The 72089-nt window shown below is 37.3% G+C and overlaps 2 protein-coding genes and 1 pseudogene across 2 annotated transcripts; 1 reads left to right on the top strand and 2 right to left on the bottom strand.

Moving 5' to 3' along the window:
• Positions 1 to 25687: 25687 nt before the first annotated feature.
• On the bottom strand, positions 25688 to 41057 carry PLRG1 (pleiotropic regulator 1). The gene is made up of 15 exons (XM_032248618.1): positions 40917 to 41057; positions 39474 to 39580; positions 38366 to 38508; positions 37666 to 37719; positions 36796 to 36886; positions 36523 to 36610; positions 35143 to 35244; positions 32896 to 32988; positions 31492 to 31641; positions 31302 to 31403; positions 30745 to 30847; positions 29906 to 30014; positions 28635 to 28774; positions 27938 to 28131; positions 25688 to 27403 (listed from the first exon to the last, which is right to left on the bottom strand). Exons 1-15 carry the CDS (start codon positions 40923 to 40925, stop codon positions 27344 to 27346), a joined length of 1545 nt encoding a protein of 514 aa, XP_032104509.1. The 5' UTR covers positions 40926 to 41057; the 3' UTR covers positions 25688 to 27343.
• On the bottom strand, positions 34629 to 34729 carry LOC116530572 (annotated as a pseudogene).
• A 14382-nt stretch (positions 41058 to 55439) lies between the features above and the next one.
• FGB (fibrinogen beta chain) lies at positions 55440 to 63749 on the top strand. The gene is made up of 8 exons (XM_032248617.1): positions 55440 to 55587; positions 58201 to 58392; positions 58868 to 59051; positions 59970 to 60197; positions 60753 to 60866; positions 61539 to 61664; positions 62176 to 62461; positions 63080 to 63749. The coding sequence occupies exons 1-8, from the start codon at positions 55474 to 55476 to the stop codon at positions 63309 to 63311; spliced, it is 1476 nt and encodes a 491-aa protein (XP_032104508.1). The 5' UTR covers positions 55440 to 55473; the 3' UTR covers positions 63312 to 63749.
• The last annotated feature ends 8340 nt before the right edge of the window (positions 63750 to 72089 follow it).

The raw sequence follows: 72089 nt of genomic DNA, 5'->3' as shown, positions 1-72089 counted from the left end.
CTTCTTACACTCCTTAAGGAACTGTGCCATCTAAAAAAATTAAGTTTTCAAGATAAAGGGACCTACTCTGGCCACACTGAAGATTATGACCAGCCAAGTGGCAAATGCTAGAAGAAATTCATGTCTTTCTTTTCCTTTCACTTTGCCCATGTTCCACATGTATCAGTTCCACTTAGCTAAGATGTCTGCTCTTTTTGACTTGCTGAAATATCACAATGCAATTCTGGTGGGTACAGAAATTCTAGGATGGTGTCTATTATTAATTAAATACCACCATCTGCGGTGCAGCCAAACTTTGAGATTTTCATGACTACTGAGCCCTGGACAAAGCACAGGTATTTCTTGCCCAGTAGAGTTGAAAGCCAAAAGAAGCAAACAAGAAGGAGGAAACAAACAAGTAGGAGATTGCAAAGACAGAGAGGCAAAGATGGCTTAGCTCCCGGTGGTCAGTGATGCTCTATCCAGAGAAGGGGCTTTGGGACCTGGAGCCTACACGTCCTGATGGGTTTTCAATTCTGATCACAAGATGTTCATCTGAAATGCTAATTTTCCTTGTTCAGCCATTTGCCATCTGGATGAAATTCCCAGCACAGCTTCTCCACAACCTCAGGATAAAGTGGCAAGCTCTCAACTGCCTTGAGTGGTATACCATGTAACTAACCACTTTTCTTTGTTTTTTCACAGGCAAAATATAGTAATCTTATTTATTTATTTATTTGGAGACAAAGTCTCGCTCTGTTGTTCAGGCTGGAGTGCAATGGCATGATCTTGGCTCACTGCAACCTCTGCCTCCCGGGTTCAAGTGATTCTCCTGCCCCAGCCTCTGGAGTAGCTGGGACCACAGGTACGCATCATCAAGCCCTGCTATTTTGTTGTTGTTGTTATTGTATTTTTAGTAGAGAAGGGGTTTCACTGTGTTAGCCAGGATGATCTCAATCTCCTGACCTTGTGATGCGACCGCCTCGGCCTCCCAAAGTGCTGGGATTACAGGTGTGAGCCACCAGGCCCAGACAGTAGGCTTTCTAATATTAACTTCAGCATAAATATTGAAACTCACATAACTAGAATATTGAAAAAAACTTCCAAACAATCTTTGAATTTAGCACCTAGAGAATCCCAGGCCCCAGAACAACTCTAAAACTCAAATGACTAACCAACTTGCCATTCTTTGCCTTCTCTAATTTCCATACTTCTTTTGTGTGTGTGTGCTGTTAATTAGTCATCTCCCACATTCTTGATCACGTGTAAACAGTAGACCAGGCATGGTGGAGATAGCAGCTAATTAACATCATTCAGATGGAAGGGTTTTCATGTCCTGCCTGCTCTTGGGAAATTAATCCCTGGAAGATTTTCCTTGTGTGGAGATATTGGACAATCCTATGTCCATCCTGTGGACAATAGGAGATATTGTCCAGAGTCTGTAACATGGATTTGATCATTCCAACTGCCTACTTTTAGCAGTGTGTGACAACACATGGTAGGATGGCTTGCCCTGGCCTCAACATACGCACGACCATGGTTTAACATGACTTCACTGGAGTACACAAAGTTTTCTGGTTTACCTGCAGAAAATTCAGCCTTTAAAAAAAAATTGGGAAATGCTTTGGTCATGCACAGCATTCCAGTCATGCATCGAGCACACAGCAATGGTTGTTTAGTAGGTAGCCCCATGTTGGGCACAGCTCTGTCCCTGAAACTACAGGAAAGGCACTTCATTCTCACACATTGGATTCTTTCTGCACTTTCATTCTCACATGTAACAAATCTCCTGCAGGCAGACAGTTTGCAAAGACCATATGGATAAACAGACATTTCGTCTTATTTTTTAGTTTTTTTTTTTTTTACAAAACTGCTATGTAGATTTAAGAATTATCTAACTCAGTATTGTCAAGGGAATTGAGCAAAATTTTCAGATAATTATATTTGGCCCCATTTCACATGAAAATACCCTTTATGACTTAGAATACATGCTTGGTGTATATATTTTAATGTATTACTTGCATTTTGACTTTTAAATAAAATATGTTGAACTTGAACTATCCTCCCTGAATCTTTGATGTAACTAAGAATATCACTGATTCTTTTATTTTCCAATGCCTCCCGGGCTTACTTAGGTATTTGAAGCTGTTTCTTGCTACATAAAACGTCCCAGACTGATTTTTTGGGCTGTCTTTTAATATTGTAGCATACCTTGTTTCTTGGAGCCACTCTTGGTGGTTTCATTGTGTTGATTTCTGGTAGCCTTGCTCCTGAATATTTTCTAGATTAAGCTTTGCATGGCTATGGTAGGTGATTATTTTATACTTACTAGCACTCATCAGGACATTTATACATATCCACATTTATGGCTATCTTGATAGTTCATAACTTTACCCCTAATAAGTAGAAAAATCTACTTCCTTTTTTGCAGAACAAAACTTGGAGATGTGAGTTCTGGTGGTTTACAGGCTCACTTATTTGTGGCCCTGTGTGACATCTTCTCAATGAGCAGGATTTAAATCTTGTATTTACAAACTTAAAAAGAGCTACAGGTCATACACTTCAAAAGGTAGGCCTGCAAATGACAAGGATGCAATACATTGCATTTATACCTGCAATCACAAATGAATTAATGGCAATTCAACTCTCTTTAGGAGCCAGTGAGTAATACAAATGTGTGAATGAGCCGAGGTTAAGAGAGCAGGGAGTAAATGAAACCAGAAGTGCGTGCCCCTCCTAGTAATACAGATACCTTTAGAATTCGTGCTGGCTCAGGCAAACACATCTGCAAGTCAAATATGGCCTCTAGAGCACTATGATTTTAATTTAGGTTATCTCCATCACTGGTTTGCTTGTTTTATTCATTTAAGGGCAATGTAACATAATTTGCCCTTATATGGGCAAGAGCGATTGAAGAGCTTTTTCTTTTTGAATGTTCTGATAGAATTTTATCATGGAAGTCATCTTCCTTTGAAAGTGTGAAAGAGTTTATAGTTAACACAATATGGTGGAAATGCCTAGATAATTGTTTTAGTTCTTTCACAGTTTGGGGGATGTTCATGACACCCACGGAGGAAGGAATATGGCAGGTGATTCTGAAGAAGGGCCCCAGAGTCAGATTGCAGAAGTTCACATCCTTTCTCCTCTAGTTCCCAGCTGGACAATCCTGGTCACTCCTCCCCTTCCTAAGACTGGGGATTTCCTCATCTGTAAAGTAGAGCTGGAGGTCAGGCACAGTAGCTCACACCTGGAATCCCAGCACTTGGCGAGGCCAAGCTGGGAGGACCACATGAGGTAAGGAGCGTGAGACCAACGTGGTCAGCAAAGTGAAACCCTGTTGCTACAAAAATATATATATATTTTCAGTTAGCTAGGCATGGGTGTGCACACCTGTAGTCCCAGCTACTCAGGAGGCTGAGGTGGGAGGATCACTGAAGCCCAGGAGTGCTGTGACTGCCGTAAGCCATAATCATGCAACTACACTCCAGCCTAGGTGAGAGAGTGAGACTCCATCTCAAAAAAAAAAAAAAAAAGCATATGATGGGAACAGTGCCTAGTTAACAGAATTGGTCTGAGGATTACATGAGACAAAGAAAAATCTCACAACAGTGCATGGCAAATAATAAAAGCTCAACTTATGATGGTTATCACCATTATCATAATTATAGCATTATATTTGTCCTTGCAACTAATGTATTTTCTTTATTTCCAGTGATTCTAGTAGTTTCTAGTAGCCTCTGGTGTTGCTGCCCAATTAATCAATGGCATTTCTTGTTCCCGGGAGGAAGGTGGGTAAAACCTAGGACAAAGACATCAATTAAAGTGCTAAATTAATTTCCATCCATCTATAACATAAATAACAAACTAGAAAGCAAGGCATTCATTTGCAGGAGGCTGGCTTTGTTAAGAGAGACAAAGATTTGTGTTTCCGAAGGGCTAGAAAGTGGAGCACTGGAGGCTTTGGGTGCATGCTGTAAGTCACAAGGAGAGGAAGAATGCACAGGTGTGTAAACAGTTTTCCTCTACACCGAGGAAAGACGGCAGCCCTCCCTGGGCTGGGGGGAGGATGGAAAAGAAAGGAGAGAGCAAAGGCATTTAGACACCAATAAAATGGCGACTCACTGCCCCTCCCCATCCCATACTTCGTCACCAGCATCTCGCCCCCAGAAAGAGGCAATATTGAACCCTCGAGTTTGTCTGCACAGAAAAAATCGAGTTTCAACCCCCAAGTTTGTTTCAAAGTATGGGAAACACATGTCCCAATTCCCCTAAGAAGCTCTAGCAGAGCAGTCTCAGAGTGGACGGTGTGATACCATAAACCACAGTAGAGAAAAATAGCTGCTCCTCAGATTTCAGACACAGGAAGAACATGCGTGGATGTCTAGGTGTCTGTGTATGAAGGAGAGGACCACAGAAATATTTTCTTAAGTTTAAATCCTGACCTGACTGTATTTCAAAACAGAAGCGATTGAGTTTTGTTGAATTGGCAAGGTGGTTTTTCTGCTACTAGGAAGAAATAGGGGCTTGCAATTGATTTGCATAAAAATAAAGAAAGTTACCAATCTGAGTCTAATGAATGTTTAAAACTCTTCCCCTTTTTTATGATTTATTAATTGACTTCCAGGAAGGTGTTTTTTGCTCGTTTCCCTTTTCTCTGGATTGCTGGCTGCTGACTGTAGTTATTAAGGAAACAAGATTATGACCCTGAAACTTTTAGCCACTCCACCAATTCTGTGCAGCTGTTTTTTCTCTGCCATGATCTGCTCTCTGCGTTTTGCAGCCACATGAAAAGAGCAATGTTTTAAACCTTCACTGGTGCTATGGATCAATTCTGGCTTGGATTCTCATTTGAAATTGATTCCCCATGGGCAGGAATGTGGGTACTATATCACTTCCTGAGCATGTCAGTAAACATCCTCTCTGTCAGCATTGCTGTTCAATCATGTCCTGCCCGGCACCCTTAGGGTACATGAGATCACAGAGCCCTTACATTTAGCCATTTCCTAAGAAGCCACACTTTTTTACACTCAGTCAAATTCTCAGAGATCTCTTGGTTTTGCTTCTATTCTCACTTCCCAAGCTGACACATACTTTCTCAAATTAAGACTTCTGGAGACTTATCTGTAAAAATGTTTTTTAAGAAATAATTTTCATTTTATGGAAGAAGAAATATCAACTTAGAACTGCTTTGTGGAAGCTTACAATAAATTTATACAAATGTAGGCTTAACTATGAGAGTCCTAGAGTTAAAACACTGTGATGTGAAAAGTTTCTTTGATGAATGATATGTGGATTCAGCTGAGTTTTCCACTACAGCATTCATGGAAGTCCCTCCCTCAAGCAAAATACACAGTGCCATCAAGAATGACAGCATCCTGGCTGGGTGGGATGGCTCGTGCCTGTAATCACTTAGAGTTGCGGAGGCAGGAAGATTGTTTGAGCCCTGGAGTTCAAGACCATCCACCTAGGAGACATAGTGAAACTCTATCTCTACCAAAAAAATATATAAAAATTAGCTGGGTGTGCTAGCACATGGCTGTAGTCCAGCTAGTCAGGAGGCTGAGGTCAGAACATTGAGGTCATGAGGTCATTGTCACCTGAGCTCAGGACACTGAGGCTGCTGTGAGCTGTGATTGTGCCATTGGCACTTCAGCCTAAGGAACAGAGGGAGACCCTGCCTCCAAAAAAAAAAAAAAAGTGTAAGAGTATCCATTTTTGACGGGCACATACTGGCTCCTTGGCATCCATAGCCATGTGGGAGTTAAGGCTCCAATTGGGGGATCTGTGCTGCAGTGGCCTGACCTGGATATTTCACAGACGAGTCCTGATGTAATCACCCAGTGTGTTCGTTCTGCCCACTGCACAGACAAAATCAATTCACCAAGATCATGGCATTGCAGTAAAGACGGAGTTTAATCCATGAGAGGCTGGCCAAGAGGGAAACAGAGTTATTACTTAAATTAATCTCCCTGAAAACTTGGAGTTAAGGTTTTTCAAGGATAGTTTGGTGAACAGGGGGCTAGGGAATAGGCGCTGCTGATTGATTGAGGAAAGAATCATAGATGTGTGGAAAATGATATCATGCGTTGAGTCTGCCTCTGGGTGGGGCTACAGGACCGGTTGAGTCATGAGGGTCTGGGTGGAGACAGCCAGTCATCAGGAATGCAGGAAAAAAATCTGAAAAAAAATCTCAAAAGGTCAGTCTTAGGGTCTACAAATAATGATCTTATCTACAGGAGGAATTGGAGAAGTTACAAACATTGGGACCTCTGAAACAATGGTTAGCTATTGTTTAATTATGCCCATGTCTTTGCGGAATTCAGGCCCTTTTGTCATGATCCTAATCTTGTGGCTTTTCTTTAGTTTGACAGAGGCAGTTTAGTTTTGGGAAGGGTTATTATCATCCTTACCTTAAGGTTAAACTATAAATTAAATTCCTTCCAAAGTTAGCTTGGCCCTATGCCCAGAGATGACTGAGGAAATCTATGAAGTTAGAAGCAAGATGGAATCAACTATGTCAGATTTCTCTTGCTGTCATAATTTTGCAAAGGCGGTTTCACTGATGTCTAATATGCAGGTCCTCTCAGGGTGTCAGTCCAGATGGATTCAGAATATAGGATCACTGCAGCCCAGTTCTACTTCATCTTCTCCTCCAAGGCACTGAGTTATTTCATGTGCATAGTGCATTGAAACAGCTTACTGAAGTAGTGTATAAGCAGAAAGAAAAGCAGAAGACAAAGAAATCCAGAAGAAAATCCTGGTTCTATCTTTTGAAATTCGTGTTCATTCCCAAACATGAATACCAGCATTTGCTCAGAAACCAAAAACAGAATAAAAAATAATAATGTCTAAGGCTTTCAGACTATTCCATATCGACTTATCTTGAGGTAGAATTTATTAGTGACCTGCTGCTCCTACTCACGCCATAAACTTACAGATTTAAATTTGCAGAAAACTTCAATTGCATGAATGTGCCAAAGTTCCTGATCTCTCCCCTTTTTGCCCTCTGCAACTCTTAATTACATTCATAATGTTAACTTACCAGTTTTCAAAATACTTTTTCAATTGGATAGGACTATATTAAAAAAAAAAACTAATATGTAAATATGGTGAGAAAAATTTAAGGATGAAGGTAAAATTCACAGAGGCAATTTCAATGCCCCTCATACAACTAAACTCTTTCTACCTGAAATTTCTCCATCCAAATCTGATCTGTGGGTGCTCTCCAGAACAGCCTCTGGAGCAGCATTTAACTTCCTGGAATGATGGAAATGTTCTAAAACTGACCTGTTCAATATAGCAACCATTAGCCACATGTGGCTATTAACCACTTGAAATGTGGCTAGTGTGAGTGAAGAACTGATTTTTTATTTAATTTTAGGGAATTAAAATTTCAATCTTTTAATTTAAATAGCCATGTGTGATATAATAAGAAATATGTATTTTGGTCTTCTTTCTACATTTCTTGGCACACAGCTCTTAAAACCCTTGCAACCTCTGAAGTAATCATGTATTTCTATATACTAGAGGTATATGGAACCAGGTGGCTGGGGGCTCTGGACAGCATCTGAATGGTGGGATGGATTCACAGGCTGTCCAGAGAATCCAATCACATGATTAGAATCCAATCACATTATTAGAAAGCTGGAACTTTGAGTTCCAATTCCCCTACCTCTGGAAGGGACAAGGGCCTGGAGGTTGAGTTGATCCCAGTGCTCAACAATTTGATTAATTATGCCTACAAGACGAAGAAGCCTCCACAAAAACCAAAAGGATGAGGTTTGAAGAGCTTCTGGGTTGGTGAATGCGTGGAGGTGCTGTGAGAGAGAGTGGCCCAGAGAGGTCATGGAAGCTCGTCACCCCTTCCCCCATACCTGGCCCAATGCATCTCTTCCCTCTGGCTGTAGCTAAATTGTATTCTTTGTAATAAACTGGCAATCTTGTATGTAAACTGTTTTCCTAAATCCTGTGAACTGCCCTTGCCAGAGAGGACCTGTTATTGTTAGCTAAGTCAGACAGAAGTTATGGGCAACCTGGGGCTCACTACTTGTGATTGGCATCTGAAGTGGGGGATCATCTGGAGTCCTTAATCTGTGGGATCAGATGCTATTTCCAGGTAGATGGTGTCAGAGTTGAGTTAAATTGTAGGACATCCAGCTGGTATCCTCAGAGAACTCGAGAGTTGCTTCATAGGAAAAAGCTCTACACATTTTGGTGACCAGAGTGTTGTTAGAGTATTGAAGAGAAAACACTGGTTTTCCTCCTAAAACCATGAGTCTAGTAGCTGCTCTATTTGACAGCACTACTCCAGAGAATTTTGCTCTTAAGGTTACAAAGAGCAAAGCTCCAAGGGGGTGGGAGGGAAGAGGCCCCAGCACCAGGTCTAGGCATAAGGTAGGCCACTACATTTGACCTTGCTGGTGACTCTGGAGCTTATGAGAATCCCCGAAGCTAACACTGGGAGAATGAAAATGGGCTAAGACGCCCTTTATGAGTCTTCCAGGCTCATGAGAATTCTGCTCTATTCATTGTGTAATTGTAGTTTCTCCCTTCCTCCAGACATTTTTCTCATTTGGAGAAGTGTTGGTTGCTAGGAGACTGAATTGCCTTTTCAAGGAGAGTACTTCAGAGAGAAACAATTCACATGATTTTCTTCTTCTATAAAATAATTTTTTTTAAATATTCGCAATGCATAGTGAAAAAGTCAAGCTTGTACACTTCTTTGTATATTTGTTTTAGCAATCATAGAACCTTTCAATTACTTTTCCCACTGCTTCACAATGCAAGAAAGAAAACAAAAACTGCCCTTTCTATAGTATCTCTTAAGAGAAAATAACATTCCCAGGCTTGTTTCCAGAAATGGTGAGGTGATATCTATTCTGCTTACCTCACAAGGGAACTGTGAGTGAGAAGCAAAAATAATGACATTTATAATGGAAATGGAAATTGCAAAGCACCATCCACCAGAAATAAATTAGCATTGCACCCAACAGCTCATAGTTTTATCCAATCACTTACTCTTACCATGGTTTTCATAAACTTACAAAATCATACAGTCTGAACACATCATTTAATAAATGAAAGAACCACAACTTGGAGAAATGAATAGGTCTCTTAGGTTTCTAACTTCCAGACAAAGATTCCATTATATTGCAGTGACTTCTCAGGGAATGTGAACAAAACTCCTTTAAATATTCGGCTAGCTCTTGTAATCACTGTCAACAACATTTAAACCTTGGATAGAGAGTAGTCAGCATGAAATGACATTTCCTGTCTAACTCACCTAATATGATGCCTGGCACACAGTAGGTGCCCATTAAAGAGTAGTTGTTAATAATGATGATAATATCCTAGCTAACAAGGATCTTTCTTCTCAAATTTCTTGGCCCCTGCTTTAAAAATCCAGATGTAGGAATTTTTTTATTGACCAATGGCAAAATTCTGTCATGTTTGAGAAATCTGCCTATGTTAATTGACAGTCTGAAGCAAAAGAGCTTCCTTTCTTTGTATATCCAAGCAGAAGAAGGGCCACCAAAAGGGGAGTAGGAACAGTTTATTTTACAAAGAAAGATTTTGCCAGGTGTGGTGGCTCATATCTGCAATCCTAAAACTTTGGGAGGTTAGGGCAGGAGGATCATTTGAGCCTAGGAATCCAAGACCAGCCTGGGTAACATACTGAGACTGTCTCTACAAAAAACAAACAAAACTCTATAAAACTATCTGGGCATGCAGGCACATACGTGTAGCCCCAGCTACGTGGGAGGCTGAGGTGGGAGGACTGCTTGAGCCTGGGAGTTTGAGGCTGCAGTGAGCCGTGTTCATGCCATGCACCCTAGCCTGGGAGCCTGGGCAACAGACAAAGACTCTATCTCAAGAAAAAAAAGAAGGAAAGAATTTATAATGAAAGAGTGATATGGCTGGAAGAACCTATTTGATAATTACTATAGATGCTATATTTTTCAGATTATCCATGGCTTTTGTGGAGCCCATACACCTTAGAAAGTGTTCAGCACAGGAGAGCATCCCAGGGGTCCTCTTCTATTAGATGAGGGAGTATTTTAAAAGTACTTAGATGTAGGCAAGCTCCTCGGGGTGGCAACTAGCTTACAAATAGCACCCCACAAGCACACAGAGCCGGTTTCATACTGGCCCAATATCTCCAGACCTGCCGCGGGTCTCAACCCTGGCTGGGCATTAGAACTACCCGGTGAGCTGGAAAAGCTATTGATGTCCGAGCCACTACCCAGGTCAATCGGTCTCTGTTTCTGGGAGGTAAGGGAGGTCTAGACAGATTTTAAAACTCCCTGGATGAATCTAACATGAATCCAGATTTAAGAATAAAGTCCTTAAGGCATTCTGATTTCAGGTTTCTTTGATCTAAACCAAGCACTTGTAGGTCCACAGCACTACCTAAAAGAACTGTGAGATCAAAAGTTTCTCTGCCCATCTAAGAAGAGATTGATAACATCAGACCCTCACTGAATCACCTGCGCTCCTATTTCTGCTCCTCTCTCCCTCCCTTTTTCTCCTTGCCTTACTCTTTCTCTTTGTCCCTTGCTTTCTTCTCTCCCTTGCTCTCATCTCTCTCCTTTTCTGTCTGTCTCCTTACTCTCTCAGTCCTGCTTTGAGAAATCTTCCCCCTCAATATCTCCTTTGATCCCTTTCATTTTCTTCCTTTCTGATAGTTTATCTCAGAAATCCACCTTTCTTACCTTTTTTATTTTTCACTTACTGCTCCATTTTTGTTTCATTTGTGAGACAAACGAAAAGATTATGTGTAACGTGAGGGAGGAGCAGGAGGGCTGCAGGGCAATGACCCAGACATACACATAAAAACGTTGAAAAGAAAAAAGTTCAAAAAGAATCAATGCCACCAACTTTCAAAGCACTTGAAAGCAGCCACAAGTCACATTCCAAATCTCTCTATCCTCCTCTAATTAGACTTTCCTTTCCTTAATCAACAGCATTCAAGAAAATGAAAAACAAAACAAAACAAAAAAACAATAATACAATTTTGTTTTTAATGTAGTTTAATGCTCTTCTCTTTTAATTAAGGGTATGACAACACCGCTGTGCTGGTCTTGGCTGCTTTCAGTATTCAGCTCTGCAGCTCAGTGGCTGAATGCCTGCACCATTGTGGCAGTGGAGAGCTACAGATTGAGAAATTTAAGATCTTGAGGAAAAACTGTTTGGAGGTCATCAAGATTGAGAGTAAAACAATTAGTAATAATAAGTTCTACAGCATGAATTTCTATTTGACATCTCTTGCTCTCTGGAATCTCTTGAGGATCTCCTGCATAGGCCATTTTAGTGAGGTGCTCATAAATCTGTTTAGCTTTATTGAAGATAAAGTGCAGACTAAAACACATTGGTCTCTGTGTCCGTACTCCCATCCCAAGTTCTCCACATATTTGATAGTTCACTCAGCAAGTGTTTGTGCTTATCTCTGCCTCCACTGTCCTCAGTCTCCTGTGCTGGAATTATTCTCCACTTGTTACATTTGCTCCAAGAACAGCCATCTGAGACTGAGGCGAGACTGAGGCTCACATTCTGCACTCATTTTTGCCATCCCTGTCTATTTCTCCCACTACCTCATTTAACCCTGGGAGGAGGGGCTTATGACTTACTCAATGAAAACCTAATTCCTTGAGATTGTTGTAAATATATACAGAAAAGACTTTAGGATGCCAGGATTTATTTATTTATTTATTTATTGGTAAAAGAAAAGGGGAGAGAGTCAGGCTGCTTCAGATTCCCTGGGCTTTTGCCAACTGACCTGGGAACCCAAACACAAGAATGGGAATGTTTCTGGAAAATGCTTTCTGAATTCCAAACAACCAACTTACAGCAAATATAGGGCATAAAGTCAGCATACAACTATTCAGTCAAGAATTGCTGTTCTGGGAGTTGTGAATTGAGGACTGCCTAAGGTGATGGGAATCCAAGTGTGCTGTTTGAATAAATAAAAGACAATTTTGCCTTGTAAAGCCTTCTTAGCCTGTGGGATGCTTAAGTGGTGCTGGCTAAGAATATTTGGAGAATCAACACTGACAGCCTTGGGGATGAGAGAAGTCAAAAGAGAACAACCATACCAGGGAAATGGATGGGTTCCAGCATTTTCCACCTCCCTGGTGTGGGCACTTGCTGCTGCTGTCACCCTGTCCCAGACTTTCCTGTTGCCACCAAAAACTAATTAATAACCTGACTCCTTTCAGGAAACCAAAGATAAAGGAAAATAAATAAAGCAGGATTCAATGAGCTATGAATACAATGTTTAAAAATAATAATCTTGCAAACTAGTTAAAAATAGGTGGAGCAAAGAAAAAATAAGCAAACGTAATAAAAAAGCAAAAGTAAGGCCGGGCGCGGTGGCTCACGCCTGTAATCCCAGCACTTTGGGAGGCTGAGGCGGGTGGATCACGAGGTCAGGAGATCAAGACCAGCCTGGGCAACACGATGAAACCCCGTCTCTACTAAAATACAAAACATTAACTGGGCGTGGTGGCGGACACCTGTAGTCCCAGCTAGTCAGGAGGTTGAGTTAGGAGAATTGCTTGAACTCAGGAGGCAGATGTTGCAGTGAGCGGAGACTGTGCCACTGCACTCCAGCCTGGGCGAAAGAGCGAGATTCCATCTCATTAAAAAAAAAAAAAAAAGCAAAAGTAATATTAAAACAGCTAAAATACTAATTGAAAGAATAAGATTTTAAGTAATTCAGAGTACATTTAAATAAAAATACCATAAAGAATAACTAGTATAGTGAAATAAATGAATATTTACTAAATACTTAATTCTTTTTTTTTTTGAGACAAAGTCTCACTCTATCGTCCAGACTGGAGTGCAGTGGTGTGACCTTGGCTCACTGCAACCTCTGCCTCCCAGGTTCACCCAGTCTCTTGCCTCAGCCTCTTGAGCAGCTGGAACTACAGGCATGCGCCACCATACCCGAGTAAGCTTTTTTTTTTTTTTTTTTTTGGATTTGTAGTAGAGATAGGGTTTTACCTGTGCCCAGACAAATACCTAGTATTTTAAAAGGAAAAATATTCTATATAAATTCAAACTCTGTTAATGAGTATTGTGCCAGAAACAGGCTATCATTATAAATATCAGCTACTAAATGCTTAAAGCTTTTATTTGTTCACCAGCATGCATCAAGGAAACATTAGTCAGCCTGTTGAATTATGAAAATTTTCTCCCTATAATTAAATTATTATAGTACTAATTTAAATAAGTGTATACTTTTTATACCTGTATGTCCTTAAACACATGTTCACTTATATCTAGCTGAACACTAAATGACTGTATTGTAAACAATGCATGAATTCTAAATCCCATAGACCAATGCACATGACAATTTCATTTTGCTTTTCAAGATAGCAAAAAGACTGAGAATAAATCTCATTCACCCATATGAATTTTCTATGCAGGCATTATTCCCTGGTTATCTCAAGCTGAATGGTTAATGCTATTTAATTTTAATAGCCTGCTCAATTTTAAATCCTACTTGCAGAATGTGTACTCTGTTTATTCTATTTCATGCTTGACTTGTCTATATATCTGGGGAAAATTTTTATTTTGATTTGCATTCAGAATTTTTAAAAAATTGCAACTGGAAACCACTAATATCTGAAAGTACAACCAAATAAATCTTCTCTCATTCATAGCACCCAGGAAAGCCAAGATTGGCATGAATGAATATGTTTTCCAAGCCTTGGCTTTTCTTGGGATCAAGAAGATTTTGCCTTGTATTTTTGCACATACAGAAATAAGAACAAAAAGCACAAATATATATTCTATTTTTGCACTAAGTTTTAGGCTTCTTATACAACTTAGAAATATTTATCTATCCATCTGTCTATTGTCAGACTCCAGTGCCACTAAAGGAGCTACACTGAGCAGAACGTCAACTATGTTTTTAATGGCCATTAAACGAAGTCTCAAAAGTGAAGATATCTAATCAGGTCCAATTCCTGGAACAATGTAGAAAAGATGGACCTAAGAAACTAAAATTGAAGTGTCTTTTTCATGGATTTAGTGCAAATTCCCTATAAGAAATTGATAAATTTCACTACGGACTGGTTGCTAGGATACCTCTCAAAATCTATTAAAGTTAGCTCTTTTCTTTAAAGGTCTGGGCAGGGTTTCCATTATTTCAAAATGACTTTGAAAATCATGATGGGTGTTCCATCTAAGTGAATGAAACAGGTAAATGAATGACCCTTAAAAAAAAACGATTACCAAGATTCTAAAAAGTAATGAGGCGCTCTCATAATGATATATTTAAAAGTTAGCTTTGTCAAAGAGGTTCAGATTTTCAGATCTGAAAGGAAGAAATAAGAATCAAATGTGAAATGGACAATGTAAAGTTCCTTGGGGGTAGTTAAAGGCCTACTGTTGCAAAAAGCAAGGGACAGAGTTTACATTTACAGAGGGTGTGTTGTTTGCCACTTACCATCTTAAAAGTCTTTTTTCTCTGGAACTGAAAGTAGCATGGATGCTTCAAACATTTCACATTTTGAATTTCTGTCAATTGGTGAAAATTTGGTAAGCACTCAGGAGTGTTCATATCCGTTTCTGTTACAAGAAAGCAGACTGGGGTAAAAAAAGATGAATGAGTTCTAGAAAGGAAGCTAGGAGCATGACGCCTGAACTAAGGACACAGAGTGAATTCTTTGATATTTTGATATTCACATCTCTGGAACTTCATCACATATGGCTGTTTTCCTTATCTCTTTTAATAAACTATGGATAAGAATTCTGAAATCAAGAGTGATTTGTATCACCAAAAATGAGAACTTTGATGTCAATATTACCCAAAGTGATCTACAAATTTAATGTATTCCCTATCAAAATCCCAATGTTTTTGCTTAAGCAGAAAAAAAATCCATCCTAAGATTTGTATGAAATCTCAAGGGACCCAGAATAGCCAAAACAATCTTTAAAAAAACAACTTCGGAGATTTCACACTTCCTGATGGCCAAATGTATTACAAAGGTATAGTAATCAAAATAGTGTGGTACTGGCATAAAGGGACATATAGACCAGGGAACAGAATAGGAAGCATAGAAATAAGTTATCCATATGTGGTCAAATAATTTTCAACAAGGCTGCCAAGACCTGTAAATGGGGAAATGACAGTCTCAACAAATGGTGTTGGGAAAACCAGATATCCATATGCAAAAGAATAAAGTTGGACCCTTAAGTTACACCAATACAAAAATTAAATGGATTAAAAACTTAAATGGGTACAAAATGGATTAAAAACATAAATTGAAGAGCTAAAACTATAAAACCCTTAGAAGACGACATAGGAGAAAAGCTTCATGACCCTGGATTTGACCATGATTTCTTGCATCTGACACCAAAAGCACAGGCAACAAAAGTACAAATAGGCAGATATAACCACATACAAATTAACCATCGTGCATCAAAGACACAATAAACGGAATGAAATGGCAACCAATGAAATGGAAGAAAATATTTGCAAATCACATATCTGATAAGAGTTTCATATCCAGAATAGATAAGAACTCTTACAACTTAGCAATTTAAAAAAACCAAACAACATTATTTAAAAACGGACAAAGGACTTGAATAGAGATTTCTCCAAAGAAGACATACAAACAGACAATAAGCACTTACAAATATGCTCAGCACTACTAAACACTAGGGAGATGCAAATTAAAACCATGAGATACAGCCTCATACCCATAAGGATGGCTACTATCAAAGGGAAAGCAACAACAGCAACGAAAACCAAAAAAAAGGAGGTGCAACACGTGGGAGTTGCTACCCGGGCAGAGTCCAGGTTGGAGTTGGAACCAGTCCAGATTGGAGTTGGAACCGTGGAGATGCTGAAGGAAACCCGTCTTCCCTAGCATTCCGTAATGCACCTGTCTGCATGGAATGCAGTTGAAGGTTGTGCGGTGCCGGTCCCATGGGGCACTTCTGCCCGAGGTCCTCCAGTCTCAGTGGCCACTGCTAGCCAGCTCCCTCTGGCTTTTTAGGGACCCCCGTGTCACCCCTAAAGAAGGCTTCTGCTCTGCTGGAGCCCAGATGGAAGCTGGAGTGGCTGACTTCACTTGGGTGGGGGAGAGAGGTATCATCCTGGCTTCTGATTCAGCAGCTCGTGAATTGTGGGACATGGATGAGAATGAGCCACTTATCGTCAGCAAGTTCTGCAAGTATGAGCATGGTGACATTGTGTCTACCCTCAGCATTCTCAGCTGTCAGCAGCAGCAAAGACTTCAGCATCAAGGGTTGGGACCTTGCTCGGTAGGTGGCACTGAATTCATACCAAGCTCATGCTGGGCAGGTCACCTGTGCTGCTGCCTCTCCCCACAAGGACTCTGCTTCTTTCCTGCAGTGAGGACAGTAGGATTTTATTCTGGGATACTCTGTGCCCCAAGCCTGCATCACAGGTGGGCTTGGGACAGGAGGAAGAGGATGAGAGAACTGAAGGCAACGGGAAGGGAGGTCGGAGGGGGAGGACAGGGTGGGGTTACCTACCAGGCTCTGGAAAGATCAAGGACATTGACAAAAAGAGAACAGATGTACCATCACAGAAAAGATGAGGGTAAAAAAATACAACAAACAAATAAAACAACAGGTTACAAGACTGGACATGAGGAGATACTAACCCCTTAAGGAAAAGAAGTCTCATTAGAGGGTTAGAAACATTAAAAAACTTTTTTCACTTTATCCTATGAGGAGAATATTTCTGAAATTTCTGCTTACGTTTATATAAAATTGGGCTGAGGATTTTTTTAAACTTAAAGTTGGTAGCAGCCTTTGATTGGGATATTTTCACCTGTATATGTCTTTCTACCTTTAATAAAATAGTGTGTATGTTTTATTTCAGAAGATATCAAAGACCACATCTTGATTGGGCCACACAATCAAATCAGAAGAATGTTCCAGTTTATTGAATTTGTCTCATTATTTAAGATGAAGAAAATTAACCAAGGAGAACTTAGAGCTCCATCCACCAGCTGGATCTTTGATGAAGGGAAGTGAAGTGAGGATTCTGCACAGGTGTGTAGTAGCTGGTGGAGTAAGCACCCTGCAGGTGCAAGTCATTACCACAGACGGGCAGGGATGCTGCAAAGGCATTCCCCCATTGTGTTGGGAGAATTCCCAGACACCCCTCCAGCTCTCTCTAAGATGGAAAAATGGGGAACTATGTAGTGCATGCACCATCCAGGAAGAATCCTAAGTCACATTTACCCTGAAAAGCATGCTTCTGTCCATCAATATCTTCTACCCTATGGCTGAGGCTTGGGGGCAGGTAGGGAACCGTATGGCTGGTGATATTTATATTTTTCTTTATTTACCAAGAATCTTGTAAATGGAACTCTTTCTTTTTTATATGTCAGTGTTAATAAGTGTAGACCTCAGAGATTTAAAATGAACTATCTGCAAATCTGTGACGTTACACTAGAATAATTTATCATCCCCTCAAATCCAAGTCTCACTTAAAAGGTGATAAACAGAAAGTACTTAAAGGAATACCTTACATTTTTCATCCATAATTCAAGTGAAATGATAGTGTAATACTAACACATTAGCTGTCCTTTATACATGTTAATCAATAATGCAGCTTTATTATCAAAAATTGATGTAAGTCTCAGTAGTGAACAATTTTAAAATAGTCTAAATGTGAAAGGCTTCAGCATTCTAATTATTCACAGACAGGCACGTTAATGTATTCCACAACTAAATGACAATATATACATTCAAGTTTAAGTTTATAGTCAAATATAAGGTTACAATTATGTCAAGTCTTAGAAAAATTATTTTTATTTTATAGGACTTCTAACCTATGTATCTCACACTTCTGTTACTAGATAAAATACATTTTGCTGGCTAGAATAGACTTATATAGACTTATACTTAGAAAATTCCATTTAGAGTTACATAATTTAATAAAGTTTGATTAAATGAAATAGCAAAATCTGTGATGTTACAAAGTGACAAAATGTAAAACTAAAACTATGGCACATCTGAAAATCAGGAATGATTTGTTTTGCCCACATTATAATTCCTGTATACCAGAATAATAATGTATGTTATGTCATAATTTTTCATAAATGATTTTTCAAAATTATTAACAATTTTAAATAAATATGTGCATATATATATACATATATGCATATATATGTGTGTGTGTATATATATATATATATATATATATGTTTTGTATATAGTTCCACAACTTTCCCAACTGAAATAACTAAAAGAAATAAAAACAGAAAAAAACCTGCCTCTGTGCTGGAAGGAGGGAAAGATAACATGTCAATAAGTGTTTGTCGAATGAGTGAATGAATCATGCAAAGATCTAATACCTTATTAAAATACTACAGGAGATAAGCTTCCATAGCTAGGACCCAGAAATAAAGGAACCAGAGTTACTTTCATTGTATCCGGGGATTATCCCTAAGCTGTTTCTCTCAGCATTTTGAGCCCATGTTGCTAATAGTTGGACATCAAATTTTTCAAACACCAGCAGAGGACAAGGAGCAGCTGACATTCTGACCCCAGTGAAAGTGGACTCTGGTACTTTCATTCAGTCACAGCCTACCTCAGGCTGTCTTGTTTCTTATTCCTCACTAATAGTCCCAGTCGTATGAGCACTTGAGATTATTTTCACTCCATCCTACTTCCCTGTAGCTCCTATGGCCTCCCACCCTCTCACGGACATTCATCATTATTTTGCTCTTGCAACATTCCCTCTCTTGGCCACACTCCAATGTAAACGATTTACTGTAATACATCTCCACCTTCACACCTCATACAAATGAAATGAAAAATCCTACAAGTAATTCCCAAGGAAAACAGTATCTTCATTCACTTCTAATGCCACCAAAGGTATTGGAAGCAATATTATTAATTGCGATTGTCGTTGCAAATAGCTTCGAAGAGGATAGTAGACAGCCAAGAATTTTTATTCAAATAGCTGTTTTCATTCATAAAACAATCTACTAAATGATAATGTCATACTTTTTGGCAACATCAGTACTCATGGGCTCCCCTTTTAAGAATATTCTCTTACATTTGACCTACTCAGTACAGGACAATACTTCTTAAAAAGTTTGATGATTATTTTTCTTTTGTATTTTTTTTTTTTTTTTGAGACGGAGTTTCGCTCTTGTTACCCAGGGTGGAGTGCAATGGCGCGATCTCGGCTCACCGCAACCTCTGCCTCCCGGGTTCAGGCAATTCTCCTGCCTCAACCTCCTGAGTAGCTGGGATTACAGGCACGCACCACCATGCCCAGCTAATTTTTTGTATTTTTGGTAGAGACGGAGTTTCACCGTGTTGACCAGGATGGTCTCGATCTCTTGACCTTGTGATCCACCCGCCTCGGCCTCCCAAAGTGCTGGGATTACAGGTGTGAGCCACCGCGCCCGGCCTCTTTTGTATTTTTTAATCAACAGAAACTGTACTGATTTTTATTTGCTTAAACAAAGGTATTTTTCCATATTAAAAATCATTTTACCATAGTGTTAGAAGACACCATACTGGAGGTACTTGTAGTGAGACAACATTCTGCATATTAACCCTGTGTTTTTCTCTCCTCCACTTCCTGACCCTTTCCCTCATCAGTCAGAGGCAATCATGTTGCCTGGGAGAGAATTAAGATTGTTAGAGCAGGAATTTAAGGAGAAAGAAACTATCCAAATATTATTTTTGAAGTAGAAACTAGGGTTTTAAGATTCAAAAGAGAAGCTCCAAGGAGAACAGAGCAGAGAGTTTATAACCTTTTCAAAAGGAAAGAGTCAGCCAAGAGTCAGCGCCACCCCTTGGAAACATCAAGAAGCCCAGCCAACACCTACAATCCATCCCTTGCCATTCCTGTGAGCTCATGATCATGACCCTGGCAGAAAAGCTACAAGTTTCTTCTCATGACTTTCCTATTAATGCCTTGCTCACGTTGTTGCCTATACATTGACCATTGCTCACTCAACAGAAGCAAACTTCTCACCATCCTTCACCCTCTATCCTGCCCTGAAACGTTGATGAGCTGAATTGCCATAGATATGTATCCACTTCTGGGGGCATTCAAATGCAAGTCCCCTCTATCTGTAAGAAACAATGTGGCTGCCTATAAAATAGAAAAGTCAAAGTAATGGTAGCTTAAGGAAGATAGAAGTTTATTTCTCTATGATGTAATAGATGTCTAAAGGTGAGCAGTCTAGAGCTGGAATAGCAGCATTGAGTTCATAATGACCCTCTGCATCCCTGCTGCCTTATCCTAACACTGCCTTCCATTTTCAGGGTCACCTCTTGTCCCAAGATGGTGGGACAAGCTGTCACATTTATGTGCTCCAGCTGTCACATTTGCTTTCCTGACAGGAGAATGGGTGAATGCCCACATTTCCCAGCTGAGCCAACAACTTTAAGCAAACTTTCTGAAACTCCCACACAACATTTCTGATTAAATCTCACCGGCTAGGACTTGCCCTCAAGGCCACACATAACTGAATAAAAGTCTGAGAAATACAGCATTTTAGGTGAATACATCCCCTGCACCTTCCCCACTGACCCCTGCCAAAATAATAATTATAAATAAAGTGAAAGAGGAGAATGCTTATTGGAAATTAACTCACCCTACCATATGTCTCTCTCCTCAAAAAAAAAAAAAAAATAGAGCTGGGTCTTTGAAAGAGAGTTGCTGTGGAATTGAATTCACAGGTACATATCTGGGGGAGGACTAGATAATGGGGAAAAGTCATCCTTGTTTCATAAGAAATATATAGGTACATAACCAAGTAATTAAGGTTCCATTAAGATTTATAAATGGCAATTAACAAAGTCAAATATTTCAAGTGTGTTATATATAATACAATTATCTATGTTATATAGAAAGATAAAGATGTATATGATTATATAAAATATAAATTATATTAAAAATAAACATGTAGTAAAATATATGCAAATATATGTATATAAATTTTGTGGGGGAAAAATAGTCTGTGGGAAGATATGGAAACACATTTGTAAGGGAAGCCTGAAATAACACAGATGCCTCTTCCAAGGCTGTGTGGTCCTCTTCTCCGTGAGTGCCCAACACGAGATTCACCAGAAACTGGATAATGTCTAGAGACACCTTGATTTGCACCTAAAACAAAAAGAGCCATTTTACCAAAGCCCTTGGGAGAGACGGGTGTCCTAGAGTCTAGAACTGCTTAAGCAGCTTAAGCTAGAAAGTAGAGCAAAGAACCTTAAAAGACTTAACCATATGCTGGTTTCCACCATAAAAGACAACCAGCATCAACCAAACATGATGGCAATTAATATATCGGACGAAATAATAGCTAATATTCCTAGAGTGTTTACTATTTGCCAGGCCCTGTAATGACCACTTTACTCAATAGGCACAACAACTCAGCGGGGCTAGACTATTATCATCCCTGTTCCACCAGTGAGAAAACTGAGAAACAGAAAAATGAAGCCACTTGTAGATGAGGACATTGCACAATGAATCAGTGTCAGGGCCAAGAATAAAACCAGGGTCAGTTGCTCCGCTCTGAAGTATACCGTCGTCTCTTCCAGACATCTGATCAGAATAAAAGATTACATGATATCATAGAATCATCAGGATGGTGCTGAAGATGAACAAACTGAAATGTCTGAAAGTTTTTAAGAAATTCAAAGGCTGTATGAATTACAAAGTATGATGCTAGAGATGCCAACCAAATATTGCTTTTCTGAGGGGTGGGCCATTTTTTTATTTCATTTTCAGAAATTTCCAGTTGATACTTTTTATCACTACAAATGATAGCTATAAAGGAAGGCTACATGAAATGCATGTCAGTCCTTGTCTTTAATAAATTCAGTTTACGATCAAACCACAAGACAAAATAAGTTTATCCCCAGGGGATCTCTCAACTCAGTGCAGATTATAGAAGTTGCAGTTTTGTATCCAAACAGGTGAAATGTTTTTACCACTGACCTTCAGATCATCCTCACTTACCTGAATTTCTGAATTTCAGACAGAAATTAAGCAAGGATGTGATGTATACTCTATTTACTTATTTATATATTTCAAAGCTAAATTTTTCAGAAATGCAAACACTATCTTTGTTTGTTTGTTGAGACAGGGTCTCACCTGTTGTGGACTGCATTGGAGTGCAGTGGTTCAATCATGGCTCACTGAACCCTCAACCTCCTGGGCTCGAGTGATCCTCCCACTTTAGCCTCCCAAGTAGCTGGGACTACAGGCTTGTGCTACCATGCTTAGCTAATTAAAAAAAAAAAAAAAAAAAAATGTAGAGGCTGGGTCTTACTATATTGCCCAGTCTGGTCTTGAACTTCTGGGCCCAGCCAATCCTCCTGCCTTGCCCTCCCAAATTGCTGGGATTACAGGCAAGAGCCATCATGCCGAACTGACACTATCTTTAAAGCATAAGCTACATATACATATTAAAAAGAGCAGTACAAGGTACAGTTTGTTCAAATAAGAACATTTTCCAAAGGTCTACTTCTTGAAAAACTGAACAGTACAAATGCTGTGAGAATGTAACTCGCACTTTCTAAATTCAGCTTAATCATATTAATGTATCTTCCAAATCTATGAGTTCACTGTTAAATGTTAATTACATTTTAAATTCATAAATGTATAAATTAACCTTGTTAAAATTACTTTCAAAACCCCATTAATAATTCATTCAATAATTTACTTTTGTTATAAAAGTTTAAAAATTCAAATCAGATCACTGAAGGTGATTCTTCCAATTTCACAATTATTAAAATTTCTGACTTCAAATATCTAACAAAATAAGTGAGTACCAACCAACACATTGGTGAATAAGATAGCTCTGTTATTTTGCAGCTTACATTGTATTGGGTGAAACAGACAATAAAAATAATAAAACATATTAAAGAGCAACAAGTGAAAAAAATAGAGTAGAAATAGGGGATAGCTAGGGACTACTATGTGATTTAGCTGGGAGGGTCACAATTTTAAATCAAGCAGAAAGCACACCCATTCCCCCTATTCTAAGGTAGAGCAGTCCAGTAAACTTCCGTTTTTACAAAATTAAACTATGATTTATGACTCTTAAGTATTAATATTTCTTCCTTTTTTTTTTTTTTTTTTTTGTTGTTGTTGTTGTTTTTGAGACAGATTCTCGCTCTGTCTCCAGGTGCCGGGCTGGAGTGCAGTGGCGCGATCTCGGCTCACTGCAACCTCTGCCTCCCGGGTTCAAGCAATTCTCCTGCCTCAGCCTCCCAAGTAGCTGGGACTACAGGTGTGCACCACCAGGCCCAGCTAATTTTTGTATTTTTCAGTAGAGACAGGGTTTCACCATGTTGGCCAGGATGGTCTCAATCTCTTGACCTCAATCTCTTGATCCACCTGCCTCGGCCTCCCAAAGTGCTGGGATTACAGGCGTGAGCCACCGCGCCCGGCCAAGTATCAATGTTTCTATTTGATATGCTAAAATAATTAGGTAACAAATTATTCTCATGTAGAATTTCTGGTTTTCAGCTTTCTAAATTCTCCTAAAGAAGTTGCAGGAGAAACTTCCCCTGACCAAGTTAAGAAGGAAGAGTCATATTTAATCAAAATATTGCTATCTATTGCTATGCTAATAAGTTTATTAACCAAGAATGAATTTATACTAATTATATGGAGAATCGCTGGAACCCAGGAAGCAGAGGTTGCAGTGAGTCAAGATTGTGCCACTGCACTCCAGCCTGGGCAATAAGCAAGGCTGTCTCAAAAAAAAGAAAGAATATATATGTATATATATATATTTTTATTACATAATTTCCTATATATATATATATATATACACACACACACTGTTTTTTTATACATATAGAAACCCTTCTTCAGCATCTATGAGGGTGATAAGATTTTATTTATTTATTTAGAGAAGGAGTCTCACTTTGTTGCCCAGACTGGAGTGCAGTGTCGTGATCTCGGCTCACTGCAGCCTTGGCCTCCCAGGTCCAAGCAATTCTTCTGCCTCAGCCTCTCAGGTAGCTGAGAGGCATGAGCCACCACATCCAGCTAAATTTTTTTTTTTTTTTTTTTTTTTGGTATTTTTAATACAGACAGGGTTTCCCTACGTTGGCCAGGTGGGTCTCAAATTCTTGACCTCAGGTGATCCACCGCCTTGGCCTCCGAAAGTGCTAGGAATATAGGCGTGAGCCACCGGGCCTGGCCAAAGACGCTCATACTTTCTACCTTATCTAAATCAATATAGCTAATTAACTTATTTCCTAATTGTAAACCATCCTTGTATTCTTAAACTTCACTTGGGTATGTGGCTTGATTCTTCTATTAAACTTTACTAATAACTTTTGCATCCGTAAGTGAGATGAAACCATGATTTATTTGCTCTTTATTAGATTTGGGTCTTTGTTTTATTAACATTTAAAAACACACAAAAGATTTCCTTCTTTATTATCTAGGTCCTAGAACATTTTCAAGTCATTGGAATTATTTCAGGATTCTATTCTGAAGCTCTTTGGGTTTGGTGATGAATGTGTTAGTGGTGGTACGGTTGGTTGTCTTTGACAGCTTCATTTTCTTTATGGCAATTAATCTGTTTATGTTTTCTGTATCTTTTTGAAATAGCCATAGGCTATTTTTTCTTTATAACTAATCATTTTGTTTGGCTTTTAAAATATAATGGCATGGAATTGGACACAGCTCTTTTAACTATTATTTACTTCCTTCCTCCCTTTGTTTCTATTATTTATACTTTTGTTTAATTGGTTCATCTAGTTTTACCTATTTTTGTACCAAAAAATCAGTTTTTAGATTTACTATTTTTGCTTATTTCACTAACTCCTTGCTAATTCCTTTATTCAAAAGAAAAATGTTTTATATATATACAAATATATATATATATATGTATATATATATATTTGCAGTTGGTTGAGAAAATCTAAAGTGAGGAAATAGAAATCCAGAGTTTGATTATAAAAGTAAAGAAATGCTTATGTTCCTAGAGGGAAACATTAGAGTTTTTATAAAGAGGCAGTATTACAACCTATTCGTATGTTGATGACACTCATTTAGGAGAGAGGGAAGGAATTCATGGTACAGAGAGAATGGGTTTAATCATGGGAGCGAGGTCCTTGAGTGGGCAAGAGTATATGGCAACAACTGCATAGAAGGCATTGTTCTGAGGCAGATTGCTCATCCTTTGTAACATCAGGAAAAAGGCATTAACTATGAAAATGTGTATTTGGTCATCATTGATAGTCCACTTGAGATATGTGGTTACAGACCCAAGAATGAGTCCAGTCAGTGGAGTTGCTTTTCTTTGGTAACATTTTATAGCTTGACTACTACACTCAAGCTATAATGGAATGGGCAGTGGAAGAGATCTAGGCTTAACAGTGGTTAGGGCTTAACAGTGGTTAGGGGGTCTGTCAAGTAGGTAAAAGGGCACATGCATGAAATTCTGCATCTTTCATAGGGTTCATGAACACATTACAGTAGATGAAATCAATGCATCTAGGGCATTAAGGGCAGTGTGGAGCAGGGAAACACTTTTTAAAATGCCTTTCAGAATTTGATACATATACCTAACTTGAATACAACAGCTGAAGCTTTGCTAGACAGGTTGTAGGGGCTTTCTCATCTCCTTGTACTATTAATTTCCTCTTGGCCTTTGGGGATGGAACATCATCCACCTCTGATTTTTCTTGTTGGAAGGCATTTTAGAATCTCTCAGAAATGCAAGTGTAGTGTTCTTTTTTCTTTATTTAAGTTTACAAAATACATGCTTATAGAAAATTAAAACATAGAAATATGTAAAACCAACCATGAAAGTTCTTTCATAATTATGCTTCCTAACAGAGCCACTGTTAGTAATGTAGTGTTACTTATTGTATTTTAGAGCATCAAGTTGTTCACAAAAATGCTTGCACTTTTTTTTTTTTAACCTAAAAGTTTGGAAATCTTGCCCTAATAATCCAGACATCCCTCACTCTCTTAATGAATACTTAGAAACAAATTACATCAAGGTACCATTTATTAAACCAGTCCCTTATTGGCAGGCCATTTAGGCTAGTTTTAAGTATGAAAGAACAAAGGCGCAATGAATTTGCTTGTGTACACTTGTCAGATTATTCCTATTAGGCAGTTTCCTAGAAATGAACTTAGGCCAAAAGGTTCAGTTTCAATAAATCCTGGAAAACTACATTCCTAAGGGCTGTGACAATTATACTCCCACCTATAGCATGCAAGATGGGTAATGTAATTAGAAATGCTCGTTCAAAATCATGGTATAACTTTTTAATTTGGAAAATTAAAACAATTCTTCTTATAACTGTGTTTTCTAATTATAGAAGGTGACGTCTGACAAATCTTCACTAAAGGGGAATCAGGATCCCAGGGAAGGATTGATAAAACTTGTATTTACCAAAAGGAGGAATCAGTATTAGAAACTTTAGAACTTCTTTATAAAATCTTCACAAGATTGTAGCTCTTGCTTTCATTTTAAATAGCTGCACTGGTATATCCAGAGTTATTTTCCCCAAGTTTCAATACCAGTACTGGTATCCTACTAGTTGTGGAATAAAATCCATACTTGTATGAGCTTTCCCCACCACAAACCAGCTTTACTCCCCATTATTCAACAGTAGCAAATTCTTTGTACCGGAACACACTGAACACTTTCTTTGTGTCTGGTTTCATCACTTTATGACTCATCTTAGAATATTCTTTTCCATCTTCGTCCCCTTCATTTCAAAGTCATCTCCAATGCCACTTACTCTATGAAGTCTTCACAATCCTTCCTGAGAAAAATGGTCTTATCCCTTGTGTTCCCCCAGCATTTCACCTGCACCTCCAATACAGAATATCTATAAACTACCAAACTGAAAGTCTTAGAGGATAGACACATCTTACTTGTCTATTTCCTGAACGCTATCTAGTGCAGAACTTTGTAGGACATATACTCAAAAACTGTTTTTGGAATAAACATACATAAGACTTCAAATATTTTAATCTCAAATTATTAGTCACAGATATTAGTTTTTAAAGGATTTTAAAAAAACTACTGCCCCCCCATGTCCTGTTATAATAATCAGTTTTCATACATTTTTTTAAAAAGGGGGTATTCTAATAAGACTGTCAAAATATTATATCTAGAATAGTTATGTTCAATAAATCTACATTTGCTTGATATCCGCATCTTCCTAGTATCACAAATTGTTTTAGAAATAAAAACACGGGGGTAGGGGACAGGGGACAGTTTATTGTAAAGTATGAAGCAGCAATGATTGAAGCAAGTGAATTTCTGCTTTATACTCCCAGCCAGAGCACAAAATGACTGGATATCCTCATCAATGCCATGTTTTAAAAAAAAGAAAAGAAAGAAAGAAAATTCCACATTCATTAAAATCTCTTTCTCTTGATAATTTCTGGTTTCCAGCTGACTGGATGAGTTTCTTCTGTCTAAAAATAGAAACGTAAGTTAAAATAAATTATTATTAGTTTGCTTCATGTGTAATAGGCTTCCTTTCTAACAAAAATAGGTATCTAACATTATTCATTGGCATTACACACTTAGCAGTTTTTTGACAATTTTGGGAAAAGTTGATAAACTTCTGGCATTATCCAAGTCTAATAACAGATGGATGGATTCATTATCATTAGTTTGTAGTTTTTCATCTAAAATAACATTTCCATTTGGATATTCTAACACCAAAGTTTATGATTCTCAAATTAATTTGCATAGCAATCTATTTATTTGCTATTCTTGGAGCAATATTTCCCAGCAACTACAACAAAGAAAGCTGGGGTAAAATTAAAGCCATCCATGAATTCACTGGCATCAGTGAACAATATAGAAATCGATAAATAGACATTATTCAAGAAGACAAATATCTTAAATATTATGAAATTATTTTTCCTTCTGATAATTAAACGAGAATACCTGCCAAATTGGTACAGCTGTTTTACTTAACGAATGTGAAACAGAGAACTTACGGCTGTGTCATCCTCTCTGTATACTTTAATGGTTTTATCAGCTTCAGCTGTTAGCAATCGACTTTCAGATTGATCAAAAGCACAAGCAAATATTCCTGATTCACTGTCCAAAGACCCAGGTTGCACAGCTGCATGAACTCTCTGAAAATTGTAGCCAGTTCTCCAGTCCCAAAGATGCATGGTGCCATTGTCAGCTTAAAGGGAAAAAAATCTAGTTACACCTGGTATCCCTTCAGCAGTACAGCTTGACAAACATTTATTAGGCAATATTAGCCCAGCACCAAGGCAATACTACAGTTACAGAAATACATACGACACAGGCACTCAGCCTTCTCTTAATGTTAGTTTGTCTCCTTTCATTTGCGCTGGGTTCAGAATTTATAGATCTTACAGACCTTAAAAAGCACCGCAAAGTCTGACATCCAATTTCAGAATACCAAACAAAATTTTAGGCAATTCCCAGTATACATCCCTGAGATTCATTAGGTGGGAACTCAAAGAGAACTAAATTATGACATATACTACATGTATTATGAATATGCATGAACACACATAGTAACATGCAAATATACCCTAATCAGGCGAGTGCTGCTATAATACTTAAGTGTCACAGCTTAGAAGCATTACAAATGTTTATTCATCATTAAAAGAAAAAAATAAGAAACCAAACATATTTATTGTAAAAATCTTATTTTACCTCCAGATACAAGTACTCCATCAGAATTTACTGTCAACGTGTTAATAATAGCATTATGACCAGAAAGATTTTGAATGAAACTTCCATCAGGGAATTTCCACTGCTTTATGTTATCTGGAGAACCAGATGCAAATGTGTAACTGAAATAATATTAAAAAGGATTAATGACAAAGTAAACCAAGTTAAATAAAGTGGGGTAACAGAACACAAGATACTATGTATGGCATACTCTATGATATGTAAAAAGCATGAGATAAAAACAGTGGAATGAAATTTCATTTGAATACATTTCAAATGTCCATGATTAAAATATGACACAGAAACACTGTAATAAAGCTTATTATAGTTATATTTTGCATGTGCACTCAATTATTTATGTATTCAGCAAAATACTGTCATATCAAAATGTAAAAATATTAAAACATTCGTTCAAAGTTAAATCAGGTTTTCAAATTTTTAACAGTATATTTTAAGTCCTAGATGAATGTTTTATTCTCCTTTCATTTCCTTAATGCTCTGCAGTAAGCTAGAACAACAAATGTGCAAATGCCCTATTTCACACGAAGGGCAATGCGAATGCAACTCTTATGGAGGGAGGGAGAGTAAGAGAGGAACAGCGAGAAAGGGAGAGAAGGAAAGGAATAGAGGGCAAGAGGAAGAGAGAAAGGGAGTGAGGAGAGGAGAAACGGGAGGAAGAAAGACAAGCAAAAGAAGGAAGAAGAGAGGAGAAAAGGGTATGGAGAGTGGAAAACAGGGAGAAGGAAGGGGAAGAAGGGATATGAATATAACCAGGAAAGTGTCAGGGTGATCTGATACAACAAACAATAGTAGTGATATTATGTTCCACCTCCTGGGATACTCTGACTATACTGTTCAGATTTCTTATTTCTCTTTCTACATATATTAACTTCCTCCTTAAGAATTAAACCATTCAATGAATGTCTCAGTGTCCAATGTCATTTATGTCCAAAACATTAAGCCCAGTCACTAATATCTTTTATTTTCACAAGCGGCATTTAATCATGATTTATTTACATTGTCTCATTTGACATTATTTATGTGTTATCAAGTAGAAGGCTTTCCTCATGTTTTATAGGACATAAAGCAAAACAGTGCGTAAGGAAAATAAAAGAAACACATGTTCCTACGTGGCACAGGCCTAGAAATGACGGCAGCTAAATGACTGCCAAAAAGCAGTGCTGACACGAGCATCTCAGCATTATACTAAGAACTGAAGAAAAAAGAGAAGCTAATTAGGAAAATACACTTACTGTCTTGGATGTAAAACGACAGCCCTAACTGATTTTTTGTGATTTGTTAATGTCACTCTTGTTTTTCCAGCCACCAGATCCCATAATCGAATTGTAGTATCATGGCTTCCTGTAATGGAAATACATATATCCCTCAAAACATAGACCAGAAAAAATAATGCAAAATTAAATAAAACACAAAGCATTCTTCCAAAACACGTATGTTCTAAATGAAAGTCTTATCACTTGGAAATTAGTCTTGGCTAATTTCTTCATAGTTCCAAATGTTTAGGTTGATTTTAATTCTTTAAAAAATTACAACAATTGCTTCGCTGTCAACTGAACAGCTAGAACAAATGCAAATAACAAATAAAACAAATATATGATTTTATACCCTCGTGAAAGGGAAAAACTCCAATGACTTTTTAAGTTAATAAAATACAGGCACAGGAATTATTTTCTAGTATTAAAGATCCAACTTTATTTAGAGCAAAACAAGATTCAAATCAGTTCTAAAGGTTCTAAAGGTTACTAGTCTCAAGGTATTTTGTCTTCAACTTCAATTTCCTAGAAAAATAATTTTGACACTGTAAAATAGTAAACTGCTCGTAACACAGTATTCTAGTCAGACATTACAGGATACTATGTATGGCATACTCTATGATATGTAAAAAGCATGAGATAAAAGCAGTGAAATGAAATTTCATTTGAATACATTTCAAATGTCCATGATTAAAATATGACACAGAAACACTGTAAACACAATACAAAGCACGAGTCATCTGACTATTAAACGTATATGTATAATACCATGGATTCTGTTATGAATATGCTGTAAACTTGAAAAGTATTGATCATACCTGTAATAATTTGTGGTTCTGCAGCCTGACATCTCACTGTAGCAACTGCATTTGTATGTCCAGATAATGTGTGTACGCTGGCTTTAGTTCTCACATCCCAAATCTATAAAAACAAAAGACATAATATAATGAAGAAAATGCTTTAAATCAAAGATAATGATTTATAAACTGGAGGAAGAATATAAATAGGAGACAGCTTGCAAGAATTTTAAAAAGCTGAAAGATCAGGGTACTGAAAGTCTAAGAATGGGTATGATGGGACTACTTCTGGACTACTGAATGAAAGAACTAATGGACAATAGTTGTGGTTACAGAACAGAATGTGAGAATGTCACATTTCAGAGGAACGGCACTAACAACACTAACACGATGACGCCATAGAAATGAAGACTAAGGTGGAAAAATAACGCAAGTTAAAAAACTTAGGGACTAGGGTATTGATGACTCAAGATAACTATCTTTAATTGTCTATCAATCAGTTAAAGACTCTCAAACCGAACGTGCACATTACAAGATGCAGATATTTACAGATAAATACACAAATCTATCCCGTTTACCCGTGCAGTTGAATCTCGACTACAGGTTACCAACACATCGATTGTCGGGTGCAAATCCAAACCATACACTGCACTTAGATGTCCATGATAATGCCTTATAACCTAAAGACAAAGCAGGAAAGTTAAAACTTCTAGAATTAGAAAGATAACAGTGGTTCATAACATTTTAAATCCTTAACTCCGAGTTTACCTTATTGTATTCAAGATCCCAGCATTTTACTTGTTTGTCTTCTCCACAAGAGAACAGGTATGGGCTTCTTGTGCTTACTATCACGCCCCTCACAGTACTAATATGCCCAGTCAATGACAGTTTTAATTTGCCACTAGCCAAGTCCCAGATCTGCAATCAAAGAATATTTGATTTTTTTTTTTTTTTATTTTTTTTTTCTTTCGCTGGTTATTGCAAAGCAAATTTTTAGAATCCTGATATTAAAATTAAGCTTTCAAAGAAAAAAGGGAAAAGATAACAAATATGTAAAAATTAAAAATTTTGCAAAATGATTCCCCTCCAAATAAAAGCAAGAAAGAAACTGGCATGCTCAAACTGGAAAATATTTGTAATTAGATGACAAAAGGTTAACATTCTTGTTATATAAATGATATCTTTGATAATAACAGTATGAAAAGTACGGTATTAAATTAACCGAGGATGGCAACAAATTAAAGAAATCCTAAAAGCAGCAAATACTTGATATGAAAAAATTCAAACTCATTAGAAATTTTCTACAAAGTTTTTAAAAAAGAATAAATATCCATTTTTGCTTACCGTATTAGATATATGTAAAGGAATGTACAACCAATGTGCTGAAAATAATCCTCTCATATACTGCAAGTATCAATTCACCCATTTGGAAAGTAATTCGTACTTTGGGTATCAGCTTCAAAAATATTTGACCCATTTATTCCATTTATAGAACTCTACCATAATAAAATAATTTAAAATACAGAAAAAGTCTTATATACAAAACTTAACAGCATTACTTATAATGGTGAAAATCAGACTAAAAACTCTAATGTCCAACAGTAGGAAAACAGATTATAGACTATCTAAATGATATATTATGCAACCACTTTAAAAGATAGTAAATTTTTCACAGGGATATGCCTTTGATATGACGTTAAGCGAAAAAAAAGCAAGATATAAAATTACATATACTAAAATGATTTTTAAAAGAAAAACACACACACAGGAAAAAAGCTTAGAAGTAAAGGCATTGTCACAGAAATAAATACTAAAATGAAACTTATCCAAATATATAACAATGGTAGGATTATATACAGGTCTATGTATTTTCATAATTCTCTATATTTTCCACATTTTCTATGGATGAGCATGCTCTTAATTTTGTAACCAGTTGGAGAGAAAATTTTAAGTATCAAGGAATTAGTGGTAGGTAGTCAGCAAGTAAATACCACTTTTCAAACAGATATTTACTTAGAACACTTATGGGTATAAATGATAAATTTTACTCCTTATTCAGGTCTAAAACAACAGAGGAACTGCAATAGCAATTCCTGCCACAAGAAATAATAACTGATTAAACTTAAATGACAAACAAAAAGTCATGTTTATTTTTTCTTCCTTCATTAGTACCTTTATAGTTCTGTCAGCAGATCCAGTAACAAACCACTGATTTCCAGGTTCCACAGCAATACATCGAACCCAGCCAAGATGCCCACTGATAACCTGTATACAACAAAGTAGAATGGGCAGACTTAACATAGAAGTTAAAATGTATTTAAGGTTAACCGCAGCCCGAGTTTGAATTGCCCTCCCTCTTCAAATTCTAAATTTAAAAGATAATTTTACTATTAGATTTTATAATAATATTAAATTATCTTCAATGAGTGAATAGATACACAAATTGTGGTTCATCTACATAACGTATACTACTCAGTAATAAAAAAGAATACATTATTAATACTTGCAACAACCTTAATGACTCACAAAGGTATTAACCTGTGTGAAGGAAGCCAGTCTCAAAATGTACACATTGTATGATTTCAATAGTCAAAAAGACATAGCTAAACCAAGTTAAGAGTCCATCAAGAGGTGACTGGATAAAGAAAATGTGGTACATACACAAAATGGAATACTATTCAGCCATAAAAAAGAATGAAATTCTGTCATTTGCAACAACATGGATGGAACTGAAGGACATTATGTTAAGTGAAATAAGCCAGGCACAGAAAAACAAATATTGCATGGTCTCCCCCATACATGGGAGCTGAAAAATAAATGATCTTGACTGTCGAATGATGGCTACCAGAGGTTGGGAAGAACAGTGAATGGGGAGGCAGAGGATAAAGAGAGGGTGGTCAATGGGTACAAAAATACAGTTAGATAAAGGGAGTAAGATTTAGTGTTTGGAGCACAAGTTTGGTTAGTTAGCTTGGTAGCTCAATAGGGTGACTATAGTTAAGAATAATTTATTGTGTATTTCAAAATAACTAGAAGAGCAAAATTGGAATGTTCTTAATACAAAGAAATAATATCCCAATTACGTGGAGAGAAATATCCCAATTACAGTGATTTGAGCATTACACATTGTATGCTTTATTTTTTTCTTTTTTGTTTTGAGATAAGGTGTCACTCTGTTGCCCAGGCTGGAGTGCAGTGGCGTGATCTTGGCTCACTGAGAACTCTGCCTCCTGAGCTCAAGTGATCCTCCCACTTCAGCCTCCAGAGGAGCTGGTACTACAGGTGTGCACCACCACACATAGCCAATTTTCGTATTATTTGTAGAGACAGGGTTTTGCTGTGTTGCCCAGGCTGGTACTGAAATCCTGGGCTCGAGAGACCCAATCAGCTAGGGCTCCCAAAGTGCTGGGATTACAGGCATGAGCCACCATGCCCAGCCTACACACTGTATGCTTGTATCAAAATTTGATATGTAGCCCATAAATATGTACATCTATTAGTCATAAAAATTAAAAATAAATTAGTACTGAAATTATTGAAAAAAAAATAAGACAACTACAGTGACAAGAAAACAGATCATTGATTGTCAGAGGTGAAGGAAGGCATAACTGCAAAAGGAAAGCACAGAGGTGTTTTTTGAGGTGATGTAACATCTATATCCTAATTGTGGTAGTGGTTACCCAAATCAATATATATATTACAATTCATTAGATCTGTATGTTAAACAAAAAGGTTCTTATTGTATAATCATTTAAAAAATAAAAATTTAAAATATATATTCTGTGTATCTGTACATTTCCTATGTACATTTTCTTTTTAAATTTTCTGTTTTTAATTTTTGTGGCTCCATAGAAATATGGGGCACATGAGATATTTTGATACAGGCAAGCAATGCAAAATAATCAAACAGTATGGAATACTTCACAAATTTGTGTTATCCCTGTGCAAGGGCCATGCTCATCTTCTCTGCACCATTCCAATTTTAGTATGTGTTGCTGAAGTGAGCATGCATGCCCATTTTATTTTAGATGATATACTCTGAATCACTGTAATTTATTGTAATTGCAAGAATAACTGGTAGGCCCAATGAAATTTCTTTATATGGTAATTCCCCCTTTACCTTCAAACTAAATACTTTGAATACTTTTACTAAATTTATTTAGTCTGCCATCCATATTTAGTAGCTTTATCTTGACATTTTGTACTGTATTTTATATAAAATATAAGTGCAACTTTTACTTAGGGAAGTGTCCTTCCCAAGAGCTCTTTTAAGATACTGCCTAAGACTCTTCTCAGTTCACCTCAGATCATTCTACCAGCTTGTCATATTCACTTTTTCCTCTTTATTCTGTTCTTCAGTATTTGTCGACTAGAAAGCAATCATGGTTCACATAATAAAATAAATGCAGAGTCACTCACCCTGTAGAGTTTCCATGGTGGATGCCACTGGGGTTTTGGCATTGTAGGAGCTTTTTTAGCTATCAGTGCAGAATTCTTGGTATTGCCAGTCTCCATGACAATCTAGACATAAATGAGACTACATTATTATTATTAAAGACATCATACCTAAGGCTTCATGATATCAATTCAGAAATGGAAACTGAAAGAGAAAACTTACAAGTTTTTTCCATAAATGAAGAAGTAAAATTTTCTGCATGCTAATTTAAAAAAGCAATTATAAAACCACAGAGAGGCAGAACATTAGACTTAAGAGCACACATCACTGTATGGGTTCAAAACCCAGCTCCGCCCATTACTAGCTGATTGACACTGGGTAGTAATTATGTAACCTCTATGTGTCTCACTTGTAAAATGGGAATAGTGCCTATTTCATAGGGTTACTACGAAGAGTAGTAAATGCTCCATGTAAGCTACTATTATTAAAGTTATTTTAAGTGTATTAACGCCATTGCCTTTCACTGTCATATTTTAACATTATTATTTATCTTCTAATACTTAAATAATATTTTAAAAGGTATGCTACCTAATATACCTTCTATTGTTAGCAGCCATCTAGTCACCTGAAAAATATTTACCCATAAAGTTCCCGCCCTCGAGAAGCTTAAATTATACCCTCATAATTTAAGGGCAGAGAGCCTGGACAGAAAATGTGTTCTGAATGAAGATAAAGGAAGAAATGAGATGTGGAGGCTACACATTCACTCCTTTCATAAGGTCAAATCAATTGCATAATGAGCTGAGCAGTAAAGCCAGCACTTATTTCAAGTGGCAGCACAATAAAATACACTGCAGATAAATAGATCAGTAAAATAACTGTGGAAAATAATTCTATTACTACTTCTACCATACTGAGCAGTTGCCACTACTTACAAACCAATAAACTTATTTCTAAATGCTCATTTATAAGACCAGTTGTATAACCAATGAATAGCAAAACAGTAACAGCACTGTAAAACTAGTTTTACAGTGTATAATCGTATAGCCAACTTAGTTTTAACAAAAAACTAAAACTTCATATATAATACATACTAACACAAGTTTCAAAAAACACTCCTTGCATTTTTAATAGAGGACAATAAATACCAACATCATATTATCTTTATCAAAATATATATATAATGCACAATGTAACAGAATTAAATTCTAAAAAATATATTAATTTACTACTAACTTGAGTTTTAGGGCTATGAAATATGAATGACTAGCTCACGCTGCTATTTATCTTAATAATTCCAAAGAAGTGTTTATTTCTTTAGTATTTAAGACTTTTGATTACAGGGAAATAAGGCAACGTGTTCTGAAAGTTAGAAACCTGCTATTTGAGGCAGAAAAACTTACTGAATTCATTGTTGTAGGCTGTGGACGGTCAGCAGTCCCAGGATGTCGGTATTCACTTCCACTAGGTGCAGTACGATTTGCATCAGCCCTGAGGCAAAAGAAATTATATAAAGTAATTAATGCCTCCAGTCATATATTCTGCAAAACCAACCCTTTATTTTAAACTTTTCTGAGTCCTGATAAAGGAAAATGTCATATAATAAAGAAATTTTTAAAAAAAACATGAACAGTGAAATATGCTTTTAAGATCTTTGTAATTATAGTATTTCATACTTGGCCTGAGAAGGTAATGCCACCGCTAAGGACTGTGCAGCTGATTCACTTGGCATTCTCTGGATCTTAGTATCTGCTGTCAAAGCCACTCCTATTAAAATGAAAAATCAATTTCTTTCAGTAGCTTTGTTTTCATTTACATACATTTAAAATAAAATGATGAAGGAAAACATACACCAAATGTTTATCTCCAGGCAGTGATATAAAATTTTGGTTAAATTTTGCTCATCTTTGTTTTTAATTTCTACAATAAATATTGCCTAATAACACATAACTCAAATTTGATTTCATCACAACCAACCTGGTATTAAAGCAGCCCAGAATAGTAAAGTTAATTTCCATTATATTCGGGTATTGGTTTCAAAAGTCAATATTAAGCAGTTCCTCAAATACTAACATAATGTTTCCAAGAGTGGATGTAACTTACTACACCCAATTTTCCTGTACTTTCTGTATATACTAAGTCTTTTGTCCTCTACCCTGTTATACTAGCCCCTCCATTTGAGAGCCAATGCCTTAATACAGACATAGGACATGTTTCTAACATACTGTTCTAACATTTCCATCATTTTTATAAGCTTAGTGATATTTACATGTCTGCCTAAACCACCAGATAATAAATTTGTCTAGGCCTGCAACAGTTTTACTGTCTTTGAATTCCTAGCACAGTGCCTGAAAAAATTACATACTTAAGAATCTCTGCTGATGAAGGCCCATGAGTATTCATTACCACCTACAAAGCTATGCATGGATGCTTGGCTATTGAGCTTATCTTGCATTTTATACGCAACGAGAATCTCATTATTGGCTCATTTGTGAAAATATGTGTGACATTTTAAAGACATTTTCAATATACAACAGCTCACTAACCAGGTCCTGGTGGGTATGGATGTGTACCTGCCACAAAGTATTCAACTTCTTGTCCTAGAAAAAAGAAAAAAAAAAAAAAAATCAACAGTACTAAATTTATCTCATATAAAAGTCACCATCTCTTTAAATGTATCAAATAATATTAAATTATCAACCAGATCTATCAAATTTTCTCAACTTAAGTCAAGCCTCAGCAATAAGGGAAGTTGACCACTTTTGCTCTGACCTCTGTAAAACATGTCCTTGCCCATTTGCTGTACAGCAATGGTGTACAAAGAAGCCCTCCTATCAAATGACAATCCACTCTGGTATTTCTCCCAAGCTAATGGTTTCCTGTGGAATCTTGAATTCTCTTTATTATGATTTCAGTATTTAATTTCATCTTTCTGAATTACAGACAAGCTACATGGCATCCCCATAGGTTAAGAATATTCTCCAAATTTTTCCCTTAGTCTCCACTGTGACTTTTTCCACATTCTAAGACTCTCTGCCAACATTATTTTGCTCTAAGAAAAAAGTCATCAACCAATGTCTCAGTATTCCCATGAGGATCAAAACTTCCATTATAATACTGGTACAGCTGTTAAATACTGTATGATCACAATAAGTCCTGCCAGGAGGGGCATAAATAACCCATTTTATTTTTCTATTTTTAAAATTCACATGTAAGTCCTGACATTTCTGATAATACCATACTCACCTTGATTGGCAGGGTACTGTTTATGACCATATGAATCTGTTGCATTCTGAGGACCCTTCTCTTTAAGATTTTCTTTTGAAGTAGGCATATGCAACACAGGACCATACTCATTACGAAGCTTGATTGCCATTTTTCGTTTGTGACTATTTAGAAATCATAAACATAAGAACATATCCATAAATACTTTAAAACAAATACCGGGATAGTTTAGTTTGCCAAATCATGTAGAAAAAGTTTCTATTAAGATTTTAAGTAGTATTTAAAAGATTCAAAAATTTCCAAGTTCATTTTCCCACCATTATCTGTTTTCTTTCGCTCACATTCCACCACACAACATTCATTAAACCTAATATTTTAGTTCGTTACCAAAGAAATACAAAACCTTTTATGATAAATTATCAAGGGTCTGATTGAAAGATATATAGAAACTAACATATCCCTTAAGAAACCTCAAAATCAATATACTTTCCTTCAATATATAAATATAGTAAAAACTTTATAGCAACCTTTATATGTATCTAAACAGATTAGTCAAAACTAATCAAAGTCCTTAATTGGTTCAGTATTTTAGAAAGAAATGCACTTATATTACTTTTAAAAATAGTCTACTTTATAAATTAAATATAAATGCTTGTTTGAGGAATTCAAAGGGTAAAGGACAAAGAAGGAACACTGCACATAATGCAATCCCAGACTAGAGCTGGATATGTAGAATCAAAAATATGCCACCACTCAAAAATCTTTATCATACTAACGAGAAAAGATGGGAGTAGAGGTACTGGCCAGGTACAATTTCAGCTCAGCAAGGCTCTGAGAGCAGCGGGAAGCTGAAAGCACATACAAAGTGATTTATTATAAAATAAACCTAAAAGGGGCTCGCTTAATCAGTGGGTATTTGTAAAATGCAATTAATTAATGGAACACTTACTGTAAAAGGCCAAAAAAAAGTTAAATCAGCTTAAATCATGCCAAAATACCACTCATTATTGAATAATTAGGCCATGAGTATTACTAACTTATTTTTAAAGGCCTCCCTCTCCCTGTTCTCTTCCCCCAATATTAAAATGTTAAATATTTCAGCAACTGAAAAAAAAAAAACTATGCCTACCTCTCTTCATCTAAAGGCACAGGTTTTCCATTATCAGCTACAAACATGTCATGGGTCCTCTTCAATGACCTGAACACAAGTGTGTGTACAGAATGTTTCTGTACCTCCTAAAAAGAAAGAATGTAATTACACACCTACCTACAAATTAAACAAATCATAACATAACGTCAGATTGGTTATACACTTTACCTGTTTAAATATGTAAAAAGCTTTATACACTCATCATAGCTACTAGTTGCAAGCTACAGGAGTCAAGTTCAGAAAAAAGGAAGCTCCTCTTTGGCTAGAACCTCAGGTATAGCAACTGAGTGATGCCTGAGTTTAGTCATTTATTCAATAAATATTTATTGAGCTCGTACTGTGTGTCTGGCAGGTATTGTGCTAGAATCTCACAACAGAATGATAAAAAGGTGGTCATGGTCCCTGTGCTCAAGAGGAAACAGTAAAAAGTAAAATAATTCCACATTTTGATAAGCGCTATGAAGGCAACAAGCAAGGAGCTGAGTCAGAGTACGAAGGACTAAGTATAATTATAAAAGATTTCACTAAGATGATATTTAAGCCGAAAGGGAGTTAGCTTTGCACAAAATAGAGGTAAAAACGAACCAGGCTGACAGAAATGATATGTAAAAAGGTGTTCAGTTAACTGAAATAAAACAAGGAGCACAGTACAGCTGCATACGGTGGGTGAGAAGGTGCTTTGTGGTTGCAAGGGTAAACAAGGTCCAGATTAGGTAAGGTCTTATAGACCATTACAGCAGCCTAATATTTTGTGTTCCAGCAACAGAGTGTCAGTAAAGGGTTTTAAGCAAGAAAGGTATGAACAACTTACGTTTTAAACAGAACTTATTGAACAAAATGGAAACAAGGAAATCAGTCCAGGTGAAAGATGCGGTTGGTCTGAATTAAGGTAGGCTGCAGTGGTTACAGAGAAGAGTTGATGGAATCAATAAATATGTGGGGTAAGATGGAAAAGACCAGCTAACGGAGTGGCTGTTCAAGGCAGGAAAAGATGTAAAGAATGGCAAGATTTTCTGGGGATAGAGATGAAATAAGGGACGAACCTGAACGCAAGATAGAAAAGGCTGCCAGTCTTTTAGGGCACAGAATCACTCACACTGCCCCGAGGGCGGCGAGTACCAGTGGTCGAACACCAACAGACGCCCCGCCTCCAAGGACAGTGTCCAGCTCCCAAGAGTCAAACGGGGACTGAACGAATTATCTCAGGCTTCGCGCCCGCACTGAACTTCTGACTCGGGTTCTCATCTGGTTTCTCCCCCTTCCCCGAAAACCTGAAGAAGAGACCACCCGGCCATGGCCAAACACCTCCCCTCGTAGCCTCTTTTCTCCCCGGACTCCAAGCACTCTCAATCCCCCACGCCCACTGCCAAAGAAAAATAGTCCAGAGGCAAACGACTCTTGAGAGCACCAGTGTCACTTTACCTCGACCATGATGCTGCCGTGTATCCCACCTCCGGCAGCGACGAAACCCCAATCACTAACGCAGTACCCGCCGCCACAACTGTGCAGCACCTTCCGGAATTGGGCACCCAAGCGGCGGATGTGACGCAACTCTGCGCAAGCGCGCTTGTTTCCCCCGGCCGTCTGGGATCGGGAGGCGGACCTTCCTCCTCGGGACCGCCTCTAGGGCGGAGTCTCGAAGCTGAGGAGCGGAGACTCCTGGAACGGACTGGCTGGAGGGTTTCACTTGCCGCTCTGAGGAAACCTTACAATTTGCTTTCTGCCCTATCCTCAGCCTTAAATGTTTTGATTGGGGTTCTGGTTGTTCGTGCTATATTACCCGGAAGCTTAATGCTTTTTATTCAGTGAACCTCAGCGTCTGGAGAGCAAACTCCCGTGGGCTCTAAGTCACTTCCACTGCCTTGATCTCTTTGGAGGTCGCCGGCGTGGTTTGTCTCCTGGTTCCAGTCCTGGCAAGAAGCACTTGAACACTGTTGTAGTCTTAACGCCTGAAAACAATTTCGCTTAAACAGTCCAGTAAACAGTTGTTGACCGAATGTTGCGGAATAGTTGTTTTAATTTGGAAATTTTTCATATGTAGATATGCAAAATAATTTTAACAGCTTAAAACCCCACATTTATTTTCTGCTAATAGGTTTTTTTTTTTTTAATTTCTCAAAACTGTGTAGCTCTTGGCCATTTCCTAGTTGTTTGCTAATTATTGGGCTTCAACAATGCCAGGATACAGCGTTTCAAAGCTGGTTGAAGAAAGGCACAATTGGAGACTTTAGCCATTTTTATTTTTACATATCCTTGTGCCAAGTGTTGATATTTTTGCTTTCTACCCTGGTAAAATCTGCGGTTTGTGATCAATCCCACCCAATTATTTTTCTACGTAAAACGAAAAATTGATGGACTTGGGCATTTGCAAGCTTAAATAGACAAACATCTTACTGGCCCTGTTTCAGTTTCACTGATCCTGTCCCCAGAGCATACTACATATACTTTGAGAGGGGTTAAAAAAAAAAAAAAACACCTAACAAAAGAATAGCAATGTAAATCAACAACCTCACTTGGAAATTCATTAAAAACATTAAGGTCATAGTGGTTTTTTTTTTTTTTTATTGAGATGAAGTTTCGCTCTTTCTTTTTCAGGCTGGAGTGCAATGGCATGATCTTGGCTCACTGCAACCTCCGCCTTGCAGGTTCAAGGGATTCTCCTGCCTCAGCTTCCTGAATAGCTGGGATTACATGTATGCACCACCACGCCTGGCTAATTTTTGTATTTTTAGTAGAGGCGGGGTTTCACCATGTTGGCCAGGCTGATCTTGACCTCCTGACCTCAGGTGATCTGCCCACCTGGGTCTCCCGAAGTGCTGATATTAAAAACATGAGCCACTGCGCCTGGCCCTAAGGTCATGTTTTTACTTGAAGATGCAACATCTCTGAATTTGACTGTAAGTTTGGCTTAAGAATTGATTTTCTGTGAAAGTGGCAGTGATGGTATTTCCTTGCAAGAAAATACCATAATTTAAATATATACTTGAGGAAGTAAATAATATACTCACCTATGAATAATAACTATAGAAAATAACATGATTTGAAATGACAAACCATAGAAACCTAAGCAAGACTAATATCTATGGCAATATATTACTTAGCTAGTTGGACCTATTAACTTTTTACATATTTAATCCTCCTGGATACGTTAATTTATAGGCCCAGACTCATAACAACATGGTAATGATTGAGGTAAATTGCCTCAAATTTGTTGCTTTTAAAACGCTGTCCTGAATTTATAAAATTATGTCATCCACTTGAAAGTTTACAATATTTTAGATAAATATAGAGCTCAAGTGACCCTATTATTTAGTTCAAGAATTCATGAATTATGTCTATTATAGGAAAATGTTGTATTTATATGGGAACACGTTTTATTTTCTGGAGAAAGGATTGTTAAGTTTCACTGGATTCCTGAAGGTCTCCAAGATACACACATCCCCTGGCTGACACCCCCAGCTGCCTTATTTGAACAGCAGGTGTCACTACTGTGCTTCATAAGGGCCCTCAGGGCTCTCCTTAAAGCAAACACAGCAAGTAATTTATTAATATAAATATTAGTATTATGTCTGTGTAAAACCAAGAATACAAATTTTAAGTAAAGTGTTCCTCCTTTAGTCAAGATATTTTAAACTCACCAATACAGAAAGTCTTTTTATTCTCCTTCAAATATCGTCCTTTGCTCTTGAGCAGTGATAAGCCATGAGTGTAAATTTGAGTGCCAATTTCAACAACTGTTAGTGATATTTTCATAGGAAGTGTTTTACGAATCTTATAATCATAAAATAATGAATATTATTATTTATTTTTCCTGTTTTTCTCAACTTAGAGTGTTAAATCTACAAGCTTTCAAGAACACTATATGCAATGTTCTTTAGAACTGTGTGGCTTAGTGTACCCATCCCTTAAAATTTCATATTTGAAATTGTTCATTAATTCAAAAAAAGTAATGGTGGGAGTTAGCATTGTTTATTTGAAGTTGGGAGGTCAAAACCTGTGAAAAATGATACTGGAACATTTCTTCCAAAAGTTTGATATTTAATTGTTTAGCACAATCCTATGAATTTGCCTAAATACTAGGGTAGTGTTAACAGATACTTTCTCATAGCATAGTTGAAACAGAAGCTTCCGGACTACAGGGAACAGCGAAGGAGCTATTCATCCTGTTAATTCCTGGAAAGATTTTGGGAATAATAAAATTGTACTATCAGTTATAAACTGTCAGTTATAAATATCTTAACAAGGTATGTGTATGTGCATATGAGAGAGAGGGTTTTGCTTATCATCATTTCACCATTGTCTACTACATGAACCTCCATTTCAAGTGTATTAGTTTGCTAGGGCTGATATAACAAAGTATCACAAACTGTATGGCTTAGACAACAAAGGTTTATTGTCTCACAGTTCTGGAAGCAAGAAGTTTGAAATAATGGTGTTGGCAACGTTGGTTCCTCCTGAGGGCTCTGAGACAGAATGTATGCTATGCCTCTCCCCTAATTCCTGGTAGTTCTCTGGCAGTCTTTGCCACTTCTTGGCTTCTGCTGCATCACTCTCATGTCTGCCTTCATCTTTACATTTCGTTCTCGCTTGCCTATGCCAAATTTCCCCTTCTTAAAGAACCTCAGTCATATGGAATTAAAGGCCCACCCTACTCCAGTATGGCCTTATCTTAACTAATTCCATCTGAAAAGACCTTATTTCCAAATAAGGTCACATTCTTTAAGTACTGGGGGTGAGGAATTCAAAATGTGAATTTGGCGGAGACAATTCAACCCACAACATCGTGCCACAAAACAAGTGACAATATTGAACATAATCATGACTTTTGTTGTTTACCTTTACAAATAAGAATTTGTACTTACAAACATTTACAAATGTTTTTATTTTACAGAAATATTTTTGGTGTTTATACTGCCACAGAAGAAATAGCAATGTCATGGTTCCAGCTTTCTTAGCCGAATGTTTGGTTGTAATACTTGTTCAATTATCTGTATTTCCCAGTAGACTTATGGGTGAATATGGCATGATGTTCACTATCACACACTTAGGATCTAATTGACTTGCAACTGGTAAGTTTTCAATATTTACTGAATGAATGAATATGTAAGCACTTAAATATGGGTGTAGGTGTCATTGAGACCTTAATTTTGTTTTTTTGTTTTTTTGAGATGGAGTCTGGCTCTGTTGGCCAGGCTGAAGTGCAGTGATGCCATCTTGGCTCACTGCAACCTTTGCCTCCTGGATTCAAATGATTCTCCTGCCTCAGTCTCCTGAGTAGCTGGGATTACAGGTGTGCGCCACCACGCCCAGCTAACTACTTGTATTTTTAGTAGAGAAAGGTTTTTACCATGTTGGCTAGGCTGATCTCGAACTCCTGATCTTAGGTGATCTGCCTGCCTCAGCCTCTCAAAGTGCTGGGATTACTGGTGTGAACCACTGTGCCCAGCCAAGACTTTAATTTTGATCTGGATTTGCAGCTACTGGATTGTAGGAAGGATAGTGTGTGTGTGTGTGTGTGTGTGTGTGTGTGTGTGTGTGAGAGAGAGAGTGTGTGCTGTGCTCACATCACACACACACACACACACACACACACACTCTTTCCAATGCTATTTCAGCAACCATTAATTTAATCAGTCTTTCTCTGTAACACAGAGAATTGCTTATAAGACGACAGTTCAGTTCTGTTTTTCTGATCATTGTAAATTTTATGACAATGAAATATTTTCCATTACATGTATTGATCGACTAACAACCTGTGCAACTTACGACCATTCGACTTTATGACCACAATCACTAGCCACGACTGCTCCGCGTCTGGCAGCGCAAACGTTGCCCAGCTGGGCTTACGACAGTGCGGACCAGCTTCCGGCAGCACTGCCATCTCGGCATGCACCATTTCAACTGTTATCCCAGACTCGGTACAGCAATTTGTGTTTTGTGTCTTGGATATTTTTCATCAAACCCCTCCCAATAAATATACATTTCGAAGCAATGGACCCAAACATCGAACGATTTGCAAGGATTGAACGGATGGCGCACAATGTGTTTCGTCCGTATCGTGAAATTTATGAAGAAAAAAAGAAACATATAGTTCAGACGAAGCTCACCATGTTTATGAAAAAACCAACTCCGGTAACCCCAACTGCTGCCTCAGATGACGACATCAGCGATCCGCAGCCAAGCACCAGCGGCCAATAAAATGTTTCGTACATGTTTGTATATTTTGATATGTTTAGCAATTGGGAAAATGTTTCCTATGGTATTTTTTACACCTGTATTTTGTATTTTTGTATGCACCTGTATTTTGTAATTTTGTACGTTTTGCAAATATTAAACCAGTTGTACTGGTAATGCAGTGTTTTACTTAAACCTGACGAATGTAAAAATAAGAAACAAAATGGTGTAGAGAGGATAAAAATGGCATAAAATGAACAAAGAAAATTATGATATATAACAATAATGAAAAAATTATGATAAAATATGACTTAAAGATTTTTATAACATCATTGCACAGTACTGTACATACTGTATATCCTATTCAACTTATGACCAAATCGTGTTACGGCCGGTCTGTCGGAACCAATCATGGTCATAAGTCGAGCACTAGCTGTACATCTAAGTAAGTTAATGCTAAATTTTATGTAGTTTTCATAAAACTTAGCTACTTAGTTACAAAATACAATTTATCTGTAGAAACATTTTCAGAAGTCAGTTTAGATAGCAGAAATACGTCTTGACATGAATAATCAAGAAGAGTAAGGCATTTGATTGAATACTATTATTAATTCATATTTATAGATCCCATTATATTTATATATTATAATGCTATTTAGACACTTGTAGACTTTCTTTTAGAAATATGCTACCAAAAGCCAGTGCCATGTTCAGAGAGAAACATTAAAAATATTTTTGGCTAGGTGCGGTGGCTCACACCTGTAATCTCAGCACTTTGAGAGGCCGAGGTGGGTGGATCACCTGAGGCTGGGAGTTCAAGACCAGCCTGGCCAACATGGAGAAATCCTATCTCTACTAAAAATACAAAATTAGCCAGGCATGGTGGCACACGCTTGTAATCCCAGCCACTTGGGAGGCTGAGGCAGGAGAATTGCTTGAACCCGGGAGGTGGAGGTTGTGGTGAGCCAAGATCTCGCCATTGCATTCCAGTCTGGGCAACAAGAGCAAAACTCTGTCTCAAAAAAAAAAAAAAAAAAAACCTTACTAGTTAGTCACAAAACAAGGATGCCCACCATCACCACTATTATCCACATTTATTTTTTATGAAAGTACTAGTCATTCTATTGGACTTAAAAAAAAAAAAAAGAATTAAATTGTGTAAAATAGGCAATAGGAATGCAAAGTTATCTTTATTTGCAAATAGTATGACTTTATACCTAAAAAATCAATTGAAAAAAACTATTAGAAACAATAGGAAAATTCACTAAACAGTACAAAAATGTTATTAAAAATCAATAGTTTTCCTTTAGCCGGGCGCGGTGGCTCACGCCTGTAATCCCAGCACTGTGGGAGGCCAAGGCGGGTGGATCACGAGGTCAAGAAATCGAGACCATCCTGGTCAACATGGTGAAACCCCGTCTCTACTAAAAATACAAAAATTTAGCTGGGCATGGTGGCGCGTGCCTGTAATCCTAGCTACTCAGGAGGCTGGAGCAGGAGAATTGCCTGAACCCGGGAGGCGGAGGTTGAGGTGAGCCGAGATCGCGCCATTGCACTCCAGCCTGGGTAACATGAGCGAAACTCCGTCTCAAAAAAAAAAAAAAAAAATAGTTTTCCTTTATATAGTTAAAAGTATAGCAGTCAAAGGGATTTTTATTTAAAATTGCAATAAACTTTAAAATGTGCAAGACCTAGATGAAAAAAATTAAGAGACATTAAAATATGAATCAGGGGCCTCCCTCCTCCTTAGTCCTATGGCCCCACTACTGCTGTTTCTGGACGGACTGCAAAAGCTCTCAGGGATGCTGGTCTGGCAGTCGGGTCTCTGAGCTGACAGGATCTCCTGAAATGCTGTGAAAACTTTGCATCCTGAATTCCATGCTGGAATCCTGGCTCATAATATTCCAAAAGGTAGTGCTGACATGGCCAGACCTGACTGTTGCCTGTAATCTCTATCCCTCTCTGAAGACAGGGCTTCTCCAAGTGTAACTGTTGAGAGGCTATTGGGCAAATTGATACTGGTCAAGTAACTTTACTGAGATATGCCACCAAAAACCACAATCCAGTGACAGGGTTGTGTCAGAGGACACTGCCTCATAAGGTAGTGTCCACAGAGAGGCAGAGCTCCGAGAGTAAGGACACCTTCTCGGAGATTAGACGCTGGTTAGCCTTGAAGGCGTTCACATTCACATATATGGCACAGTATGATGAAGCAATTTCAGATTACTTCAGGAAAAGCACAGTAAAGAAATATCTCAGATGCCTTGCAGTATGAAATGATCCCTCATCAGACTCCTGTGCAGCTATAGACACTGAAGTTGAAGCTTCCCATCAGAATTCTAAGACACCCCTGGATTTAAAAACTTGTGCGATGCTTTGAATGCCTGGCAGCTGGGGAAGGAGCTCAAAGAGACATTAGGCATTCCAGCTGCTGCCTTGTTCTAACATGTCAGCCCAGAAGATCCTGCTGTTGGAATTCCACTCAGTGAAAATGAGGCCAAAGTCTGCATGTACCATAAACAAAGTCAAAAGACAAATGAAAAATTTGGAAATATATGCAATGTGTGTGTTGGCCTCAGGGCTAATTTTCTTAATATGAAAAGAGCTCTCAAGAATCAACAGAAAAAATGAACAACCCAATAGACAAGGCACATGGACAGGCAGTTCACAGAAAGACCATTGACATTGTGGCTGATATATAAACTAAAAAGATTCTCAGTGTGCTCATGATGAAAGAAATTTTAATCACAATAACAAGGTAACATATTTCACCTAACAGGTTGGCAAAAAAAAATTAAAATTTGATTAGAACCAGTGTTGGCAAGGATGAGGGACAACCCAAGTATTGATGAGAGCATAAATGGAGGCAATCATTTTCATAGGCAGCTTAGCAATAAACCAACAATTTTTTTTTGAGACAGGGTCTTACTCTGTTGCCCAGGCTGGAGTGCAGTGGACAACCTCCTGGGGTCAGGCAGATCCTCCTACCTCAGCCTCTCAAATAGCTGGAACTATAGGTGTGCACCATGCTGCCTGGCTAATTTCTGGATTTTTTTTTTTTTTTTTTTTTTTTTTGTAGAGATGGGGATCTCACTATGTTGCCCAAGCTGGTCTCGAACTCCTGGGCTTAAATACTCTTCCTGCTTTGGCCTCCCAAAGTGCTGAAATTACAGGTGTGAGCCACCACTCCTGGCCCCAAAATTGTTTGCCTACCTTTTGTTACAATAGATTCACTTTCTAAAAATGGCCTTGGTATGTATATATGTGTGTTTGTGTGTGTGTGTGAGTGTGTATCTGTATATCTGCATGAATGTGTGTATGTATTTATATAATCTTCATAGAAGGATGCAAAGATCTACATACACAGGTGTTCATTTTGCTAAGGTAGGAAATCAATACAAGAGAACAAATATCTTTGTGCATAACAGGAAGAAACTATTCATCACAGTAGGTAAGGGAATAGAGTCAGAACGCCGTGATTCCACTCCTTCTCTGCAAGTTTTCGGCAATATCACATTGGGCAACTTTCTTCTTTATGTGCTTCAATTCTCCCATTCATAAAATGGGAATAATAGTACTACTCTATCTCATAGAGTTATTGTAAGAATTAAGTGTAATATACAAGTAACAGTGACTGGCACAGAATTACTTGATCCGTAAGTGTTAGGTATATGACAACAATCATCTCATTTGTTATAAAAGGGGAGAAAGTTGCATAAATGTAACCTAGAAGTCAGAGGTCAACTCTCCTACACAGGGAGCTTCTATTTTCATCCTAATGTAAACCTAAAGTGGGTCTCAATTTTCCCCACAAAGAAACTTAGTATACAAAATATTAGTTAGCAAATATATTAGTCTGTTCTCACACTGCTAATAAATACTTACCTGAGACTGGGTAATTTATAAAGGGAAGAAATTTAATTGACTCACAGTTCCACAGACCTGGGAAGGCCTCAAGAAACTTACAATCATGGCAAAAGGAGAAGCAAACACGTTCTTCTTAACATGGTGGCAGGAAGAAGTGCAGAACGAAACAGCGAAATCCCTTTATGAAACCATTCAATCTCATGGGAACTCACTATCAAAGGCCATGAAGATAACTGCATCCATGGTTCAATTACCTCCCAACCAGGTCCCTCCCATGACACATGAGAATTATGGGAACTAGAATTCAAGGTGAGATTTGGTTGGGGACACAGCAAACCATGTCAGCAAAGTAGATTGAAATATTCAGCAAATTACAAAGGATTGAAGGGAGATCCTCGGTAGAATAGCATACTTTCAACCTGCCTCTTTTTCTTAGTTTGTCCTTAACTCCTTATTATGTGAAGAGGTTGGAGATTTCTCTGTCCAGGTCTCCCTCTTCCCTAACATTGTACCCACTTTTCTAGAAGCCAGCCTTTCTGGCTTTCTTTGATTTATATCTAGGTTCAATATTTTTTTCTCAAATACATGTTTGTGTTTCCTTTTTAAATATATACACATATACATGTATTTTTCCCCATTTTTATCTATAGCACTCATGCTTTCCCATCAAACTGTAACTTTTTATAAAAGTTTCATTAAACCTTTGTCCAATCCTGTGCACATTTTACAGAAAAAATTGTTAATCTAATTCAAGAAATACTTATTAGTTATTAAATTGTGAAAGATTTTTGAAATTTTTGAAATGCATGTTACTGACATGCACCAAAATAAAAGTTCCCATTTTCTCTAGAGTTTCGCCAGCCTGGGCAACATGGTGAAATCCTATCTCTACAAAAAAATACAAATATGTATGGAGAGAGAGACAGAGACAGAGAGAGAGAGAGACAGGGAGAGAGGGAGAGTCTTGCTCTTTCACCCAGGCTGTTGTATAGTGGTGCAATCTCAAGCCCACAGCAGCCTTAACCTCCCAGGCTCAAGCAATCCTCCCACCTCTCGACCTCCTGAGTAGCCTGAGTGGCTGAGACTACAGATGTGTGCCACTATGTCCAGATAATTTTTGTATTTTTTGTAGAGATAGGGTTTCACCATGTTGCCCAGGCTGGTCTCAAACTTCTGGGCCCAAGCAATCCACCAGCCTTGGCCTCCTGAAGTTCCAGAATTACAGTTGTGAGTCACTGCACCTAGCCCATATGCTTCATATATGAAAACATTTAGTGATCGATTACATTATTTGAATATAAAGCTTCTCTTTCTAACATGAAATTTATGCTTAAAAATAAGACAGCCAGTTCGATTCCTAAAAATTTGATCTCAATTTTCTCAACAAATACCAAAAATCATCTCAGTCAAAGTTAACGAAAGATAAAATGAGTACTATAGAAAGGACCTCAGGTGTCTCACAGATTTGTCTGTGAAGAATCAAATTATTACATTTGGAAATTTTGGTTACCTCTGTTGCTGCAGTTGGTAGGCGTTATCCCTAAAATGCTGCCATAAATATAACATCAGGCCAACTGACCCAATTCTCTGCTGCTCTCCTGCTCCTCCTCTTCCTCCTCTTCCTCCTCCTCCTCCTCCCCCTCTCCTCCTCCTACTCCTCCTCCTCCAGCAAATATCAAATTGGGAGAGACAATCTGGTAGGTTTAGCTTGAGTAAGGGGTCTGTCTGCCCCTAGCTTGGTCACCTGTGGTTAGAGGGTCAGGGAGTTGTTGGACTGACAGGACCACTGGAGCTTCACCCCTCCATTTTAGGGGTCATTCCAGGAGAAGGGAGCAGCGCTCCCAGAGGTGTTTATTTCACCATTCATGGTTGTAGGTCCTAATGTGACAAAAGAAGAAGAGCATCTCTATCTTTTCCCAGTTCTTGTGATCTCCACCCGGTTGGAGGAGAAAATGTCCTATCATCTCTTAGCCTCTATGTCAGCTCCCGCAAGAAAAGGAAACTGACATCTAAGCCAGTAGAGGGAGACATTCCGCAAGAGATGGCATCATCTCCTATTCCTTCCCCACCATATGCTTTCCCAGTGAAGATGACTAACAAATTGCAGGTGTCACCACCGCACTGGTCTCAGACTTGCCCCAAGAGCTCTGGTGAGCCTGGCCTCCAACTCTTCAGTGTTAATTTTCCTTTGGACAGTGGTTCTCAAACTGTTGTTCAAGGTAACACACATACACACAAAGTACATTACAGAGACTGACAACTAATTACACTACCTCAAAACCCATGCCTATTTAGACGAAGAACCAGTATTCCTTTTAGTGATTCACTCATTTATACATTCATACATTTGCTCAACCGATATTCATTATCTCCTATGTGTCATGTGCATGATATAAACCATACAGTCATTCAAACCATGTTTCAAGTCTAAAAGCCCTCTTCCTTTTAAGTTCCTTTCCCCCTGAAGGAAGTAGGTCCTTAAGTTACTGGTCCCAAAGCCTCACCTCCCCCCATCTCAAGCTCAGCACAAATTATTGTAACTAGTTTTAATTTTCTGTCTTTCCTTCTAGACTTACAGCTTTGCCAAAGTATCCCTTGCCCCTAGCATGCTACCTGACAGAAAGTAGATGCTCTGTAAATACTTGTCAAACCCAAATTGCCTTGTGCTATAGAGACTGGGCCCAAAATGAGTTGTAAACGTATCAACAAGTGTATTGATAATCAGTACCAGCAAGGGTTTGCCCTTCGAGCCAGAGAGCTGCTGGGCAGGACAGACTATCTGTTTTCCCTGTCACTGATTTACTGCCCTTGACTTATGTAACGACATCAGCTAATATGAAGAACACTGCACTATTGACCTCAAAATCACAGACAAATAGTCCTCCCTTTCCCCTCCACCAATGGCATCAACATTCTAAAAAATTAAACATCTTAGAAAGTGGTGTCTCTGCAAATATATTTCTTCCCTGAAAACATGGTCATCTACTTTGTAATATTAGGCAATTTAAAGTGTTAGTATAAGTATACATAACTCTACAGAAAAAAAGGTGTATCTAACAAGAACTAGAATTAAAGAAACTCATTGTCACTGCATTGCACATGCCTTACACAGACATGAATACCTATACCGACATATGAGTAAAAATATAGTGAAAATAAGGGCTAAGAGTGAGTGTGTCAGCCTGATATATTATAGTCCCAAGATGATGGACTGGCAAAAAAACTCTGAAGGAAGAAACAAACAAAAAGAAGGTACCAGTAAATTTTTATCATGTTTATATCCTGTTGGGCAATATGGTGTAATGGGCACAAGAGTATGGACTGTAGAGTCAGACAGACATGGGTCAAGTCCTCATATCAGCCCCTACCACCTATACACTCCAGGGTTACTTATTTAAACTCTCTGAACCTGTCTCATCATCTGTAGAACTTAGTGGTTTCAAGAATTAAATACAATAAATGATTACCATAGTTTGGCATCTGAGACATGTACCAGTGACGGCTAGTTCATTCATTCACCCTATAATTATGTCTTGAAAGCCTACTACTGTGTCTATCTTGCTCACAAATGCATTCCCAGTCCCTACCACACTACCTGTCTCTGAGGAGACTCTATTTGTAAGTTGAATATTCTTGTAAGATACAAGAACTATTTGTAAGATGAATGTTAAATCTGTGCTGTTACAGTGTATGCATGCTAGTTTTCTTCCATCCTCCTTCTAACCGTGGAAAGAATGCCAGTCACAGTAGAACAAAGTAGGAAAGTAAAGGAACCTTCACTTTTAGTGTTGAACAAGAGCCTATTGTACACTAGAAAAAAACTTTACAAATTTACAGACTTCTGAAAGTTAAATGATTATTCTATTGTTAGTTGATCAAGCATCAGTCATTGAAAATGTACTAATATGTTACCTCAAAAGAAAAAAATTTGTTATAGTTTTCTTAACAGATAATTCTTTTTAATTCAGCAAGAATCTGTACATCACTAAAATAAAATCCTGTCCAGATTACTAAAATAAACTTTGTTATCAGTTATATTTTCATGAGAAATATTACTGAATATATTTTGATCAATATTCACATACATATTTGCTTTTTCTGTCAGATCATTTATCCTTCTAAGAAACATTAAAACTAAGGAAAAAAAATCTTATAATATTTACTCGGTGCTACTAAATGGAACACAAATTTGGAAAGACTCAAGTGAATATTTTTCTTAATTTGAACTGAATACTTTATAAAGCTAAGTTAAAAGAATTTGGGAGGACAACCTATGCTACCAAGATAAGAATTTGTTTCTATGAATCTGAGTTAAAAGAATTTGGGAATGCAGTCTCTGCTACCTACAGAAGAAAGAAATGTAGTATGTCTCACAGCACTCTTCTTCTTTTTATTTTGAAACATAATAATCTACTATTTTTTATTGACCAGTAAAATCTTCTAATACATTTTTATTAAATTATACTTTAAGTTCTGAGATACATGTGCAGAACGTGCAGATTTCTTACATAGGTATACATGTGCCATGGTGGTTTGCTGCCCCTATCAGCCCATCACCTACATTGGGTATTTTTCCTGTTTCTCCCCTTGCCCCTGATCCTCTGACAGGTCCAGAGTGTGATGTTCCCCTCCCTGTGCCCATATGTTCTCATGATTCAACTCCCACTTGTGAGTGGTGTTTTTGGTTTTCTGTTCCTGTGTTCGTTTGCTGGGAATGATGGTTTCCAGCTTCATACATGTCCCTGCAAAGGACATAAACTTACACTTTTTATGGCTGCATAGTATTTCATAGTGTATATGTGCCACATTTTCTTTAATCAATCTATCATTCACAGGCATTTGGGTTGGTTCCACAACTCTGTTTCAAAGCATTGTTTAAATAACCTGCTGATCCAAACGCTGATAACTTGCTATCTTTTTAATAAAATAATTTATAAATTTAATAAGAATGTTTCACTTTCAAAACAAAAAAACAAAAAATGCTTTGAATCAATGCACTAACTGGGATTTGGATTACTGACTAGTGTTCGTATTGATTCTTGTGAAGTTATTAATCCTGATTGCAACAAAGAAGTGAACAGACAAGAGAGATGGATTTGGTGGTTTATGAGAAATTAGGAAAATGGGCCTCATTTACTCTGTGAGCACACTAATTGAAATAGATGTATGAAGACTTCACCAATGTTAAAATAAATATAATCTAAACTATATAATAATAAAATAGAATGCTAAACATGTATTTAATCATTACCAGAATTTTGATGCAGAAATCTATAATTTATGATCCTAATAACGTTTAGAATTTGTTAAACATTTTACATTATGTGAATTAAGGACAAAATATAAAAGCTGTTCAGAGCATGAACAAAAGAGTCTTTCTGTTGTTTGTCTTTCATAGAATAGGATATGAATTTGTTATTTTGATTAATTTCTAAGACAAAAGACAAACACATTATGATATAACTTTACTCTTGATTTTAATGGTCCCTTTTGAAATAGAATTACGTGATTGTCTCAAAACATAAGCATTTATGGTGTCTCATTAATGAATCACGATTTTAGTGGTTGTCTCCTGAGTGGGTCAAATTTACTGTGCTTAGATTTTTTTTCTCACATATTCTTTATGAGCTTGTGTAGTTTCCACATTAATTTACCAGAAATAAGATACACATCTCTTTTAGGAATACCCTAACTTCCCATCATTTTGTCCAATTAAATGAAGAAATTTAATGTTTCTAAACTAGACTAACAGAGAATACTAGTTGTATGACAAGTAAATAAGTTTTGCTGGGAAGATGTTGCTTAAGTGATAATATGGTTCAGCCAACAAGTGAACCCAAAATTAAATATTAACTAAGAGAAGGTAACCATTTCTGAAGTCATTCCTAGCAGAGGACCCAGATATATATAGGATTGAAGATCTTTCAGTTAAGTCTACATGCAAAGGATGGTTTCTTGGAGCTTCCACAAATTTGAAACCATGAAACATCTATTATTGCTACTATTGTGTGTTGTTCTGGTTAAGTCCCAAGGTGGCAACGACAATAAGGAGGTGAATTTTTTTAAGCATTATTATTACTAATATTATTAATTAAGATGTAATATGATCCTATTATATGAATAGTTATTTAAATGAAATTAGCATTGCTTATAGTTATGAAATTGAATTACTAACCTCTGACTTATTGTATTTAAAGAATGTTTCATAGTATTTCTTATATAAAAAAGTAATTTCTTGTTTTCTGGTTTATCACCTTATTTTCTTAAGATGAAGATGGCTTAGCTAATGTAAGCTGTGTTTTTCTCACTTGCTATCCTGAGTACTGTGATTTTCATTTACTTCTAGCAATACAGGATTATAATTAAGATAACAACATCTGAAAATCTCAAATTATCAAATAATAAAAAAGGAGTATTTAAAAAAAAACTGGTAGTAGGTAGATTGTTCTTTGGTGAAGGAAGGTAATATATTGTTACTGAGATTCCCATTTATAAAAACTATAAGCTTAAAAGCAAAATACGTCAAGTGTAATAGAAAATGAAATACTTCTTTTTTCAGATGAAAATTTTAAATTAGAGGTAGTGTGTATTTTTATTATTAATAACATGTTAGGAAACATGGTTCAGTCTAGTTTACATATTTGTAGAACAGTTTGTCCTCAACTATTATTTTTGATGACTTAATGATATTAATTTGCTGTTACTAAAAATGCAAAAATGCATTTAGGACAATGAATATGTAAGAAATTTAAATTTTATCATCAAATGTATCACGGCCAAATTTCTTACATATAGCATAGTATTATTAAACTAGGAATAAGAATACACAATAATATTTAGATGAAATGATTCATTTTGGATCATTGTTGAGTTTCAAGGGAACTTTAATGTTCTAAATATCAGACTCTGCATGTAAGAACATATGGTAAATCTGGTTGTATGTGTAAAAAGATATGGTCAATCTGGTTGAGTCTGGTTAATCATATTAGATTAAAAAATGTAAAGAATCTGTAAGACTAAATTTTTGTAAAGTACTCTGTTTACCAACTAGTCCTCACAGAGATAGTTTCGTAGTTTATGCTCCAGAATGGATTTTGATTATTCAACAAGTGGCCTTCATATTTTCTTTAAGTATATAATTTTTCAAAATACTTTTTAATATTTCCTTTTCTCTAGTAAAGCCAGACCATTCATGCTACCTCTCTAGTGGCACTCTGACATAAAAAGAAAATAGTTTTCTCTTGTTATAATTTTATTCGTAATAAATAGATGAATCACATTTCTTAAAATTTGTTTTAGAGAGGATAAATTCTGACTAGGACCATGCCTTCAATGTGAAATATGCCTATATCCTCCAAATCTTTACGTATTAAGGATGTATATAGTCAAGTGCTTAAACAGGAAAATCTGGAACCAACATGGCTGGGTTTTAATCCTAGCACCATCCTACTAAATGTTAAATAATATTATAACCTACTGAATAAATGACAATACAGTTCCAAATAGAATTTTTCTGATGACTTTTAGACTCACAAAATTGTAAGAGAGCTCAGTTGTTGCTCCGTTGTTCCAAATCATGTCATTTGTTAATTTGTAATTAAGCTCCAAAGGATGTAACTACTGACCAAAAAAATAAGAATGTAGTTAATCCAAATCAAAACTTTCCTATTGCAATGGGTAGTTTCTGCTTTATTATCATTTAATATAATATTTTTAATTAGCAAGTAATTTTAATTATAATACACAAGCCTTGAGAATTATTTTAAATATAAGAAAATCATGGTGTTTGATAAAGAAATCATGTAGGTAATTTCAAGAGAATGGTTTAATTAATAATTTTGTTGATAAAAGATTAGGCTAAAAGTGAAATTAGCAGTGGAGAGGCCACTCAAACTGTAGTACTTGTTATGTGTGATTCTAATAAAAATAATAATGAACACTTATTATTGCCAAGTACTGTTCTGAGACTACCATACACAATAAGTTATTAAATCCTTACAGTAACTTTATAAGGCAAATACAAACTATTATTATGCTTATTTTATATTTGAGGAAACTGGAGCACAGATAAAGCAACTTGCCCAAGGTCCCATAGCTAGTAAGAGGTAGGATCAAGACTTGCAAGCAGACTAGCTCAGAGTATCTTATGAGGGTCAGATATTGTCTTATTACAAATAAATTCTAAGTATCATTAACCTTTGATAAGTATTTAATGTCTCTTAAATATGTTTGTATAGGAGTCTAATCATCAATTCACAAAAATTGAAAGTAGGGAAGTGATTAACAATAATCATAGGAATCTAATAATCCAAGTGGCTTGAGAATATTCATTCTTCTTGACAGTATAGATTCCTTACAATTTTGTGTGTTCCACTGTATATTGTAGGAATATGAAGTCATTACTATTCATAATCTGATACAGCTTTGTCCTAAGGCTTCTCTTTAAAAACTACACTGCATCATAGCTTTTTGTGCAGTTGGTCTTTCTACTGTTACTGAACAGTAAGCAATCTACAGATTCACCATCACCAACCAGCCAGTTGATGCATCTTAAGCAAATCATCAAGCTTGTGATAACCTAAATTATAAAATAAGGTTGTTAGAATAGTTACATTCCAAATCTTCTATAACACTCTGCATTGTATTTCTTCCTGGTTCCTTGTAGGGCCTCTTGGGTGTCCGTGGTCATCGACCGCTTGACAAGAAGAGAGAAGAGGCTCCCAGCCTGAGGCCTGCCCCACCTCCCATCAGTGGGGGTGGCTATCGGGCTCGTCCAGCCAAACCAGATTCCCCTCAAAAGAAAGTAGAGAGAAAAGCCCCTGATGCTGGAGGCTGTATTCACGCTGACCCAGACCTGGTGGGTGCACTGATGTTTCTTGTAGTGGTGGTTCTCTCACGCAGAGAAAACCTGCATTCATGGTGGTCCCTAATGTTTCACTGACCTGCATTCCCATCTTTGTTATTTTATTTTGTAAATAAAATTCAAAACATAAACATATTGGGCATCTGGTTCAGGCTTCCTTTCTTGTTTTCTTTGGTCTGGGCCCAAAATTACAAATTAAGATATGTGGGTGGTACCTTTCCTTTTGTATTTTGCCCACTGCCTTTGTTCAATTGGGAAAATTTTCATAGCCCAATTCTTCTGGGGTAAGGAATATTGTAAATCTCCATAAGAGTATGATGATGACTTTTGAATTTCTGGTGTTTCAGAAAATCAAATAATAAGTTTTTATGTTGACTAATCATATCCCCGAATTTTCCTATGTGCTATTTTAACAAATGTCGATGACCCAAATCGTTCATCTAATGCCTGCTATTTTCTTTGTTTTTAGGGGGTGTTGTGTCCTACAGGATGTCATTTGCAAGACGCTTTGCTACAACAGGAAAAACCAATCAGAAATAGTGTTGATGAGTTAAATAACAATGTGGAAGCTGTTTCCCAGACTTCCTCTTCTACCTTTCAGTACATGCATTTGCTAAAAGATATGTGGCAAAAGAGGCAGAAGCAAGTAAAAGGTAGATATCCTTGTGCTTTCCATTTTATTCTCAGCTATAAAATTGTAACTGTTGACTGCCACAAGAAGGCATGGCTGTGAGAAGATTAACATTCCTGGGTTAGTTAAATAGCATTCATACTGCTTTCGGGCACCTTCCCCTGCATCTTGCCAGATAAACACTATTCAGCTCTTATTCCCAGTCTGGCATCAGTAAGTATGATTTTCTATGAAAATTCTACTATGACTCCTTATTTTTAGCATACAAGAAACTTGCGACTCAGAAGATAATATTCACAGAGTGGAAAAAAAAATCCTAGCATTTATAGTTTTAACATTTGAGGTTTTGAATGAGAGGGTTACCCATAATATATTCAATTGTGCTGTGGATAATGAATGACACCTAACCTGTGAATCTCGAGATTGGAATGTTGAGTGCTGTTGGCTTGGCAGTCAGGAATCAGCTAGTGCATGAGCCTGGCACAGACATCTCAGTGAGTAGCATACCCACATTTGGAAATTTTTCAAAGAAATCAAAGGAATCATGACATCTTATAAATTTGAAGGTTCTGCTATGCTTATGTGAAATGGATAAACAAATCAAGCATATACACTCTATAAGATGTTGAACTTTTCAGATGGAAGGCCCAAATACTGCTTTCTCCTCTTTTCCCTTACCAAGGAAATAAACATTTTTAATTTATTACTAGGCATAATCTCTAGCTTATTCCTATGGTAAATTACTAGTATGGTAGTTAGGCTATATGTTAATTTGTATATGCCATGGACCAAATCATTCCCCTAAATATGACTATATATCATAACTGCTTGGTGGCAGCTCAGTGTTTATTATTCTCAGAAAATCAAAATTGTATAGTTAAAGATGTTAGTTTCATGAGGCAAAAATGCTGACTATTTCTATGTAATTTCATTTTTCCAGATAATGAAAATGTAGTAAATGAATACTCCTCAGAACTGGAAAAGCACCAATTATATATAGATGAGACTGTGAATAGTAATATCCCAAGTAACCTTCGTATACTTCGTTCAATCCTGGAAAACCTGAGAAGCAAAATACAAAAATTAGAATCTGATATCTCAGCTCAAATGGAATATTGTCGCACCCCATGCACTGTCAGTTGCAACATTCCTGTGGTGTCTGGCAAAGGTAACTGGTGAATAAATGTATTTCTAGAGAGTTCCAGAAGAACTCACACTCCAAAAATAAGTGAACAAAAAAAAAGAGCAGATTTTCTCAACAGATCATAATCACGTTATAGTACACCACAAAGCTATCCTTAGCCAGTTGTGTTTTGACTCAGCCTGATGTGTTTGCTGGTTTTGATGAGCAGGACAGGGCACAGGATATTGATGGTGGTAGTCACAGGGGTGTGTGTGCACATGTGTGCTGGCTTGAACAGATGGCAGGATCACAGATAGATGGAGAGGTTTCTCTATCTTGTGCGTACCGGAAGCCTGTGGATATTTCAGGATGCAAAAGGTGGAGAAAAGCGTTTTCAGAGTCTCGGCAGATAAACGTCCTCAAAACTGCATTTGATTTACTAAAGTAAAATGAAAATCTAATATTTGTTAAAATATTCTCAAAGGTCTATAATAAAACATTCCTTAATAAGCTTTGTAATGTTATCTTAAAGAATTTGTGACTAATAACAAAGTAATTATGTTGTAAGCCCCTGAACGTAATGTTGTCTTACTTTTGCAGAATGTGAGGAAATTATCAGGAAAGGAGGTGAAACATCTGAAATGTATCTCATTCAACCTGACAGTTCTGTCAAACCATACAGAGTATACTGTGATATGAACACAGAAGGTGGAGGTAAGTTTTGGACAGTTGTTGACCTGTAATTATTTGGATACCATAAAATGCCAGGAAGCAAAGCCAGGCGTGGTGGGTCTTGCCTGTAATTCCAGCACTTTGGGAGGCCAAGGTGGGCTGATCACTTGAGCCCAGGAGTTTGAAACTAGCCTGGGCAACGTAATGAGACCATGACTCTACAAAAAATACAAAAATATTAGCTGGGTTGGTGGTATGTGCCTATAGTCCCAGCTATCCAGGAGCTTGAGGTGGGAGGATCACCTGAGCCCACAAGCTGGAAGCTTGATCATGCTACTGCACTGAAGCCTGGGCAATGGAAGATAGTGAGATCCTGTCTCAAAAAATAATAATAAAAAAAATAGAAAGTCAGGAAACAAGGTTTAGCTCTAAAATCTAACACAGCTGACAATGAGTCATTTGATTTGGAATTCAACCTGATATTTAAAAAGTTATGAAATGTCTATAATTAATAATTTGGGGTAAGATACAGCACTTGGAGTTTTCAAAGATTTTACAAGTTTTCCTCTCATATTTATTTCCTTGTATCTATTTTAGAGCACAAATATAGGTGAATATAAAATGAATGGAATGGACAGGGGATTCAGATATTCTTCTGAAAGTGACATTATTTGCTGTTGGTTAATATGCTCTTTTTGTTTCTGTCAACCAAAGGATGGACTGTGATTCAGAACCGTCAAGATGGTAGTGTTGACTTTGGCAGAAAATGGGATCCATATAAACAGGGATTTGGAAATATTGCAACCAACGCAGATGGGAAGAATTACTGTGGCTTTCCAGGTAACAAACAGGCATACAAAATAAAATCATTCTATTTGAAATGGGATTTTTTGTTCATTAAAAAACATATGGCCAGTTGCGGTGGCTCACGCCTGTAATCCCAGCACTTTGGGAGGCCAAGGTGGGCAGATCACAAGGTCAAGAGATAGAGACTATCCTGGCCAACATAGTGAAAACTGTCTCTACTAAAAATGCAAAAATTACCTGGATGTGGTGGCACGCACCTATAGTTTCAGCTATTCAGGATGCTGAGGCAGGAGAATCGCTTGAACCCAGGAGGTGGAGGTTGCAGTGAGCTGAGATTGTGCCACTGAACTCCAATGTGGCCACAGTGTGGCCACTAGACTCCATCTAACAAAAAAAAAAAAGCATACAGTGTTGGAAGCCTGTTTTAGGCAATTAAGAAGATTTCCCTGATAAAAATGTGGAAGCTAAAGATAAGAGGAAAAAGGCAGTTTTCAGTTTCCCAAAATTTTATTTTTGGTGAGGTTTTATTTTGTTTTCCTTTTAGGTGAGTATTGGCTTGGAAATGATAAAATTAGCCAGCTTACCAAGATGGGATCCACAGAGCTTTTGATTGAAATGGAGGACTGGAAAGGAGACAAAGTAAAGGCTGAATATGGAGGATTCACTATACAGAATGAGGCCAACAAATACCAGATGTCAGTGAACAAATACAGAGGAACAGCCGGCAATGCCCTCATGGATGGAGCGTCTCAGTTGACAGGAGAAAACAGGACCATGACCATTCACAACGGCATGTTCTTCAGCACTTATGACAGAGACAATGACGGCTGGTATGTGTGGCACTCTTTGCTCCTGCTTTAAAAGTCCCACTAATATTATTACTCAGAATCATTAATAACATTTTTAATAGCTATCGTTTCCTGGGCACTTACTGTGAGCCACTGTACTAAGCTCTTTACGCATCACTCTAAAGCATTTCAACTATAAGGTAGGCATTATTATTCTCGTTTTACCGATGAAGTTTAGAGAGATTAAGTGACTTGTCCAATGTCACACAACTACCCAGAGATAGAACTAGAATTTGAGCCCAGTTACTTTCTGATTAATGACATTTAGATAAATACCTATATCTCTATATTTTAATATGTACATGAAAACTTTCATTTTCATTTCTGGGGTTCTCTGATACTAAGGGATGCAAAAACTATCATTCCGGTATAAAGTAACCAATGCAGTCCCTACATGGATTGGCCACATAGACTCAGTTTTCTCTCTTTCTTGCTATAGGGCACAGGAGGTCTTTGGTGTATTACTGTGACTCTATGTATAGCATCCAGAGGAAAGAGTACTGTGCACACGAGTGTAGCGCTCTTCTATGGATAATCTGCAAAAAGTAACTTGACCATTGTAGCTCTGTTTCTAATAATGCCAAACACATTTCCTTTCAGGGTAACAACAGATCCCAGAAAACAGTGTTCTAAAGAAGATGGTGGTGGATGGTGGTATAATAGATGTCATGCAGCCAATCCAAATGGCAGATACTACTGGGGTGGAAAGTACACCTCGGACATGGCAAAGCATGGCACAGATGATGGTGTAGTATGGATGAATTGGAAGGGGTCATGGTACTCAATGAAGAAGATGAGTATGAAGATCAGGCCCTTCTTTCCAAAGCAATAGTCTCCAAAATGTAGATTTTTACTCTTCTATATGTAACAACATTTTTGTACATTATGTTATTGGAATTTTCTTTCATACATTATATTCCTTTAAAACCGTCAAGCGGCTGTGAGTGTGACTTTTTGGAAAAAGTATAGGCTAAATTACATTAAAAATAGCACACAACTTTCTTTTGTATTCTTCATTTCTCCTTCTCACCAAGAAGTAACTGAAAGTATAGTCTTGACAGAGTTGGTGTTCATAGTTTCAATTCTAGTTGACTGTGAGAAGTTTCAAATAAGGAAGAGGGATGTTTTATCCTTGTTGTAGGAAAACCATGAGGGAAAGGAAAAACTGATGTTTAAAAGTCCACTTTTAAAGCTATGTTTATTTATGTAAGATCTGTCAAAGAAAACTTCCAAAAAGATTTCTTAATTAAACAAGACTCTGTTGCAATAAGTTAATGTTTCCTTGTTTTGTGATCCACACATCCAATGAGTTAGGCTTTGCACTCATAAGGAAGGAGAAGTGTTCATAACCTCAAATATCTAATAAACCAGTCTTGAACATTTGAAGATTTAATATATGACTCTATACCATGGAAAAATCACCACTCTGCCACTTAAATAGACTTCGGGATCAGAGATTCCAAGAGGACAATCTAGATCAAGCCTTCACCAAGTGTTTTCAAAGGGAAATAATAAAATAGGGAGCAGAATGTGCCTATTGCCCATAGAAATGAGGTCTATTCTTGTCCTCAATTAAGCTTTTCCTTTTTACATAGCTATACCAGAACTAAAGTAAAAGTGGGTTTTCTGTTCTTTCTACTTCTCCCTATGAAATGGGCTTATCATCTTAACACTTCACTCCAGCTGCCCCTGGGCAACCATACGACCCTAGGTCCTCCACCCCTAATGAATCATCATTGCCACCCATTTTTTATAGTACTGATTGTTCTTAAGCTTATTCTCTTAATCTTTTCATGTAAGCAAAACTCATTAATTTCTATTTTGGAAATGCTACTACTTTCTTTAATTTCTCAGTAAATCCAACTTTAACTTTTGACCTGATTTCTCTGTCACAAGTTCTGTCACACTGGAGCCTGTACTCACCTACTCCTTTGCCATCACCTTTAATAGAAAATTCTCATCAAGTTACTGTCTTGCTTAACATTAGCTCCTTGCTATCTATATCCAAATTTCCTAAATCTAAATTTTTTAGTTGGAGGTAAGAATGGTCCCAGTACCATCTCCTCTTCCCTTCACTATAACCTACATTTTTGTCACAATAAGTTTTTCACCATTCCAGGACAGGTCAGGCCCTTTAAACAATTCAACAGCTTTATTAAGATATAACTAATATGCAAAAAAATAATTCTGCGCATGTGTCATGCTGGAGCCCTGTTGATTTCAACAGATATGACTCCATGTCCAAGGAGATACCTGGAGCCAGTGAATGGGACATATGGTTTATTTAGGACTTAAATACATTTGTGGTCCAGTGGCGGTGGGCTGGACAGGAGGATTGCTACTATTTGAAAAGAGTATTTGCAGTTTATATAACATTTCTACTTAGCACGCTCTGTTGTACTGGCCCGAGCATAGAAAGTTAACACCAAGACAAAATTATGCCAAATTGCAGGGTCTTTATTGCCAGTGGCCACGGAGGACTTGTGTCTCTCCAAACTGTGGCCCTGAAAGGAGGGTGTCAAGACCTTTTATACCCGTAAAACTACCTCGGGAGTGAGGGTGAGTGGCAGGGGTCGGGGTGAGGGGCTTCAGACGTTCTGAGGGCTAGTGGATTCTGTAAATCACCTCCTGGGCGGAGATGAGGGTGAGGGGCTCCAGACACTCCGAGGGTCAGGGGACTTTTGACATTCTGATTCTTACTTAAGTGGTTCACAAAAGTCAAGATTAGCATTTGTTTACACATTGTCTGGGTAGGGTGGAAATTACAGTCCTTAATTACTTATTCACGTTTGGGTTACAGAGAGCAGTTTCAACAGAAAGCCGAGGTACGGTTGAGGTATGCAGTTTTATGGGACTTTTACCATGTCACAGCTCCGTCTAGCAGTCTCCATTTAACCCGAAATAAAAGGCCTTTGCCCATCCTGTGTTCCAAGGGACAGGCAGGGAGTTCAAGTGTCCTTCAGAGATAAGAAGAGAACCTCTGGGTTGGCCATTCCTGGACTCCTTAGCTTAGGACTCTGAACACACATTCTTCTTAGACCATACAGTCATTCTCAGGGTATGCTTGAGTCATTGCTGTCAGGTGCATCTGCCATACAAAGTGTTTAACAGATACAATTTTATGATTTTGGAAATATGCAAATACCCATGATATCATTGGCACAGTCAAGATATTAAATATATCTATCACCTCCAAAAGTTTGCTCGTGTTCATTTTTTTTTTATGGTAAGAACATTTAATACGGAATACTATCAACAGATTTTTAAGTGCACAATATTGTATTATTAATTTTAGGTACTGTACAGCAGATCTCTAGAGTGTGCTTATCTAGCATAAATGAAATTTTGCTTCCATTTCTCCCTACTTCCCATCCCCTGGCAACTACCATTCTCCTTTCTGCTTTGATTATTTTAGATAATTCATATAAGTCAAATCATGCAGTCATCTTTTGCACTGTTGGTGGGAATGTAAAATGGTGCAGCCACTATGGGAAAAAAGGTGGAGGCTTCTCAAAAATTTTTAAAAATTACAATTACCGTATGATCCAGCAATCTCACTTCCTGGTGTACATCCAGAAGAACTGATATCAGGATCTCGAAGCTGTATTTGTACATCCATGTTCATTGTAACATGACTCACAATGTTCAGGTCCTTTTATACAATGCTCTCATTGCAACAATGTCTTCCTCCCAACATCATCTGACAAACGACTGCCTGTTTTCAAAGCTCACTTTGACGGTCAATGCCCAGAGAAGACTTTCTGAAACCCTTGGGTAAATTTTGACCCTTTTTGACGGTGAATGCCTGTACCCTTTTCCTTCACTAATGACGAGTTCTTACTCAGCTTTGATTTCAGAATCATCAGCTGTCAGAAAGGCTAATTTTCATAGATTTGTGAATACTGGATGACTAAATCCAGTGATGATCAAAGTCTTGAATATCTTTTCTAAATGTAGAACCCATTTTCCATTGAAGGCACACAGAGAAACTCAACAGGCAAAATTCTTGAATGTGGAACTTTTGCGGCAAGCATGACAGTAACAAAAGTTCACTGAACGAAGGCTGAGGGGTGGAAGGACTGCAGTCCTCAGACTTTTGCTCACTCCTTATGTGCACACAGAGGATCAAATGAATCCCTAGAGTTTGAAGTAATGCCACAGAAGAAAAACCACTAAAATACATAATCTAACAATCAATTCATAGTTAATGCACAAATAGAAAAAACACAGAGACCACTCCCAGGTCATATGTAAGTCTATCTAGAAAGAAATATACTTTCTTCACTGGGCATGGAGGCTCACACCTACAAACCCAGCACTTTGAGAGGATATGGTGGAAAGGTTGCTTCAGGGCAGGAGTTAGAGCCCAGCCTGGCAACATAGTGAGACCCTGTCTCTACTATAAAATTTGTAAAAACAAACAAAAACACAACAGCAACAACAAAAAGAAACGCATTTTCTTAAAGTGTCATTTGGTAAGAAATGTTACATATCTGATTTTGCCCATTCAGGCACCACAATTTTGAATATAATAAAAAGGGAGCTTCCCCCTAGTTAGAATATAGAAAACAGTATCAACAAGATTATTTAACTCATGATTTTAGGACAATAATAGAAAGATAGTTGGAAGTTATTAATCCCACACTGTGGCATGAGAACTATAATATATATATTATTATATAATTAGGACTAAAAGTATGTAACAAACTATAATGGTTACATGCACTTGGGACAGAAACCTCTAGTTCCTCTTTATGTACGAACCAACACAAACAGCTAACTCGGGGGTGGTTTTTAAACTGACTACAGATTCCTGTCACGGAGCAAAAATACGGGTGATATGACGCATTACCAGCTGCAGTGGCTCAGGTCACATTTCTGTTTAAACATTACACACTTGGCCGGGCGCGGTGGCTCAAGCCTGTAATCCCAGCACTTTGGGAGGCCGAGGCGGGTGGATCACGAGGTCAAGAGATCGAGACCATCCTGGTCAACATGGTGAAACCCCGTCTCTACTAAAAATACAAAAAATTAGCTGGGCATGGTGGTGCGTGCCTGTAATCCCAGCTACTCAGGAGACTGAGGCAGGAGAATTGCTTGAACCCAGGAGGCGGAGGTTGCGGTGAGCCGAGATGGCGCCATTGCACTCCAGCCTGGGTAACAAGAGTGAAACTCTGTCTCAAAAAAAAAAAGCATTACACACTTAATATCCTGTATGCTGCCCATTTAAACTGACAGACATCTTTTAAAAATGCAGATTTCTTGGTACTAACCTAGGTTTATTACATTAGAGTCTCTACAGGGAAAGAGTCTGAGTATCTATTTTTAAATAAATGTTCCTGAGAGTTACTGATCACTGGTTGGATTTCAGAATTACTGATAGAGAAGACATTTGTATTTATCTGAGACTCCCTTGATATTTCTTACCTGCTACCCATTTCACTCAAATAGTGATCACGAGGCAATTTTTTGAGCAAATAGTCATCCTTGAAATTACCTTGAATGACTTCATAGGTTTAGGACTGCCTATGTTTAGGACTGGACTTGGATTTAATATGTTTCCAAATACTAGAATCACTATTTCCACTATGCTGCCACTAGTCTCTGGTGGTTCTCAAGGTTGGACTTCAAATTCTCTTGAAGTATAGAAAAGAATTAGAGACACTACCTCTCATAGGTACACAGAGCCGATGCTTTAGTTTTTGAACCCCATTCTCACCCTCACTGTTGCATGTTATCTGATACTCTTGCTTGAAATTCTTCTGGTGTGCAGCTCTGCACCGTGTAGCAATGAATTGGTACATAGTAATTCATACACATGGAAAGTGGAATCACTGATTTCTTTTTTTTTTTTTTTTTTTTTTTTTTCAGAGTTTTTCTCTTATCCAGGTTGGAGTGCAATGGTGTGATCTCAGCTCATCGCAACTCCTGGGTTCAAGCGATTCTCCTGCCTCAGCCTCCTGAGTAGCTGGGATTACAGGTATGCACCACCAAACCCAGCTAATTTTGTATTTTTAGTAGAGATGGGGTTTCTCCGTATTGGTCATGCTGGTCTTGAACTCCCAACCTCAGGTGATCCGCCCACCTTGGCCTCCCACAGTGCTGGGATTACAGGTGTGAGCCACCTTGCCTGGCCAAGTGATATTTATTTTAACAACATTAATTGTGGTATTAAGTAATGAAAGTAGCTTGTATTCTTTGTGGACATTTTGGGAAATATAGAAATTATTAGAACCATTTATAACTTCAACATAAGCAGTAGAGCAGCTAATACCTTCATTTATGTTCTTATTCTTACCTGTACATGTTTGAGTACCTGAATTTTTCACATTGTGTCATGAAAAGTTTTCCATACTATTTAACATTCTTCTACAGTATCATTTTCTGTAATTTGCTTTTTAATGGCCATATAATATTCCATTATGGGAATTTATTTAAACAGTCTCTTCTCATTTCACATTTAGGTTTTTTCCAAACTTTTTCTATTAAAGAGAGTACCGACATTAACATCCTTCTCCATAAGCCTTTTATGCATGTATTATATAATACATTCTATACATTACTTATAATATAAATTTTTTTGTTTTAAAATATTATTTATTTTATAATGTTTACACATTATGAACATTTATTTATAATATAATATTTATTTGTTTCTAGGATAAATTACTTGTAGCAGAATATCTGGAGGAAATAAAAGGTTTTGGGCTGAGCACTGTAGCTTGTGCTGTAATCCTGGCACTCTGGAAGGCTGAGAAGGGAGGATTGCTTAAACCCAGCCGGTCCAGGCTGCAGTGAGCCCTGGTTGTGCTACTGCACTACAGCCCGAGTGACAGAGTCAGAACCTGTCTCAGAAAAAAAAACACAGGTTTTGGCTTTAAATATATATGTATGTATTCAAGTAACTCTCCAGAAAGATTATGTTGATTTACCTCGGATGCACAGAATTATGTATTTAAGTTTTATTTTTCTTCTCCATCACTAATATTATGATTACTTTATTAAGGGTCATAATATTAGTAACTACTTTAATTTTAATATCTTTACTAGTACGAGATTTAAAAATGTTTAATGACCATTTTACTATCTTCTTCTCTGAATTACTTATCTATGTCTTTTCCTCAATTTTCTTTCTTTCTTTCTTTCCTTCTTTTTTTTTTTTTTTTTTTTGAGACGGGGTCTTTCTCTGTCACCTCTGCCTCCCAAATAGCTGGGACCACAGGTGTGCACCACCATACCTAGCTAAATTTTTGTATATTTTGTAGAGACAGGGTTTTGCCATGTTGCCCTGGCTGGTCTCGAACTTGTGGACTAAAGCGATCTGCCTTTCCTCACCTCCCAAAGTGCTGGGATTATAGGTGTGAGCCACCGTGCCTGGCCCTTTCCTCAATTTTCCATTAACAAAGATAGCTTTTATATGAATTACTCATTATGTAATATGTAGGGTAGCAATCAGGAACATAGTATTTTCCTCTATTTATACAAATATTTTAACTTGTAAGTGATTACACTGGTAGTTACATACTTACGCAAATAGTCTTAACTGGTACAAATATTCACTATCAGACCCCTTCTCTTCTTCTCCCAACCAAGATGTGATCAACAGATGATACATCTGTTTGTTTTTTGATTCAATTATATTTATTTCTGCCCCAAACTTTTTATTTTGAAAAGCTTATAGCTTATGCTCTGCAGATAAATTGCAAGAATTTTAATAAATACCTCTGTGTCCTTCTCCTGACTTCACCCATTGTTTGTCAAAAGGAGATATTTTAGTGCAGAATTGCGACAGCTTATGTAGGCATGCAACCTTGAGGTCATAGACCTATTAGGGATTGAGACAAAGGTGAATTTAGCAAATATTTTCCAGAGTACTCTGCTGCAATCACCACGTACCCACCTTCAGCAATGACCTGGTGAACAGGGAGACTACTGTTTAGTAAACAGAGCAACTCTCAGCTCAAACCTGGCAGGTTCTAAGTTTCCTTGACTCTGTAGTTTGGAATGGTTGCTCTTACTATGTGAAAATGGAAGACATAATGTCCTGCTCATGTTTAAGAATTAATTGATAGACTTTTCAACTAATTGGGGCAAATTATTCATGATACTCTTTCCTTAGTGATATTTAACACCCTTCCTACCCTCATCCCCAATTAATTAAGCATTTTCCTCTATAAATGAGATTTATAAAGTACTTGGAATTCCATTTAAAAGAGGTAATATATGAATTAAAAGAATGCATAAACAAATACATCAAATATAAGATAATCTCAGAAATGGTTTCTGTGAAAATTTTGTTATTCACAAGCAACTTGTATTATTTACACGGCTACTGAAATCTAAATGTGGTTACTTCCCCAGCTGTTTTGGCAAATAGCAAACATTGTATTACTTTATTTGACTATAACAAAGCTTTAATTTATGATTTCATGTGCTTGAATTGACACATTGGCATTTCCTTTCACGCTTTTCTGGACATGAAAAGGATTAGTGAACTTAGCTGGATGGGTCTTTCTTTTCTGATGCATCAACTGCACACCTAGCATCAGCTAAGTAACTTGGAAATATATATATATATTTTGCTGTGGAACCTATGACAAAATATAATTAGATCAGTAATACCACTGGGCCAATAATGAACAGCAAATGCTATATACAATAGTGTCATGTTTATTTATGAAATTTAGTATCATTATCCCTGAATGAATAATGAATGAGGTGCGAAGCTTAGGTGGTTAGAACCTGCAAGAACAGTATCGTGGGCTTCATCCCCAGGGGTCTTCCTTATCATTACATTATTTCTCCTCCTTAAACTGCTATTTACTCACCTAAAAAATTGATTCATAAAATGTTCTCACCTTCATTAATACAACATTAGCAATAATTGATTATCCATTAAAAGTATCAGCATATTTGGGGGGAAAGTTGCAATTCTTTATTCTAAAGAGTTTCCAGGAAATAAAAGTGAATACATCAACACGATACTTAGATTAAAATGTAATAATATATTTTAATAAGAACTGAATGTGACACCTTAACTTCGTTATATTACCGGATATAGAAGGGACTTATGCATTCTGTAGAAGGTTGAAACAGATTATCTTAAAAGTTCCTTTTCTTTCTTTCTTTTCTTTTCTTTTTTTTTTTTGATATAGGATTTCATGCTGCTGCCCAGACTTGAGGGCAGAGGCACAATCACGACTCACTGCAACCTGAAACTTGACCTCCTGGGCTCAAGTGATCCTCCAACCTCAGCCTCCTGAGTACCTGGGATCATAGGTATGCAACACCACATGCGGCTTATTTGTTTGTTTGTTATTTTGTAGAGACGGGGTCTCACTATGTTGCCCAGACTGGTCGTACACTTCTGGACTCAAACTATCCTTCTTCCTCAGTCTCCCAAAGTGCAGGGATTACAGGCATGAGCCACTCCACCTGGTTCCAAAATTCCTTTTTAACACTTAGATTCCTTAGCTCACAAAAATTTATTGAGTCATTATTATGTGTCAGGCCTTGTGTTAAGTACTAGATATCAAATAGTAGTTCATACATCTAATAAAAGAATAATGAGGTCCTTGCCTATGCCTATGTCATGAATGGTTTTGCCTAG

Source organism: Sapajus apella, unplaced genomic scaffold, assembly GCF_009761245.1.
Source record: "Sapajus apella isolate SASKATOON/1434 unplaced genomic scaffold, GSC_monkey_1.0 scaffold67, whole genome shotgun sequence".
Lineage (NCBI taxonomy): Eukaryota > Metazoa > Chordata > Mammalia > Primates > Cebidae > Sapajus > Sapajus apella.
This window is presented reverse-complemented; position numbering and strand designations above follow the sequence as displayed.

Bases quoted from the DNA above. Each gene is read 5' to 3' on its own strand.
- PLRG1 (XM_032248618.1), bottom strand. The intron at 30,015-30,744 runs GTATGATCAATA...TTTCCATTACAG, and splicing joins AGAACCACAAATTATTACAG to GAAGCCATGATACTACAATT. The intron at 28,132-28,634 runs GTAAAATAAGAT...TTTCCCTTTAAG, and splicing joins TGGAGTACTTGTATCTGGAG to CTGACAATGGCACCATGCAT.
- FGB (XM_032248617.1), top strand. From the start codon at position 55,474: ATGCAAAGGATGGTTTCTTGGAGCTTCCACAAATTTGAAACCATGAAA. The intron at 60,198-60,752 runs GTAACTGGTGAA...TTACTTTTGCAG, and splicing joins TCCTGTGGTGTCTGGCAAAG to AATGTGAGGAAATTATCAGG. The intron at 62,462-63,079 runs GTATGTGTGGCA...ATTTCCTTTCAG, and splicing joins GACAGAGACAATGACGGCTG to GGTAACAACAGATCCCAGAA.